Below are 72,089 nucleotides of genomic sequence, written 5' to 3' on the forward strand. Positions count from 1 at the left end.
AATAAACGAAATCACCGATAGGCTTTAACTAATAATCGGTAATAAAGATAAAGACTAAAGAAATAACGAACGAATTAAAAAAAAGGTAGGTGGTGAATGATTATCCCCGCTTTGTTGTACATGTTTAGGTGTTGAGGGGTTATTTACTGTTGATATAATTTTTATCGAAAATATTGGGGGAATTATTGATTCCGCCAAAACTATCTGTTTAGGAAATAGGTTTGTATCGATTCCGCCAGACACTGTTACCCCCCCCCCCCTTGTATATGAATTGTAAAATATGTAGTGCATAATATGAATAAATATAAAATAATAATAATTGTATAATTCAAAACTAAAATGTATATTCTAATTAATACAATAATACACATTAGTGAATATATTTTATAATATTAAAATGTACATAGTCTGAATCGTATAAAATGATAATAATAATTGTTGTATAAATGTATTAATTATTAGACTATACATTTTAGTTTTGAATCATTATACAATTATTATCATTTTATACATTTTATATATTTTAATATCATAGGACTGTATTTTAAAAAACACATTTACAATTAATTACAAGGGAGGGATAAACAGTAGTTGTCGAAATCAATATGTAGATATTATAAACAGTAGCCGGCAGAATCGATATACGCCCTATAATTTTACCATATTAGCTAATTAATAACGTATTTCTGTAAATGTCTGTAAAAAATGGTTCATAGTAAAGAATCTATACCCACTATAGGTAGATAATGTATCTTAAAATAAATCGAAAAACGCATCGCGTAGGTGTATTGTGTAATAAATTATCTACATAATAACTACCTATATTTTATACGTAAAAGTCCCCACAAATAATGCTTTTTATCATAAAACAAAATATAATTACCATCATTATTCATCATTAAAATATATTGGTAATTTTATTCAAATTTGAATTTCTGCAATTGTCAATAAAAAATAATTGTGTATAGGTATCTTTTAGAAAAAATGTAATTAATTTACTATTATTATTATTATTATGTATTTAACTTTTTGTGAAAAATATTATACTACAGTATTTTAAAACTTAAGTTATATAAATTAAAAATGTTGTACATGTTTTTACAGGTAATTGGTCAATAAGTTCGAGTACAAAAAGTCCGAAAAAACAAAATATTCTATTACATTTTCATTTATAATTAGGTATATATAATTTATTATATAGGTATATTATACTGCATATAAATAATGATAATTAATATTTATTTTAATTGATGTAGGTGCCTAAGAATAAGAAAATAGACAAAACTATAATAATATAATATATATGTACAAAAATAATAGGTACCTCTATTAATTATATTTTATTATATTTATATATATATATATACAGTGGAGGGTATATAATAATTGCTCCCAGCAGAATTTTTTGGGGCTGACAGTAATTTTAATACCTAATTAAAAATAATAAGCTCTCCGGATAAGTAAGTCATACTGAATTTGTATTCATGTTTAATGATTATCATCACATTTATAATATTAAATTACATATTTATTTTACGTGTCCGTGAAGTTAGCGGCACGCATGTAGTCATGTAGAACAGAAATTAAACCTATTCAACAACTATATTATGTTTGTCATTTGTTGGATAGCGCTGGCATGTTTTTATAAAAAGTTGGACGGCGCTATTAAAGAGGTATGACCAATTTTTCAAAATCTCTGCTAAGTTTACACCGACAGTTACCATTTGAACAGTTAAAAAACAATTCGAAATAATAAATTTTCATTACAATTTGTTATGGCCATTTAAATAATAATTGTATATTATTATGTTTAAAATGTAAAATGTTCTTATCATTAATGACTTATTTAAAAGTTTTAATTAGAAACTTATAAAAAAATTGCGCTTACATATTTTTTATGTTACGTAATTATTGCTATAAATATACTTATGAGTTATGAATCATAAGGTGTGACTTATGAGGAATCTCGCACATTTGTTGGAATTTTACTTTTATTTTTTAATCGATTCATATTTGATGTTATTAAACCAAAGTTGGTTAATGGTTGTCATATATGATATATCCTAAGATTTGCTTCATATTAATTGTACACGCGTACAATAATCATTCCAAAGTTAACCATATAATAACTGTGTAAAACTAAAAACATATATCCTAGGTATTTACCATAAACATTTAGTAAGACTTCAAATTTTTGACATTTACCGAGGATGGTCGGTTGAATCGAGATTTTGCAGCAATATATAGCTTATACTTCTACTTCTAAATGATTCTGCGACGTTCCCTTAAGGTGTATAGTGCGTTAGTAAAATTAATGCAGTTAATTTACAGTGTTAAAAATACGAAAAACTAATTTTTTTAGAAAAACCCGACAAGTGGTTTTGGTGTCTACTTTAGTCAAATTATAATTTTGATTTTTTTGTGCATGTACATTCATTAGTCATCAAATTAGATCATTTATGTGAAATTTTGAATTTGAAAACTTACTCCTTCACCAAGTATTGTACATAATGTGATTTTTTCAAAAAAACTGTATTTTGTGACCTTTCATATATTAGATTTTAAGATATTTCATAATATTTTAATATAAAAGATACTACGTATTTCCCTTAAGGTGTATAGTGCGTTTGTATAATGAATGGAATTAATTTACAGTGTTAAAAATACGAAAATCTAATTTTTTTAGAAAAAAACGACAAGTGGTTTTGGTGTCTACTTTAGTCAAATTATAATTTTGATTTTTTTACTTTTTTGTGCATGTACATTCATTAGTCATCGCATTAGAACGTATATGTTTAAGTTTGAATTTGAAAATTTACTCCTTCACTAAGTATTGTACATTATGTGATTTTTTCAAAAAACGGCATTTCGTGAGCTTTCACATCAAATTTTGAGATAGGTATTCCATATTATTAATAATCTAAAATGTATATACCTAAGCCTTATAGCGTATAGCTTTACCGGTGTACGTACTTTAATCGTGCGATAATATGTATTATATTATTATGCGTACATATACAGTATTTCTATAGCCACGCTTTTCCTATATATTAGAAAAATTATTGACTACCTATGCGTCGCGCTTTATCAATTATTTTATTATCGATATAATATATGTTTGATTATATACTTCCGGGTGGACAATCGACACTTTCGAGCACGACCATATATAAGAAATAAGAATTTTTTTTTATTTTCACGTGCGCAATAACGCATAATATGTTTTTGGATTTCGCTTATAATCACGAACATTCTTTGTTTATCTACACACGATTGTTCTTGTCACGATATTTTTCGCTTTCGAGTTTCGAGTTACGGTCTTCGGCCCGCAGTACACATATTACGACCCTCTCAACCTGCAACCGTACACGAGTGGGGACTTGTACAACAATATAATGTCAACGAGGACGCTCGTCGTCCGTCGTTTTTAGTTTTGACGCGAACGTCTCGGACCGCCGCGAGAGGACGACGATGGCGACTGCTGCCGAGACCGGACGGTACGCCGTGCCCAGCCTGTTCAAGTCGGCGTACCGAGCGTGCAACGAGGCGCAGCGGCACGCGTACCGGACGGATTGCCCTACGCTTCCGGCCGTCGACTTGCGGCCGTGTTGCTCGACGCTGTTCGAAATCTTGAAGGCGAACGCCGAAGGAGGCGGTTTCGACCCGCACGGCGACAGGCGGCACATGTACCGGAAGGCGGTGAGGCGCGGTCGCGTGTTTGCCGCCGCGGCCACCGTGTGCGCGACGGCCGCCGGCCACGGGCACGTCGACTGTCTGAGGTTGGCCCACGAGATCGGCTGCCCCTGGGACGCGTCCACGCCCTCGGTGGCGGCCCTGGGCGGACACCTGGACTGCTTGATGTACATGCACGAAAACGCGTGCCCGTGGGACGAACGGACGTGCACCAAGGCGGCCGGCGCCGGTCACTTGCACTGTCTCAGGTACGCGCGAGAGAACGGATGTCCGTGGCACGAGCTGACGTGCGCCGACGCCGCGGCGGGCGGACACCTCGACTGTCTGAAGTATGCCCACGAATACGGATGTCCGTGGGACGAACACACGTGTTTTCTGGCGGCCATGCTGGACCAACTGGCGTGTCTCGTGTACGCCCACCAAAACGGATGTCCCTGGGACAGAGACTACACCGACCGCCTGTTCATCAGTCGGCGATGTCTCGAATACGCGTTCAACGTCGGATGTCCGAACTTTTGGTGGACGACCGACGCCGATTATTACTTGTTTAATTAGATGCGCGGTACAGAATGATATTATTTTCGTATTTGCAGTGTCTAATGCGTTTAAATCGATCGTTAATTATTATATATACTTATATTATTGTATTCTTACAGGCATATTTTACAATATTGCAATTGTATAACTATAATTATTTCGACTTTTTGTGTAAAACAATACGCGAGTTCTTATGGAATTTGCTTGTGCTTTCAATGTATACATGCCAATTCCATTTCTTACTTTCAGAATAATTTGTCACAGTTATTTTGGCTTTATGATAATTATTATATTGCATTTCTTGTTTTAGTGTAACATTAATTTAGTATGTCAGTATTCTGTATAGGTTAAAATGATTAAAAATAATGTAAGCTAGTACTCATAATACTGCGGGTCATTAAAATTCATGAAGATGACAACATCATTAAAATTTTAATGTGTTATGTGAATATGTGATCATTGAATTTATTTTCGTAATTATATCTATTATTATGATTATCAATTATGATCAAACAATTTTTACCACGAGTGCGCTTAAAATGTTATTTTCAATGTCAGTTGAAATGTTGGAAAAATATATAAATAAGCCGTTTATCATTTATAAACATAAAACTTGGGTTTTAATCAGCAAAAATAAAAAAAAACTAAAATAATAATGTAATAAACAACTCGTCCCATAAATTGAGTAATAGCTATATAACTACCCGCTTTTACCACACAATATACTATTGAATAAAAGCATCAGACTGTAAATTTAAATATATTTATCTGAATTTAATTTTCTGCTAGTTTTATGTATATATTATAAATAATGTTATTACTCGTCTGTAGTCTTTTCAGTGCAGTTCTGGACGGTTTGTTGTCTAATAGGTACTGATCCGAAAAAGAATATTGGTAAAAATAATCTCCGTTAACAATTTATAACAAAGCTTCTAGCAAATGTTACAACATTTTATATATATATTTAAAAAGACGATACAAAGTACAAAAATGCATCGGAATCAAACTTTAAGTTGGTATTTTAAAGAGGTTAAAGCAGAAAATACCCAATATTTTTCAAAATTATGTAGAAAAAGTAAAAAATTTAGGTGAGTAGTTAGGTATTGTTTTTCTGTGTATAGGTCATACTGTGATGAATGTTTTAAACTTGTAATAAATAATAACATAATATGTACATGAAACATAATTCCGAGCGATGATAATTTATCACGCTCTATCATTATTCATTAAGTACATTTTCTAATATATTTTTAGATATTGATAGTGATTTATTTTATTATCAATATTTTTGTAAGAATTTTTTTTTAAATTATAAGAAAATAATAACCATCGTTGTTTATCGTTTAATTTAGTCTAAAACTTCATTATCAAATGTCTATTAGGCTGATGTATTCAACTTTTTAGTTTTAGTATGAACTATTTATAAAAAATATTTTCTATAATAAGGAAAAATTTTTTACAAAATCTTCATTTCCTACACACAATAGTATAATTTTCTAAAATGTCTGAATTATTAATTAACTTTTTACATTTAAAATTATTTTTGAAATTGTTTTCATTACAAAATTATAAAAACAATGCACAAAGTCAAAAATTTTAAAAGAACTGTAGTAGTGCAGTATGTTGACAACCATTAGATGCACAATTAAGTAGAATTGGTTTTATTCGGTTTACCTTCAATTTTATGAAATTATATAATAGCAAGGAACAACATAGTAAAATAATTGATATGAACACCTTAGTTCATCTGTTCATATCACTTTAGTTCTTATTCGAGAATAGTCATGCTATGTTCATAGAAAAATTTTAGATATAAGAGGTGATTCTTTCCTGTAGTGATCCTCGTATTGTGTTATAAAATATATTATTTTTTCAATCAAATTAACTAACTTGTCCGTCTATTTATCATACTTTAATATATAATAGTAATGTACACGATTAATAAATAATTAAAAGGAAGTGTGAAGTTTAAAAATAATGATTTCATTATCAAATCATATACAAATATCATTTTATTTATTTTTAGTTTCATTATCAATTGAATGTAGGTTTACAACGAGTAGTGCTGAATTTCCTCCATTATTCGAATCTGGGCTCTAGTATTTAGCTGAAACTTTTAAATGGGAGTCACGTGAACCCATCAACCGGGAAAAAGTTCTTCCAGAATACGATTTCATCGTCACCGGCGCCGGAAGTGAGGGAACGGTAGTGGCGAGTCGATTGTTCGAAGTGGGTGTATCGAAAATAGAGTAACATTAAAATGTAATTGATGTAGTTTAGGGGTTTTTGTTAAAAAAAATAAAACTTCACTAAACGTTTAAACTATTATTATTTTTCGACAATGGTGTTTCTTATGGCGTTCGTGACGATCAGATCAAAAAATAGCAGGTGCTGTTGATCGAAGCTGCACAACACGCCACCCATCTAATGGATGTACTATTGGCTGCTCCGCTTTGACAATTTTCTTCAATCAATAGGAACTACAGAACGGTGCCAATGAACAATTCGTGCATAGATAATTTATACGATCAAATAATATTTTGTATTCAAAATTAGTATAGAGTATAAGCTATATTTATATATTTTAAATTAATGCTTAATTTTCCCGATTTTTAGGTTTCGAGGGCAATCAATGCTACTTTCCAAGGGGCAAAGTCATGGGCGGCAGTAGCATATTAAATTACATGATATATACACGTGGAAACAGAAAGGATTATGACGATTGGGCAGATATGGGTAATACAGGTAAATTTACAAATTGCATTTCAATAACATTATAAATTGTAATATACGATTATCTCGATTAGATCGAGTTTAAAAACTCATAAATGAAAATGTTTTTTAAGGTTGGGACTATATGGCAGTATTTTGAAGTATTTTATCAAATCGGAAAACGTCAACTTGTCTCTGGCTGATTCGGGTTATCATGGAAAAAATGAATTGTTATCAGTGACCGACGTCCCTTATAAAACGCCAATAGCGAAGGCTTCTGTTGAAACTGGATCATACATAGGACTTCCCGTTATAAATGTCAATGGCGAAAAACAAATTGGAATCAATTATTTACAGGTATCAAAAGAAGTCAATGTTGTACTTTTACATTTTTAATAATTATGTAATATAGGTACGTTAAACATTTTAAATGAAATAGTGTACTTTTAAATTTTAAAATCTGGTTTTTTTAAAACCGTGGAAACAAAAAAATAGCTAAAAATACTTATATTAATAATTTAATTTTTATAGTTAAATAATAAAATTTCATAATTTTTAATTATTTGACATACTATTTATGAACACAAAAAAAAAAAAAATTAAGTTACAGGAGGTTTGTTTTATTATAAATACATAAAAAGTTATATACAGTCGACTATGGGTAACTTGAACCTTGGTAACTCGAAATTCTCGATATCTCGAATAAATAAAATTCTCCTTCAAATAACAATAACACTTAATGTTAAAATAATCTTGTCAACTCGAAAATTAATAAAACAAGATTTCTATATCTTGAATTTTCTTATCCAAAATTTAAACTAAATACATGTAGTAATATATGTTTAAGACGATATCATCTCCGATATATTGAATTGTGATAACGAAGAAGAATTAATAGAACCCTGCACAATTAGAAGTAATGAAGCAACACTTGCTTTAGAAAAAATATGTAAATATATTGAAACCAATGGAGGTATGGAAAATTTATGTTTTAAATGCTATTTATATTTTAGTGTGTTACTACTGGTACTGTTAATATATAGTTGCTAGATTGTTATTATTTTAATACTGAAAACTATAAGTTATATTATCTTCAATAACACTTTGCAAATATTTAAATTATTTTTCCTATGTCCAGAATAACTATGAGAAGGAATCGTTTAACCTACATTCCTACACACGTTACGCCGTAATTCATTTTATATTAATAAATGCACTCGGTTATATTATAATCTGATATGTTGTTAGATGATACTGCGCTAAAGAGTATTCTAATTAGATGATTGTAATTGGTCATATTTTTTATACTAATTATTAAGTTATAATTTTACAAGGTTGTTCAAACCCGGAAATTCTCAATATTTGTTTATATCCATCATATACTCGAATGAAGTAATACACGTGTATAAAATAATAACTTGTGTATTTGTATTAAATTATGTAATTATTAATTATATTAGAATAACTATTGGAGCCTGGCGTGGCGCATTTAACGCTCTAGTTGCATGATGTTAAGCTAGCGATTTCGATAGTAGTTCCTGGATAGGTGACCACCTATGAATTTTAGTAATACACACGCAAAGTCTTACCCAACCATATAATTGTCAAGATAAGAGTAGTATCTAGTTAAAGTCCCTAATAATATATTTGTATATAAGAAAATCTATAATGTATAGTAGGATTATAATAATATATAATTAAAAATTTATTTTATTTCACTTGTTTTCTCTTAAAAAATCGTGATTGGTCTAGAAGTACACTAATCCTAGACAAAATTTAATAACCTAAGGACTTGCAATGGTTTATATTTAAGGAGTATCAGTTAGGCAATTTCTAATCTGATGATACTTAGTACAGATAATAAATTTTTTATAAATTTTAATTACAGAATAATTTGCAAATATTCATGATTTTAACGAATTTTTTCAATATCTGAACTTCAAATGTTAATAAAAAAAAAATATTATGCCTATGTATTCTTATAATTTTTTAATCACTATAAGAATAACATATGAGGAACTTTGTATAAAATTTTCAAGTATTTTGATAGGGCCAAAAAAATTTTATCGACACTTCAAAAAAAAATTTACAGAAAAATTGAAAATTTCAGTTGTCTATAAATAGCTCAAAAAAACTCCAAATATTTTGAAAATTAAATCAAGTAAATAAAATGCCAATCTAAATAACTGGTAAAATTTTCAAGTATCTACGACTTATACTTTTTGAATTATAACAAATATCAAAAATCGTTTCATTCACAGTAGACTTAAGTAATTTATAGAGAAAAAAATTTAATTAATTTTTAAAAATATAACAGTGAGGTCAGTTATTTTTCAATTAACATACCAACATTTATAGTAACTAATTTCCAAAAAAATGCTTTTTTCAATATTTTTTTTATAGATGCACACTACAAATTTTTCTCAGATTGACAAACTGACAAATAATGTGGGTTTTAAAATTTATGAATTATATATTTATGAGTCTTAGAATATTAATAAACGATTAAAATATGAAAAACAAAGTTTATTTTGTGTACACAAACATTTTTATTAATATATTATTTTATGGTATAACAAAGGAAATTTTCATTTTTTAATAAATGAATGAAAATACTTAAAAAATGAAAATACTTAAAAAACTAATATTATGAAAAAGTATGGACTGGCAGGAACGGATGGCGGCCGGCCGCCCGTGCTCGGCCGACGGGATTCCTAGGCGAAAACTCGGGGTGAATACCACCGCACTTGTTCGTGTGTCCGATATGTCGTTTTCGCCTAAGTGCCCCGCAGGTCGAGTTCGAACTGCCGGCCGCCGATGCCGCACACCGATTAGCCCGGAAACGCTGCGGCCGGTTGCAAGAACGTCTCGCAACCGGTCGCAGCGTAGACCGCGCCGCACGGTGTAACGGACATCCGTTCTACCGCCATACTTAGCTGAATTTGTTTAAAATCTAATTTGACCGGTAATAGTCTCGATGAATAAGAGTTAAGTTTTCCTTAAACTGACAATCTCTCATTAAATTCTTCGATTTCGTGAGTGAATTCATCTTTATAATCTTCCTCGCCTGATGACGCCGCACTGCACCCACAACAGCAGATGGTCTTGAAGACCCTGCGGAGACCTCTCCGCAGGGCCGACAAGAATCGACTCTTTTTCTTTTCCAACGGAACCGTCTTGTCCTTGTCAATTATAGATGTTTGTTTGTCACTTTTTTTCTCGCCTGACGACAATGCCTGTACTTCCGTGAGGCTCACCACCGCGGGCGGTGCAGCCACCGCAACATTTTCTATGTTGGGACCGAATGTTTCAATAACACAATTCGAAGTTTCAACCGGCGCATTAGTATCCGCTTCCACGAAACTGATGACTTCCGTCGTCATCAGCTCCGTGGAATGCGCCAGTGACAACGTCTCTTCTTCTGCGGGGCACACCGCCGACTTCGCCACCTCAATATTGTCTTGGTCAATTATAGATGTTTGTTTGTCACTTTTTTTCTCGCCTGACGACAATGCCTGTACTTCCGTGAGGCTCACCACCGTGGGCGGTGCAGCCACCGCAACATTTTCCATGTTGGGACCGAATGTTTCAATAACACAAGTCGAAGTTTCAACCGGCGCATTAGTATCCGCTTCCACGAAACTGATGACTTCCATCGTCATCAGCTCCGTGGAATGCGCCAGTGACAACGTCTCTTCTTCTGCAGGGCACACCGCCGACTTCGCCACCTCAATATTGTCCGACTCGAGACCGGGCATTTCAACTTCACAAGTTGGAGTATCAACCGGCGCATTGGGGTCTGGTTCTACGAAACTGATGGCTTCCGTCATCAGCTCCGTAGAATGCGCCGGTTTCAACGTCGGCTCCTCACCTGGATAAACCACCGGAACCGCCACCTCGACATTTGTCTTCGCAGTACCGGGACTTTCAATATCAAAAGTTGATGTTTCGTCCGTTGACAATACTGGCGACACATCCTGATGATATAGATCATATTCAACATCATTTGAACTGGTTGGATCCATAATTATACGTATATTTTACGTATATTTTGACTTGAAATATAAATACAAATTTATATTTATATAGAAAATACAATTTAGGTATTACAAAACTTTTTGTACAGAAAATTGTTTAGATACCTAGCGAGTATGAACAGTAAGTGAATCAAAAATTGTCTCTATGATACACTTCTTAGAATATCGCCTTGACAACAATTAAAAATGATATAACAAAATACTATGAACAGCCAATAGATGTATTAAAACTCTTAAATAAAATACTACAGTTTTTATAATTTAATCATATTTTATTATTTGACAAATTTTATTGGAAAAAAATTTGTAATTTACCTACTATTTACTGTTATAAAATACTAAATAGTAAATTTACATTCACCCGTAAATTAACTATTATTTCATAAAATTTAGATTTTAGATTTTAGATCAATGATTAGTTCTTGATTTTAATTTTTTTGTTACCCACAAAAATAAATTGAAGAAAAAATATTCGTTTAAAATACTGTATTTTTTTAATACTTTATTTTACTGTATTTTTTAAATGATAATAAAAACTAACGAAAAATAGCTTTAATTCAATTTTAAATGTAAAAACTTTACTTAAAATAGAAAAAAAATTTCAGTGAAAAACGGAAAGGATAACATAAAATGTGTATAACTATGTTAAGTATGTGTTATATAATCTACTAAAACTAGTAGTATACTTAGGTACTAGTAGTATTAACTGAAGTATTATTTTTATTTGTAACCTATGAAGTATTGCAACAATGGTGTTGATTAATGAATTATTTCTTAAATATAGATCTGTTATAAATATACAATGTGTTTTATAGAATTAACATAATACTGAAAATTCTTAAAATGTTAAACATAGGTTTCTTGAATTTTTTGTCATCTTGAGTTACATTGAAATTTTCATGAAACTATATCATTACATTAAATACCGTTAAAATTAAACTTAATATCTTGAATATTTTTGTTCTCTTTGGTGTTCAACATAATAAAAGGTCGTAATAATAACTACTAAACTATAATGTTATTATTAACCATTATTATATAAAATTATAACAACATAATATACTCACCTTAATATTTCATTAATATATAAATATATATACCTATACAATATTTTTAAATTAAATATTGATAGATTATTAGTCGTAATTTCTGATCAAACTAAGAACAGTTAGAACAAACTCAATTGATTTTAATATCCTTGTAGAAAAAAAAATATCTTATTATTATTATGTAAATATATAAGTTGAAGTATTATTATTATTTATTAATAAGTAAAATAATAATTTCTAATGTTCAACAAATTGAAGTGTATGATCAAGGTGTGTACCTAAATATGTTATATTATATACACTCTATAAGTGGCACATTTACAAGCAGTGACGTAAATACGGGAATGCAGGGGTCTAAGTTTAGAGGGCCTTTCTGAATACTATTTATTTTGATGTCATAAACAAAAAAATATTTGTGTTGAAATTTAAAAAAAACAATGATAATAGAAGCAAAAATGATTTACATTATGCAGATTATTTACAATTTTTGGAATTTAAAACCTCTCAAAGTAAAATTTAAACTCTTATAAAATACACCATTAAAGATAATGTACGAATAAACTTAATTTTTCTTTAAAATTTATTTCGAAAAACAGAAAAGCCCTATAAGTTTATCGCGTTAATGCCGAATTTTTATAATTATACGTCACTGTTTACAAGTTATATTTAGATATTTACAATTATAAAGTATATAACTTAGATATAAATTTGTATTAAAATGGGTTTTAAGCAGGTCAGGTTAAAAAAATCATTAGTTATTTTCCGATATTTTTACTGAACTAATTTATAAAAGTAAATAGATATATGACAAATATAACTATTAACTTCTATTATTGCTTAATAAAGATTAAATTTTCATAAACAAAAAAACTAAGGTGTATAATTATATAACAAATATGTAATACAAAAATGTAATTTGTTAAATTATAATTTAATTTTTAATCATAGATATATTTAAAAAATATTTTATTAAAATTAAATATTAGATACATTATTGATATACTGATACAAACAGGAAAAAAGTACAATAATTTAATGTACCTAGTATGTTAATTGGAAAAACAATATAACGTATGAAAATTAATAGTAACCTAGGTATATTTTTTGTGTCGGAATATTATTTGAAACGTAGAATATTTGATATAAATATTATATAAACGTATCTATAATCGATTTTTTTTTTGCTCAATACCTTTTTGGATCGTTAGGTGTTTATTTGTACGGATTTTTATTAAAATATGCAAAAATATGTAAAAATATGCACTTTAAAATTTTGATATTTAATCAATCAAGTAATGATTTGTGGAAACTCATTGAGTGCATGTATATGATGTTGAAAATAGCAACATGAATTTTATGTAAAATCCGGTCTTTAGTTATAACCTACGTTCTTATTAGAAAATATTTATAAATACTAATTATTTTGGATAATTTAAATAAATAATTAATACGTAACAGAAGGTATAAAAAGACTTAAAATAAAAATGAAAAAAATATATGTTTATTAATACACTATTTCTTTATCAGCACGACCTTCACTTGTAAATTCTTTATATTGTGACCACTGTGAAATTTAAAATTGAATTGTGTCTCAGTGTAAATTCAGACGCAGGCAGACTATGTTTAAAGAAAAATGTCATACGTATAACTTAATTTGTGATTTACATAATTCATACAGATTACAGTGATCTTAAAAACTATGTAGTAAATTATATTATTTTTCGATAAGCATACTAAGTACCAACGCATCTATAAAAATACGATTAATCATAAAATAAATTAGTGTTGCTTACAATTCTTTTTTTTTTTAAAAAAAAAAAATGAAATTTCTAAAAACAATTTCACTATCGATTCATATCCGAATATCATTGTATTTATTTATAGTTTCATTCGAACGTAGATTTACAACAACAAGTAGTAGTAGATTTCCTCCATTGTTCGAATCTGGGCTCAAGTACTTAGGTGAAACTATTGAATGGGAGTCACATGAACCCATCAACCGAGAAAGAGTTCTTTCGGAGTACGATTTCATCGTCGTCGGTGCCGGAAGTGCGGGTTCGGTAGTGGCGAGTCGATTGTCCGAAGTGAGTTTGCCTACTGAAAATATAGTAACGTTTAAATTAATAAGGTTTCGATGTTTTTACTTAAAAAAAATAAAAACAATTATAAAGAGAATTAAAACTTATTAAACTATTATTATTCTTCCGACGATGGTGGATCTTATGGCGTTTGTGACGATCAGATAAAAAATTGGCAAGTGCTGTTGATCGAAGCTGGACAACACGCCACCCATCTAATGGACATACCATTGATTGCTCCGCTATGGCAATTTTCCTCAATCAATTGGAACTACAAGACGGTGAAAATGAACAATTCGTGCCTAGGTAATTGTACAATAAATTAATATTTTATATTCAATTAAGAGGACACCAAACCCGTATGCGTTGTCTGTGTTTTATAGACTCGTAGCATAGTTAAAAACTGTATTGTGTGGGGTAATGAATTTACTCTCTCGATATATATATATATATATATTGAAATCACCAAAATTTTAAATCACATTAAGAAGAACTTTATTTGTGTTATTAAGTTTTAGTTATTGTGATAGCACGAATCCAATTAAAGTTATCGGTTTGAGAACTTTAAGATAAGTTTTTTTCATTTAATTATTAAAAATAATTGGTAACTTCTATCAAAAATTTTTTAACGCTACAACAGATGAAATTCATCATATTACGATTTATAATATTAGTATTTCTGATGTATATTGAGGAAGTAAAGTCATCTCTCGTAAAACTGTTTTAAACTATGTTACGCGTGTATAAGACAGAGACAACATAATATGTAGGTATAGTGGTGCTTAAAATATAAATAAAGTTGTCTATACATTGGCAATAATAAAGTTTGATTTTTCTGATTCTTAGGTTTCGAGGGCAGTCGGTGCAAATTTCCAAGGGGCAAAGTCATGGGTGGCAGTAGCATATTAAATTACATGATATATACACGTGGAAACAGAAAGGATTATGATGATTGGGCAGATATGGGTAATACAGGTAAATTTACAAATTGAATTTCAATAATATTATAATATACGATTATTTCGCCGAGATCGAGTTAAAAACTCATTAATGAAAATGTTATTTTAAGGTTGGGACTATGGCAGTATTTTGAAATATTTTATCAAATCGGAAAACGCCAACATGTCTCAAGCTGAATCGGATTATCATGGCCAAAATGGATTGTTATCAGTGACCGAAGTCCCTTATAGGACGCCAATAGCGAAGGCTTTCGTTGAAGCTGGATCACAAATAGGACTTCCCGTTGCAGATGTTAACGGGGAAAAACAAATCGGAGTCAATTATTTACAGGTATTAAAAGAAGTCAATGTTATAATTCTACATTTACAGGTAAAATAATATAATATGTAAAACATTTTAAATGAAGTTGAGTGCTTTTAAGTTTTAAAACCACGTTTAACCCACGGGGCTTGACCTCGTGGATAGTTGTTTGCAAATTGTGGAGCTGTTTTTCTGTCTTATATAATTATTAGTTTATTACTTATTTCGACCATAAAGTGCTATAAAGTGTACATACTAATACATAATAATAATTTAAGGTGTTTATAAATTTTTATAAATATACTTCTCATATAACCATTAATAACATGTTTCGTCTCATTTGGATTCAATTTTATTTGAACAAAATTTATGTTGTTTTTCTATAAATTTATGATGAATATGACATGATATTATTATAAGGGTAAAAAAAAATAAGTATTTATTTATACTTGAATCTTAAAAGTACTATATTTGCTATTGGTTTCCCGAATAATTGATTTTGTTCCTCGATAAAATTAAAATTTATTTCAATACTTATAATCTATTAATAACAAATAATTACTACTAGTTTAAGACGTTTTTTAACAATATTCTAAAACAAAACAATGTACATGTGTGAATTGTTATTGCCTACGTATTTTCACAATATTGTTTTAATTTGTTGAAATAATTATAAAAATATTGTTCTAACCGAAAAAAATAATTAAAAATAAATTTAACTGATTTGAGACTTATAGAGTATGTTTTAATTAATATAGAAACTTTAAATACATAATATTATTATATCTGCCATAGTTTTTTCTCGTTTATAGTGTTTATACTTAGGTTCAGATTATAATACCTATGGTATCTTTATTTCACCAATATTAATTTTTAATTATTTGTTTATTTTTATTGATTTAAAAATTCAATCATTATTTTAACTTCTATAGTTAAATAATAAAATAGTATTATTTTTAATTACAAGCCGGATTAGATAATAAAAAATACCTTAAATGTTAAGTTTTGGAATATTTTACTATTGATTATATTATACAATAGGTATATATTGTATCAATACTTATACAAATTAAATAAAAATTGTGTTTTTTTGTAGACATGTACTAAAAAATTAAGAAATATTTATTAATTTATATTCTAACGGTACTATACTTAAGACCAGTTTTATGAGAAATTTAATTTTAGCATACTAGAAATTTAACTCAATTTTAATATTTTTTATTTTTAAGTGTTATTAAATTATTTTAGGTATTACATCAACTTCATATCACAAAAAATGTGATAAACATATTTTATGTATATTATATGTGTATTGTTATTGTCTTTAATGTCAATAGAATCTGATTTTAATGTTTACTAGTTTATAATAATTTTTACTTAGGTAATTGAAAAAATTATATAGAAACAAATTGAATCGGTTTGAAATTCACTGAGTGTTATAATATCAATTAGGTACTGAAACACGCTCAGTATAAACATTATTATTTAAATTATAGCTTATACTCTTATATAGTATTTATATATTAATAAATAATAAGTGAGATGTGAGTACTGTGATAGACATGATTAATGATTTTACTAGGTCGTTAGTTTTAGTTAATGATTATTAAAGATTTTTAAAATAGCCGATACTCGAAGAATTACTATTTCTGTTTTTAGCCATACTCCAATAATCTAAGTTAGCGGTTCCCAACCTTTTTAGTTGTGCGGACCATCAAATTTTTAAATAAAAAATGTTGAGGCCCACTTTATAATAGCACAACTATATACGTATTCATATACATATAATATATATTTAATATTGTATAGTTCACGATCCAGTATCATGCTGCAGCCTATGGGTTGAGAATCGCTGATCTAAGTAATATAATATGTAATAAAGTAATACGCATATTTTTGAAATTATGTATTACCTATATATTAACATAATTATATTAAATTACAATATACAATTGTATTAAATAGACAAAAAAGCTGAAAAACTATATAAATAATGGTTAAGGAAAACAAAAAACAAAAACAAGGAAGTACCTTCAATTTACGGCATATATTATCTATTAGGTACTGTTGTAATAAATACATGCCAATGATACCTACTAAAGTATAAAATATTATATAATATATACAATTAAAAAATTTTTTTTTAAATAATTCTATGTTAAAATCATTATATATCGTCTGTATAGATAAACCTCAATCATATTTCATCTAAGACAACAGATTTAAGAGATTATTAAAAAAAAAAAAGAAAAGGTGGCAAGTGGGAACCGCTTTGCTATACAATAAGTGTCATGTTGGTCAAAGAATACTGTAATTAGTGTGATGTTTAAATTTAAATTAAATTATTTATCATTGTATGCAAAAAATATAATAATACATCACGTAATTCGGTAACAGACAAAATAGAAGTCAGCACGCGATTTCATTGTTTTGTAATTTTAATTTTAAGGAAGTTGGGCATATTATAATTTTAATATTTTACATAGCTGTTACTAAAACTTTATTGTAACTATAAAGTATCATGTCATGATCACGTAAAAATATATTTCGTTTTTTTTTAAGACCACCATGAAAAACGGTCGTCGTTGGAGCACGAACACTGCGTTTCTGTTCCCAGCGAAAAAAAGACCAAACCTGCACGTGAAAAAGCTCAGCACAGTAACCCGGATACTGATAGACGAAGTGACGAAAAGGGCGATCGGAGTGGAGTTTGTTTCAAAACGTATGAAATATAGAGTGTTCGCGAGGAAAGAAGTGATCGTTTCCGGAGGTTCCATAAACTCGCCGCAGCTGCTCATGCTATCCGGTATCGGTCCGAAGCAACACTTGGCGGACAACCGGATCCCGTTGGTGAAAGACTTGCCGGTCGGCGAAAACCTGATGGACCACGTGTCACTGGGAGGTCTAGCGGTGACGGTGAACGACACCGTGTCGATAAGGCTGCAGAAAGTAATCGACGATCCAAATAACCTGAACGACCTTTTGCAGAACCACAACGGCGTCTACACCATACCGGGCGGCACCGAAGCTCTGATCTTTGCGGACGCGGACAGACCGAATTCGACAGACGGACGTACCAACCTCGAGCTGCTGCTCGTCACAGGACTGTACTCGTCCTACGAACTCCTGCCCAAGCTGTGTGGCATGACGTCCGAAGTGTATAACGCCGTTTACCGGGAAACCGACGTTATGAACGGGTTTATGGTGCTGCCGATGGTGATGCGTCCCAAGAGCAAAGGTCGGGTGTGGCTGAGGGACGCCAATCCGTTTCACCACCCGCTAATCGACCCCAACTATTTCGCCGACGAGACCGACTTGGATGTGATCGTGGCCGGAGTCCGGCTGTTGCAGCGGATGTTGCGCACCGGTCCGATGAAGTCACTCGACGCCAAAATCCTGGACACTCCGTTTCCGGGGTGCCGGCAACACGTGTTCGACACGGACGCCTACTGGAAGTGTGCCGCCCGACAGATATCGTTCACGATCTATCACCTGTCCGGTACGTGCAAGATGGGACCGGAATCGGACCCGACGGCCGTCGTCGACCCGAGATTACGCGTGCACGGAGTCCAAGGGTTGAGAGTGGTGGACGCGTCGATCATGCCGGAAGTGCCGGCGGCCCACACCAATGCACCGACGATCATGATCGCGGAAAAAGCGTCCGACATGATCAAAGAAGACTGGGGCGTATAGTCGTGGCAGTTAACGACACAAAAAATTATACATGAGCACATGTGTTGTTATATCCTGTATATATATATTTATTATTTTTGTATAGACGCGAATCACGCGATTGCTTAGTGTACAAATAACTTAGAAAATTCTGCCCAGTCTATGATTTTGTGTGTATATTAACCGATATGACTAATATCAAATAATTACCGATTTCCCACGACGTATTTTATCAATAATTGTTGAAATAATTAATGAGGTCACCCGCTATACTTAATCAAAATTAAATATATGTCATATCAACTTAATGACATAATGAAATAATATATCCTTTTATTGAAAATTACGTTTTACTACATTCTATAGACAATTTTTTTGACCGACATTTTCATTAAGTGGATTAAATTTATTTTATTCAATAAAAATTTGATACTTTTGACATTTCAAAATTTACTTTTCATAAACACATTCTTGATTTTTAATATTTTTTTTTTAGTATACTGAGAACGTTTGCCAACATTTGCCATATGTTTGATATCACTGATATTATGGTATTAAATAATTCACAATTATTCTTGAAACAATATTAAAAATCACAATGTTTATGAAAATAAAATTTTGAAATATCAAAATTTCCAGAAAAATAAATTCTGTTAAATGGCTAATTTAGATTTTTCATAAGAAAATAAAAAAAAATAAAAAATAAAAAAAATTGTTTTAAATATTATAGTAAAGTAAAATATAAAATACTTGTAGTTATTGTTTTTGTGAGTTTTTTGAAAAAAAAAAATAGAATTATGATATCTTCATTATTTCAGGAGATATCGCAATGGGTAAATCCTAACAGGACACCTATATATATATATATATATTTTTTTTTATTGTCAAAAAGTGGCACCTATAACGTAAAATTAACATTTTGTTTATTTATTTTTTTAGTGGAATAGTGTGTAATAGTGTAAATAAATATTATTTTTATATACCTACGGATAATTTCATTTACATTCGTAATTATTATATTATTATGTATCGTGATGATATTGGTTTTCAATTTTGGTTTAAGAATAGTTTACACTTTAATAGAATATAAATTTTCTGATTTTAGGTATGATGGTATTGAATTTCAATCAGACATAAGAGGGTAATTATTAGGAGCTTAATATCACATCATTTTAAATTATGCAACTTAATCATAGATAGATTTAGTGTTAAATAAACGATTTAATACTTAACATTTTTTATTGAAATTTAAAATTATATTACGATGAAGTTGTTTTATTTAAGTTTATTGATATTTTTAAGTCATCACCTATTAAGCCAGTTTACATGATCTGCCTTAAATATTATACCCATATAATAAAAAAAAAAAAAATCGATCTTATCTATATTCTACGGATTATTATATTTTTATAATTAAATTTGTTTGTTAAAAGAAACAGAATAACTTATTTAATTTTATACTCATATTATAATTATAATACTAAATAATTTAAAATATAATCTAAAAAATATTATTATTTAATTCGTTCAATATTGTGTTAAAGTAAATATTTTAAAATTGTAAACTAAATCTAACCATCAATTAGTTAAAATAATATAATATTACTTTGTGCCTTCCTTTTTAAGTTCTCGTTACTCCTGAGAAACACTCCGTAGAGTTAGAAGACATCATAGTGAATATTTAATAATAATAATAAAAAAAAAAAAATTGAAGGTTTTTTTCGATTTTAGGAAATTGTTAACACGAATTAATTAATAGTAAATAATAATGTATTTTAGATTCTGAACGGATCAATGAATATATTGATTTTATGAAGATGTGTTTTTGTTTTGTGTCCGTGTACACTGTACAGAATAGATAGTCGTAAAACACATAATCAAATTCAAATTTAACACTCTCATAATAGTGAGTCACTTATAACCTTGTTATGTAACAGAATGGTATCCACTTGTATAACTTTTTAAATTATAATATTATAAAATCGATGTTTATAAGTTATAACTGTTAGAGTGTATTTTATGTTTTTTTGTGATTTTAGACTACATTATCATGACGTGAAAAATTAGTTTATTTTGCTTCCCGGTGTCCGTTTGGTGATTACTACTTTGAATGTATTTATGTGTAGGCACAATTTATTAGCTTCTATTCTAAATTATTTAAGAGAATATTTCTTCAAAAATTATTTGAAAAAAGAAAATTTTTTTTCAATTCTATATAATGTTTATTATAAGTGGTAAACGTAATATTTTTTTCTACATATCTTACTAAAAGGTTAATGAATACAAATTTTTTATTAGATCATTGAAAGTATATCAAAAAATCTAACCTTCTCTTTAAGCAGATTCCATAAGTAACTATTTGTAGATTTTTACGGGTAATTTTAAGGAAAATCTGAAATATTTTAGAATTTTCTCACAATAATAATTATTATTAATGCGTATCTACATAAACCTCCAATACATAAAAATTATTAATATTTCATGTTGTGTTCTGCAACAGCAATAATGCGCGTTGGTACCTACTAATTTACGTGAAAATCGTATATTTTGTATAAACCTTCAGACAGCGTCTAACATATCACAATTCTATATATTGTAACAGTAAGAGGTATAACATGGCAGAATATATTTTTTTTATACTGTTGAATGTTGAATTGAAATTGTATTTACCATTGAATATTATAATAATTAAAAACCTATCTTATTTAAGCAATCGGAAACTACAACATAAAACTGGACGTACTAAAAATAATGTACCCAGACAAATCTGAAAGGTTATTGAACGATAATTTAACTAAATTATACATTTTTAGATACCAAATATCAATACTCCTCGTAGTACTCACTCGTATTAGTGAATTACCTATAATTTTATTTTTGCTCGTCGCTTTAAAAAATATATCTTCAATCTTCATACATATTTGTTAATGACAACCAATTTGATCACAATTTAATTCATAAGCTTGCAATTTATTAAACCGTTAGTGCTCGTAAATACTGAAAATTTAGTCCACATAAAAAGTATATATTTATATATTAATATATATTAAGCAATAAGATTGTAATAGTCTTCAATACTCATATAATATAATATAGTCGTTCTAAATATTAAAGTCTTTACAAATATACGAAGTCGAATAGATTTTTAAAAAAAAACCAAATGGGGATAATCTTACTGTAAAATTAATGATTTTCGTTTTCGTTTTAAATTTTTATCCTGAGAATATCGAGCAAGCAAAAAAAAAAAAAAAAAAAAACAAGAAACGAGTTATGAGTAGACTGACCTTCGAGACCCGTACCATTGGTAATGAGTGAGGTTACCATAGGTTAATATCGGTTTTTTTTACATCCTATAGGTAGACTTACAACACGACCACCTGTTTATATCCTACAGTTCAACGACTACAAGTGTAAATAACAGTACAATTTAAGGATCGTTGTGCACGGCTGCTGTGAATTTCGTTGATTTAATTTATATTTACCGCGAAGTCACGTTTAAAAGCCAATGCTCGTCGGTCGTACGCCCTGCGGTGCAATAGTCGTTGGAACGATCGAGCAACATTCGAAATCATTTATTCGCAAAAATATATTATGATGGTTTCCGCTTCGTTACAGTTCCAGGCACGGACAGTCGTTGTTTTATTATTGTTATTGAAGTGCTCATCGGTAGTCATCGCCCAAAATTCACCGTCGTCGTCAAACTATCCGCCGCTATTCGAATCGGCACTGAAATTTTTAGGAGAAACTCTGGAATGGGAATCAAAAGAAACTATTGACCAAGCAAATGTACTTCCAGAATACGATTTTATCATTGTCGGTGCTGGAAGTGCCGGATCAGTAGTGGCGAGCAGACTGTCTGAAGTGAGTATCTGAAATATTCGTATGTTTTAATGTATATTATATATACACACACACATATATTATATATATATATATCATAAATATAGCAAGGGTATTATTATTGACATGTTGGAAATTTATAAAATTTTGAATTTTTTATATATATACATTATACATTTTGTAAAAAGAACCATTCATTTACATATTTTGTTTATTTTAACATTGAGAAGCATAATATTATTTAACTAGGTAGGTACATACCTATTATTCAAATATTGTACAATTTTAGTGAAATTTTAATTTTTGTTTTTTTTTATAAAAAAAATAATATTATTTAAATTTCATAAACGGGGCCCTTGCTCCGGAAGTCTTGATTGGAAGGCGCCAAATTACCAAAAAAATAAGTGGGTATATTAACAATTTTTATTCATTATAGGAGTATATTATGATATAAATTACAATTTTCATTTGACTCTGGTTATGAATACTTTCATTTCCCTTGGAGCATATTCTAACTATAACTAAAACTTTTTCCCAAAATTTCATTTTTAATAAAAGTTTTAATGACTTGACTGGTGTCGACCGTAACGCTCGAAACAAAATGTTCGTCTTTAAAAAGAACTATTTGCGAAACTCTAATGCTGAAATAAACTAACCGGTTTAGTATTACTTAATATACATGAAAATATGCATGTCAATCCTGAGTAGGTAATCAACCGTTTTATTAAACACGGAAAAAAATACAAGAAAATATAGAATTTGCACTGTGAGTTTTATTATTTATTATTATTTATGTATGAGTGCTTTAAATATATGTATGTTTAATTTTTTTAAGACGTTTAAAAATTGTTAATTATTTTATAAACCTCCTACTAAGATTTGTTTAACCTTCCCTCCCACCCCAAGATTTGTACTAAGCCACCATCGGTTTCCATTTTTATCGAATTTTCAATGCTACAATCAACAAAATATTTATTAAAAAGTTAGAGTAGGAACATTATATGATATTTGAGTTTTATAAAAAATAATAATTACCTAATCAATTAATAATAATAAAAAAATAATAATATAGTTTTGAAAATCTAATAAATTTAATAGAATCATGATTACGTTATAGAAGTGCGTTAAAAACTTAAACATTTATGATTTATTATAATCTTTAAAGTCTATAGAATTTGGATCAGTAAAAACCAGAACAAATATCTAGTTCACTTATAGGCTATAGAATCTTATGCTGCAAAATCATATAATAAATAATACACTTTTACGTACTATGGGTAGGTTAAAAAATGGAAGGTACTATTGATCGAAGCTGGACAACACGCCACCCATATAATGGACGTACCACTGGCCGCTCCGTTTTTACAGTTTTCTTCGATCAATTGGAAATACAAGACGGTGCCAATGAACAATTCGTGCCTAGGTAATTTATACAATCAAATAATATTTTGTATTCAATTAAGAGGATGCCAAACCCGTATACGTTTTTCTGTTTTATGCATCCGTAGCATATTTAAAATTGTTGTGTGGGGATGATTTACTTCCTCGATATTTGTATCGAAATTACCAAAATTTTAAATCAAATTGAGAAGAACTTTATCTGTGTTATAAAGTCTTAGTTAATGTGATAACATAAATATAATTAAGTTATCGGTTTAAGAATTTTAGGTATTTTCATTTAATTAATTAAAAAAAAAAATAGTTACTTCTATTAAAAGAATCAGCCACGACACAGATAAAATTCATCTCTACACGATTCATAATTATATTATTTCTGATGTATATCGAGGAAGTAAAGTCATAACCCGCCAAACAGTATTTAACCATGTTACGTGTGTATAAGACTGAGACAGCATATTTGGGCGTGAATATAAAGTAAGTTTTATATACCTTGCCACATTGGCAACAATAAAGTTTGATTTTCCCGATTTTTTTAGGTTTCGAGGGCAATCGGTGCAAATTTCCAAGGGGAAAAGTCATGGGTGGTAGTAGTATACTAAATTACATGATATATACACGTGGTAACAGAAAGGATTATGACGATTGGGCAGATATGGGTAATACAGGTAAATTTACAAATTGTAAATTCATATTAAAATAAAAGGGATACTGGTCTAGTCGACATCCTCCCAAAAGGCAATTCTCCCGCCACGATCCATTTAAAGAAAATTTTGGACATGGCAGTTTTGGTCACCTACATAATTTTTTATTTTTTATTATACCTACGTATTACGATTTATTTATTAATAATATATTATAATATTTATTTTGCTCGCCTGAATTCTTATGTATAATATGTATTATTATTCTTACATTTTTATAAAAATAATTGATTATTGATTATAACATCGAAAATACGATAAATATAAGTGTCAAATAAACCTGAATGGCGGGGGAATTGTCTTCTGTGCTGGGGTCAACAAGACCAGTACCAAAAAAGGTAAGTAAGTCGATACCGCTTAATATTTATTAATTTATTATATTTACTATATTATACATATCTAGTGGGTTACTGTAATGGTTATATTATACTTTACATCAATAATATATCATTGTTTTTGAAAACAGTTCTAAACAGAGATGGTTTACCTAATATAAAATCACTAAGTATATTTCTTGAAATTTCTATTAAAGTTATTTACTATACTATGTTTAATACTATAAAAGGTTGAATTAATTATTATTGGAAGCATTATATTTAAAAATATCATTATATATATATATATATATAATATAATTATAAAACAAAATAATGACGTAACATTGTTAAAATATGAGATTCTGTCAAATTTAAACTTAAAATTGTATAAAAAAATTATGTTTTAATATATTTTTTTTAGATTTTTGATTTCGGTATGAATAACTTATAAGAAACATCGCATTATATTTTTAACATTTGTTTATAAAATTTATAATTTTTATAAAATTCAAACTTCAAACTTTTTTCAAGTTTTCATGATTTAGATAAATTTTATCAAAATTTGAACTGTATCTGTATAGAAAATTTGTATGAAAATTTCAAGCATTTTTGTCCCGATACTAATTTTTTATAAAAATGTATACGTCTATAAACAACTCAAAAATAGTATAAATATTTTTAAATTTCTACAATGTATAGAACATGATGATCATTTAAACATTTAGTGAAAATTTTAAGTATCAAGGTATTGTTATTTGTTTTTGATTTACATGAAAACTTTTTTTTATCAAAAACTGGATTTCCGTAAAAATTTCCCATTTTTCCTAATTTTTTTTGCTTAACTTGATTATTTTGAAAAAAACTGAAAATTTTAAATTTTGATATTCTTAAAATACAAAAATGATTCAATTTTTTTATCTTAAAAATCACCATCAAAATTAAAAATTGAAACATTTTATTGACTATTTATCGTATAAACGACAGACCCCAAAAAATGCACATTATACAATCAATACATTTATAGATTCACTCAGAATCTAAAATTCAAAAAATTAAATTTTTGATACGTTTTTTAAGGTTGGGACTATAACAGCGTTTTCAAGTACTTTATTAAATCAGAAAATGCCAACGTTTCTCATGCTGAACCTAGTTATCACGGAAGAAACGGATTGTTGTCGGTGTCAAATGTCCCATTCAAAAGCCCAATAGCAAAGGCTTTTGTGGAAGCTGGCTCACAAATAGGACTTCCAGTTATAGATGTCAACGGAGAAAAACAAATCGGGATAAATTATTTACAGGTAATTTGGAATCAATGTGGTATCCGTGTACATTACAGTTTTACAAACACATTTAAGTAATTTACAATATTATAAAAACTTAAACAAAAATTATGACTATATAATATTTTAAATCAATTATCAAAATAACGCTATTCTAGAATTGTACTAATAATATACTATAATATAATATGTAATAACACGAAGTTGACCTCGTGTTAAAATAATAACGCCAACTAACTATTTAAGAATAATAAAGCAGCTACAGTAAAACCGCAAATCGTTTTTAATAACAATATTTTATACGTTGAGTTACTTGCAAATACGTAAGCTCGTATTAATGAGTTGAATTCAATAATATATTTGTATAATATTTTAGTGAAAACATAAAGATTATAATAGTATTATATGATTTATAACCATTAAGACTCGGTCAAACGCTATGAAATCATATATTTTATAACTATCGAATATTATTTCAGACAACTATGAAAAACGGTTACCGTCACAGTACGAACACGGCGTTTCTTTTCCCGGCGAAAAAAAGATCAAACCTGCACGTGAAAAAGCTCAGCATGGTAACGCGGATACTGATCGACGGATCGACGAAAAAAGCGATCGGCGTGGAGTTTGTCAGGGGTGGGAAAAAAACCAGAGTGTATTGCCGGAAGGAAGTGATCGTTTCGGGCGGAGCGATCAATACTCCGCAGTTGCTCATGTTGTCCGGTATCGGTCCGAAGCAACACTTGGCGGACAACCGGATACCGTTGGTGAAAGACTTGCCGGTCGGCGAAAACCTGATGGACCACGTGTCACTAGGAGGTCTGGCGGTGACGGTGAACGACACCGTGTCGATAAGGCTGCACAAGGTGTTCGACGATCCAAATATCCTGTACGATTTTTTACAGAACCACAAAGGCATCTACACCGTGCCGGGCGGTCCCGAAGCTCTGAGCTTCACGGACGCGGACAGACCGGATTCGGCAGACGGACGTGCCAATCTAGAGCTACTGCTCGTCGGGGGACTGTACTCGTCCCACGAACTCATGCCCAAGCTGTGCGGCATGAGGCCGGAAGTGTATGACGCCGTTTACAGGGCAACCGAAGGTACGGACGGGTTCTTGGTGTTCCCGATGGTGATGCGTCCCAAGAGCAAAGGTCGGGTGTGGCTGAGGGACGCCAATCCGTTTCACCACCCGCTAATCGACCCCAACTATTTCGCCGACGAGACCGACTTGGACGTGATCGTGGCCGGAGTCCGGCTGTTGCAGCGGATGTTGCTCACCGTCCCGATGAAGTCACTCGACGCCAAAGTTCTGGACACTCCGTTTCCGGGTTGTGTGCAACTCGAGTTCGACACGGACGCCTACTGGAAGTGTGCCGCCCGACAGATATCGTTCACGATCTATCATCTATCCGGTACGTGCAAAATGGGACCGGAATCGGACCCGACGGCCGTCGTCGACCCGAGATTGCGCGTGCACGGAGTCCAAGGTTTGAGAGTAGTGGACGCGTCGATCATGCCGGAAATACCGGCGGCTCACACCAACGCCCCGACGATCATGATCGCGGAAAAAGCGTCTGACATGATCAAAGAAGACTGGGGTGAACTACAGACGTAGTAAATAACGGAGTAGTTATAGGTACTTATGATATTCAATCGAGTGAATGACTTTATTTATTTAGAGTCACGACGTTTAAGTAGTCTGATATTTTTCATCCTAAAACTATTTATTCTTCGTCATACTATAAGTATAATACGTACCTACGTATAAAATATGTATTTATCGCATGACATGTAATACGTTGATGTGTTATCTATATAATTAATAGTTTAATGGACTAAAAAAAAATAGAAAACTGCAACATATGGAAAAAATTTTCCTACATGCCAATAATATATATATATATATTTACCTATATATTTACGAACAATAAAATTGCGTAAAATTAACATAGAAATTGCACATAATGATTTTAGTTGATTTACTCACTTATATAGCCAACTATGACTGTGAGATTTAGATAAAATAAAAAATAAACTAGAAATATATATATTTATATTGTATATACGTACATTTTATACTAATTTAATATTATTTTTGACTCATTTTAAGCGCCATATCATATTATATAAAAATAATATTATTTCATCCATAAATAATAGAATATGTAAGTTACTTTCCTATTCATCATATTATTATACTATTATTCGAATATTAAATTTATAATTATATTTTTACTATTTTTATGCATTGATGTATTTGTTGATTTTATAGCAGAAAAATTAAATACCAAAAATAGTGATACTTTACACCTATATATCTCCTCCCTTACCCGAATAATCGCTAATTTTAATAATTGTCTTAGCACGTCTACTTTAATTCCGGTTGCATCAATTGCATTTTTTATTTCGCACCATATTCATGCATTTAAATAGCTTTCATTAATTTGTTATAATTATTTTATTTATTATTAGAGCTTCAACTTGTAAGACATTTTTTGGATAGGTTAGTTGGATTATTACTCGAGATGATAATTACGATTTACGACTCAGTGAAATGATGCATTATCGTTATCTTGTGTGAACACTGACATTTGATATTATATTATATATTTCTAGTTAGGTATTATTTGGTTGGTCTAAAATAGCTAACTAGTTTCTCGTGTCAAGGGCTCTTATTATTTGAATTTATATTAATCTACATTTATGTAATTTTTTCAATTCAACAATATATAAATAGTATATATTAGTCTAATTTTTAATCGATAACTAAACATCAATCAATCACATTACTACATTCTAATCTATCCAATTCATAATATTCCATCACTGTCTTCTTGCCTGAATGCTTCAGACCTCGTGTTAATCACTAAGCTTCTTAATGGTATTTTTGAAGGTTCCAATTTATTTGACTCTGTACTCTTTCATTATTTTTTATTCTGGCTCATCTCATTTTCTTAAGACACTAACAGACACTCCACAGAATATAACACAGACTAACCAAAATTGTATTAGTCTCAACTGCCTTCACTTAGGTGTATGTTATATTTACTTATATATTTTCATTGTTAGTTTATTTATTCAATAAATAGATAAAATATAGTCGTGAATCATAGATTTTATTTTAACTATAGAAATCAATAAAAATATTTCAAATTAAATTATTAAGACAAATTATAATAAATGTTTTATTTTCACTTTTTTTTTTTATTTATATTGATCTGAAACTTCATCTAAAAAAGCTTATCGATGTTTAAAATTGTGGTTTTGTGATTAGTGATAGATTGTTTAATGTTCAATGTTCAATGTTCATATAATCATATGACAGTATTTTAAAACATCTCTGTAATAAACTAATAACTAATGAGAACGTAAGCCTTGTGTACACTTACAACGTCAACTAAATATACCGCTATGTATAGTGTACAGTATAAATAAATTGCAATATACTGTAGGTATGTACAAAAAATAAAATAATTTAAAATAATTTGTTACTACAGTTATCCATTATTTCTAGATAATAAAATATTATTCACCAATATTTCAAATTATTAGCCATAACAATAGGCAGTGGATCTAAGTATATGAAAAAATAGGTATTGATTATAGTTTTAAGTTTTTAGTATTTAGCTTATTTTATTTAAAGGGATAGCACACTACCATTTTATAGAGAAAAACAAACCTACACGCGTTCTAACTTGTTGACTTGAATTTTATTTTGATGATAATTATTAAAACAGATTTTATTTTGTTGTTAAGAAAAATTTGAATCTTTCAAGCCACGTTAATTTTTTAATTTATTATTATTAAAATCAATAAACTTCACTTGAAATTTAGGAGAAAGTATCATATTTTTAAAAAATTCAAAATAGACTTTATAATAAATTCAAATATGTTTTCGAAATTATTATCAGAGTAAACCTCAAATTGGCACAAAATTATCAAAATAATCTAAAATTATAAAACTAAACTATACTAATGGTCTTACGAATACACTTAATATTATTATTCATATGTGTATATTATAATCATGCATTCTGTAGTTTCATTTTTTTTTACCGACTTAAGTATTTAATATATTATGGAATTTATGGTTGTAACTTGTGTAAATACCAATAAAATATTATTATTTCTACTTATTTAATTGAATTTAACTTAAGAGGAAGCCACACCTGTATGTGTTATCTCTGTCTAACACACACTCGTGACATAGTTAAAAACTGTTTTGCACCGGATGACTTTACTCCCTCAATATTAGAATAGAATTTATATTAGAATTACCAAAATTATAAACCGGATTAGGAAGAATGTTATCAATGTCATAAAGTTTTGATTTTTTTTGATAGTAGTAACCAATAATCTTTTTATATAAATGAATGATAAAATTAACGTGCAGCCAAAACTGCTGAACCGATTTATTTGAAATTTTCAGTAAATGTACTTATTACTATGTATATTGTATAGGCACACTAAGAGAGGATTTCTCGAAATTCGCATTTGAAGGGTAAAAAAAGCATAAAATCGACAGCTTTTTTGAGATTTACGATGGAAATTTTCGTTTATAGATGGTTGCTATTAGTTTCAATAATAATAATCCGTCTGTCTGTCTGTCCTTTGTTTGTTACCATGAAAACAATTATGCCTAATCATCTATAAACAAAAATTTCCATCGTAAATTTCAAAATATCTGTTTGAGCATATCCCGGGGTTGGACCTATTACTTTTTAACTTATCCTATCTTCTATCCATAGGTCTAATATACCATATACTTGGCTCTGTACCAAATTTTGTCGCAATTGGTTCATCCGTTTAGAAATGCATAAAGGACAAACTAACAGATAGACAGAAATCCAACCAACACACAGTTTGTGACATATAAGAGGTAGGATTTTTAACGGGCTACGAAGTGCACGGGTTCAGCTATTATATATATAATAGGTACAAACCATAATACAAGCGTAATGTTTATATAACATTTTTTTTTTTTAATTTTAATTTTTGATGAAAAAAGAATAGTAATGCTATTAATTTCATATTAATAATTTGTAGGATTTATTTATTAATAAAAAGTAAAGTACATAATATATTTAACAAATATAAATCATTAAAGGTGTTAAGTAATACCATTTTAGATAAGGAATTGTTCTTTTTTTGAATGTATAACTTTATAATTTTGAAGTAAAATTCATAGAAATAGTATACTATCATCTTGTGCTGATTTTGAAATAAACGAAAAATAAATATGCAGCATTCTGTAATAAATATTAAAAATTTAGAAAAATAAAACAGGTACTTATATTATTATTATATTTATATATTACATTTTATTTAGAATTTAGATAGATATCGAAAATTTTTACACAGTCACGCGTTCGGCCATTGCAAACTATATGTAGTATATATTTTTATGCTACGTCAAATACGAACCATATTATGCTACGCAGCAAAACATGCGACGTAAGAATCTTTTGGTTCGCTTCCACAACGAGCGAGGTTTGGGTTTCATCATCGTTATCGTAGCCTGGGTCTCAGTTCTAGCTGTGACAAGTCGACGAAACTTTATTTCGCCCTCACTTAACGTAATCATATTGTCATTTATTGAAATATTTGGCATTGAATACCACGGTCTTATCGACTGTCCGGAGAATTTTTTATCCAGGCATATAGTCGGCGCGTGGACCTTGGCTGTATCGCCATCGCCTGCAGTTGTAATAACTTTGATGTTAGGCATAGATTCGCATCGTCTTAGTGTCGAAGAAAATAAATCACGACTTTTTGCGATGACTCTTTCCAAATGATCATTATTCGGTTTAATTACTATTGGTTCAACTATCGAGACCATAGTCGACGACGATAGAGTCTGATTATCTGATGCTGTGTTATTCTGCATGTTTTAATATGATACTATTCTTTTAAGTTTTTGAAAATAGAATTTGCAGAGAAAATATCGTTAGGAAGACCAAAATAATTAAGATGGATAAACTATATTTAGAAAGATATCAAAACGAAACTCCCAGAAATAAGTTAGAGAGAAGTGGTAGAAGACTGGAATAGGTGGCAAGATTTGTAATTAACGGCATGGTCTTTAAGGATAAAGACAGGAGATGAAAAAGAAATGCATCATCGAACTTGTTTCAAGTAGAATTTTGATTATTGTAGTTCCTTATACTTGTATACACCTATATGATCAAAAAATTCAAATCGAATTAGCGACTCCTTGGTGCTGTAAAATAATCAGAAGTAATGTATTTAAAATTGCATTAAAACTTTAAACTAATAAACTATCTAATATTTATGTATTTAAATTTTTAGTTTTAGTAACTATTTTACTTAACTTACCAGTCACTGATTTAAGTAAATTTTTCTTTCAAACTTTGAATTATTTATTTCTCACAAAGTTTTTTTATATTTACTCACTATTTTAGACGAATTTTTATGATATTATTTACTTAAATTAAATATAATCATTCTAATCTACATGTATTATACCTATATTGTTATATTCATGTTATCATAAAGTAATGCTACAGCAATGTGATAGGTATATCTAGTATGATTATCTTTATAGTATATTATGACGTCATAACATACGTAGGTATGAAAATATTATACATCATGTGTTTAAACTTTAAATTGTTTAAAATACAGTCCATAAAAAATTTTCAAACAAATTAACTTAATATTACGACTTACAAGTATATTATGCACTTATATTATACTTAATAATTAATATTATCATTACATAATATTTAAACACACTAGTACATTACGTGTTGACAAAATATTTAATTTAATTTAAACACTGCAGATTATATGTGCCATATAACGGTTTTATATGACATAATATAATACAATTTAGATTAGGTAATTAAATGTCTACGCATGATAATATACGTATTTATTGTATAATATGTATACATATATCACTGCAATCCTGATGAACTATGTTAAACACAGTCGTACTATGTATATATATTATATATACAAATACAATACACATATAAGTAAACAGAAATATAGTGTCCTATATTATGTAGATAATAGGTAATAAGTTGCAAATATTATGCATTACTTACCTTTTTATATAGAAATACGATGAACTGACCCTATAACCAGTAGCAACGATATTTATTTTTTTTCATAAATTTAACAGTATAACAAATAACGTATTTATCATTAATCAACATTAACAAAGACAATAGCATTAAAATATTTAAATAAATTTTAATTTAAACTACTGTATAACATATTGTAGTGTATTGTGCGTTATAACAAAATCACACATACCTTTAACGATAATAATCATATATGTATTGGTAGGTAACTATTCTGTGTGATGCTTAAATATGTATTTTTGGTCATTTTGTCATATTATGGTAGATTTAACCGATCACTATATATCGTACGATATGTCATCGCAGGAAACGACAATATATATCAATCATCGACTAAATTGAACACCAATAAATGAATGTTAGTGTGTTAAGCTGCTCAACTGTTACCATAATACGACAAGGAAATAATTTAAAACTATAGGTAATATTAATGAACGGTAAATGTTTAAATACTAAACTATGCAAGACGAACAATAATAACAACTTATTACACCTATTTACACATATTATGTATTACCTACATGGCTACATCATATAATATATTATGCATACTACAATAATATATAAAGTGTGCACTTTTCATATAGGCTATATCCAAAAATGTGAAGTATTAAGGAAAATATTCAAAAACCTTTATAACTTTTTAAATATTGAATGAATAATTTTAGTTTTTTTTTTTTTTGAAAAATTTTGTTGAACAAATGTTATAATGTTATTGTCCACTACTTCTATAATATAGTTTTGCTCAGTTTAGGTGCTCTAACTATGATCAAAAAAAAATAAATAAAAGATCCAAAATGACGGATGATAACTTTTCAAAATGTAAGTGTAATAAACAATTATTTAAAATGAAAATATAAATTACCTGATACGAATACATATTATTATATTGTAATTATGTATGTTATTTACAAAATAAAAATAAAAACTTTTTGAAAAACTTTTAAATACTCTTTCAAAGTATTTGAGTTGTATTTTAAATACTTGAAAATAAAATAATTAATTTACAAATATTATATATTTTAAAAGTATTCTTTACAACACTGAGTCTATATTCATATACTAAGTGGTTGAGAGCGAGAAGAAAATAATATTTGTAGTATTTAATTTAAATAAAATATTACTTATAATAATTCAGCTCAACGATAAAAATTATATTATATTTAATATTAGGTATAAAATATTGCAGTGATCTTTCGAATTAGGTTAGGGAGAAACTTGATAATAAGGTTTGTGAATGCTATGGCTTTGTCTGTTGCAGATAATACTTATTTAGATAGTATTATTTAGCCAGTAGTAGATACAGTACCTATATTGTCAAAAAAAAAAAAAAAAATACACGAATTGTTGAAAATTTTAGTGATCAATATTAATCTATCAACATTTATAATTATTTTAATAATGCATTAAGTGTAATAAACACTAAATACAATACAACATCTATTTTATATTTTTGTAAAACCATTTTTAAGGATTATTATCCTAATATTCCTTGGTACAAACATTTTAATAATAATTGAAAAACTATTGATTAGAATTTTAAAATTCAATGCATCAAATTATTTAAAACAATTATCTAATAAATAATCTACAATAATAAAAAAAAATTCTAACTTAAAAAATAAAGTTTGTGTTGCACTATCGACACAGGATATTCCGTAAGTAGTACAAAAAAAAAAATATCACGAATTATAAATCATTGTCATGCTCCTAAATCGAATACGTCTTTCAATATGAAAAAAAAATTAGCTAGGTCGTTGCGTAATCCCGCCCGGCGAACTGTGCTCTACTTAATTGGCTCCAAAGGGACCTCGAAAAGCGATTTTTTTTTCTCTATGCATAATATATTACGTATATATATATATATAATTAACAATCATCACTAGTTGTCGTAATTATACGGCTTTCTGGTGACGCAAATGTAACGCCCACGTATACGTAGCGAACAATACGAGTAACGACGACACATCGTATTATTATACTCGTACATTATACCATTTACATATTGGTGCCTTAGTGCCTATATAAACATTGTAAATTGTGGTCGCTACGTTTCAATAAATTGAAATATAAAAGCTAAATTGTCAAGATGTTGTAGTTTAAATATTTGATAGTATAATATGTACTAAAATAAATTTCGAATAATGATTTCTTGTCTCATATTGCAGCAGGTTAAAATTTTTTAATTTGAATATTTATAAAAATCGTGATCATTCGTGGAACACTTAAAAGTTTAGATTAACATAATATTATTTAAAATTAATAAATTTTTAGATTTTACTAAATAAAATCTATAAGAACCAATTAAATTTTTACCAGCAACTATTAAAATTTTAACATAAAAAATTACTATTAAAAATAAAAAGATAGCGAGTATTTTTGAATATTTATAGTTTACAGAGTAGCATAAACATAATATCTCCGTGTGATATCTTCCGAATAACTTTAGTAGGCTGAAAGAACTCAAATTGAACAACCAAATAGTTTTTATGAGACTCTATTTCGACAACATAAAAGTTTCGTCGAATCCAATTCGTGTTTTTTAACATATTTTATTATAACAGGTGGTTTTTTTCTCGCATGTGGTTAATAATCTTTACAAAAAAAAACTTAAGGCTTGATTATTCGTATACATATTATAGTACCTATGTACTTACTAATTATTATTGAATTAAAAACAAAATAAAAAACCGTACCTCATTGGACTTAGCATAAACCTATAATAGTATACATCATACCATAGAAATGCGAGTAGGTACTCGTTAAAGACACTTTTAAAATAATGTATTTGAAGGTTTTGAATACTTTGAAAATCAAGTACCTACTTGAAAATAAATAAAAATGTTTTTTTAATGTTTTAAAATGTTTATAATATAGGTTACGAAAGCAACTCGAGACCGGAAGTCTTCTAGATAAATTTAATTTTACGATACGTACATATATTTTTTTTTTTTTTTTTATTATTACGATACACGATATCGCGAAACGACGGAGCAAAGGCAACACTAACGATTCCCCACTACGGAATTTATAATATTATAACACTTATAACACTTATTGTTTATACATTTGATTTTTCGTGCTTTCGAGTACCTTTTATTTTTTTCCTAATACCGTAGTACCGATTTCAAATTTACACTCGACCGGGCACTTAACAGAAAAGCCTATTATAATATAATACAATATACGACGTCCCGCCGCACCGCAAGTATAACATAATAATAATATTGTTGTACTTTGGCAAGCACGCCCGCGCAAGCGCCCTCCGCCGCGCCGTCTATACCTCGCAACGCAGCTGTGATTGATTTTCTCGCCGTCGGCCGATGTTGTCGCGGCGACGCGCACATCGCGTTCGAGCTTCGAGCGGTGCGCACCGTGACCGCACCACCACAATATTATATTAATGTCTTCTTCCGACGACGGGACCGGAGATCGCGACCGGCGACGTCGGCGCGGCGGCGGCCTGACCGGATGCGCTCTTCTCGCTTCCGAAGCGGCGGCCCACGTCGCCCGGATGTGCCGGTCCAATCCGCGGCTGCTGTCCATGCTGGTCCAGGAGAAGTGCGGCGACGACGCCAACAGCAGACGGTTCGCGCACGACTTCAAGACGCTGGCCGACGTCCTGGTGCAGCGCATAGTGGCCAAACGCATCGGCCGTCAGGTAAGCACGCGATATTATATTACGAACTTACAATTAATTATAATATAATATATATTATATATATATGGGTCACGTTTAGCTGCAGCTGCAGTTGTGCCGCAACAGTGCACCGCGACAGGTGCATATAATATTATGATAAAATATAATAATAATAATAATATGTGATGGTATTATACTGCAGTTATTCAATACGATCGGATGTCGCGTGGGAGTATGTTCGACGTGCAATCGTCGACCGACAGTCGCGTGACTAGCGATCGCAGTATACGATTATAACTACACGTGTGGGGCACGTGCTGTTTTGATTCAGGACTCTGAACTATAGTTTAAAAATATTATTCAAAGTACGCCAAGTTTACCGTTACGTAATTCAAATTTTTTTCCCGTCATTTATGTCCTATGTAAACAAGCATAGTTAATATTCCGACATCAAATGCAAACACGAAAATGAATAATGACAGTACTCATATAACGCGGTTGTAATTTGTAAACGAACTATTTGATTGACAAATAAATACAATTTGGCAGAAATCATTATAATGCAGTCGATTCTATTGATAGGTATATAATATTTTTGTAATAACCACCTACTATTTCCAAATAAAAGTTGTATATTCATGATATAACATTATAATACATTAAATATTCATATTTAATAACAATATAAATTAAACTATACTCATATTATTATGTATAGAAATATGGATAGTCGCATTGAGAACCAACATGAATAATACATAAAGTAAATAAAATAATTTAGGTACATCAATATATTTCCGGTACCTATTAAATATTTATCATACAATTATTAATATTTTTTTTATCATATTGTATAAATATTCGGCACGTGGTGGGATCACAGTCCTTGCTCCCCTCGTAATATACATCACATAGATATTTTAATAATAATCATACCTTTATAATATACTTTTATGTTTACTTTTTTATTAGACTCTGTTGTATTAGTACCTCTATTGTATAATGTGTATATTATAACTAATAATTAATAACTACAAAAGTGCATTACGACTATTATTAAATAGTTATTGGCTAGGGATTTAAGGTTAACTAGTAACCAGTAAAGCTTACCTTGAGATGCGCCGATATAAGTGCAATGCGAATATTATAAAAGAGGTAAAAGTATTAACATGTATATAGACACATAATATATATTTTATAATTGTAGGTCATTAGATCAATAATATTGTTTACTTTAATGTCATACTCCTGAAATATTCATAATTTAAATCCATGCATTAATATAATATGTCTTGGTAAATATTTAATAAATCATAATATCTAAACCTATCAATGTATGTACAATAAAACATTTGAAAAGGTTAGGCAAATTACAACTTCTTTGCTTAAAATAGAATTTGTATTTATATAACAAAGTTAAAAATGCCGATATTCTCAAAAATAGTATTGTCATAAAATATTTTTTACTCCCTATAAGTATTATAATATATTAGATGTTTCTACCAATAGTTACTATTTCTTGTGAAAATAATATGACATGGTACTCGAGTTTTATTTTTTTTTCGAAACCCTATACATATTAGATACATTAGACAAAATGTTGACTACAAGTACACGTAGTATTGTATATAACTATCAAATATAAAAAGTTGTTAGGGTAAATGTGTACTGCTAAACCGTAGTTATCTAGTAGATCACTATAATAACTGTATTAAATTTCTAATATTATATCATTGACCATTGTATACAAAAAACAATGTTGTCAGTGTACATCACTAAGTTCATTGTATAATATGTTTTTTATATTGCAATTAAGGTAATTTGTTTTACTATTAGTATTATGGTAGGAATGTAGATTGATTTAATATTTCCCGAAAACATTGCATTTATAAGTATAATTAATGATTATAATCATTTTCATTACAAACTATAATAGTGCATTATTGTTATTAACTTTTGAGTCAACACCATTTTACCGTAAAACAGTATGAATAGGTATAAGTCCATGGTATAAATAGATATTATCTATAAATTAATCTACAAAAAATAAAAAATCTTTAAATTTCAAAAAAATTTTGAACCTATAACTCCCACACTAGTAATTTCATCAAATTTCCGCTTAGGAAACAGTACCTATTGATTACTCATATTATTAGTGAGTATATTAGTAATTTATTGGTATCAATAGATATTGGGATTAATAAATAAAACTATAAAAATGTAACAGGTTCTACGTGTAATAATTCCTGTGGCAATTGAGGTCATGGTCGTTTGTATTTTGTTTTGGTTCCAAGTCCCATATAGTCCTTCTGAGTTATGATGTTAGTGTTTAGTGTCGAGTGGACATTGTTTAATTTGGTTTTGATCCAAATTTAAACAAAAAAAGTATTTACATATCGTATTCCTCACAAATCTTGAAGCCTTATGAACTTATCTGTATAGGAATCATATACCTAAATTTTAATTACTATTTATAGTTTCCAGAACTCGAGGGAAACGTGTATGGCGAAGAAAACGATACAATACAGAACAATAATGGTCAAGATGTCACCATACTCGTCGGAGAGACGGTAGAAGAGACATTTCAGTGTTTATCCAAAGCTTTAGGTGACGATTTGGACTCGGCAAAGAGCTTGGCCGAAGCTGCTCACAAAGAATTCGGTTTGAATGATCTCAACGTTGACTGTTATCCGCCCGAAGAAGAAAACTTAGATTTGGAGAAAATCGGAATATGGATCGATCCTATTGGTAATCATCGCATATTATATAATAATAAAAAAATAATGTTATTGTAACTAATCACTATGAACAGTGATCAACTTTAACCACTGATAATGATGGATATATCAATAATTTTTTTAATAATATTCAATTTTGAACATATTATACAGCTTAATGATAATAGTCATCTGCACGATATCAATTAATATTTATATTTTAATAATTGGTTCATTTTTTTATTAATTTAACTATTTAAACACTCTTTAACATAAAATTATCATAATACAATAAAAAAACCTATTTACTATATTATCTACTACTTACTACTGTATAGATTCCACAAACGAATATATAAGCGGAAATGTCGATAGTATAAACGAATACGGATTTCATTCGAGCGGACTCCATTGTGTTACGATTAATATCGGTTTATTTGACAAGCACAGCGGAAAACCTATTGCCGGGGTAATCAATCAACCGTTTTTCAATTATGACACAAACAAAGGGTAAGATTTTTAATAACCCATTTGTAGTGATAAATATAATAGTTTTCGAAGTAGATGTCAATAAGCAATATTCGATTATTTAATTTTATTTATTATCTCACAAATTTGTTCTAGACTAATAAAATTAACTGTTATATTTATTAGTACCTATTATATAGCAAGTGAATGGTTTGTTTTTAACTGGGAAGCGTTAATTGTTTTAACTTAACATCACGTATTTTTGCGCTAATTGTTTAAAACTAGAACGCACGTTTCGTATTTAATAACGAACAGTTTGTTTTAACGTTATGACATCACTACAATATTATTTATTTAAACTTTGTGAAATACTATTTTGACAGCCTACTTACTTTAGATAGGTATACTAGGTATTAAATTTACAAGACGAATAAAATAAAATCTTTTTTTTTTCATTATTTTAAATAGATTTAATATTAAAACATTGATATAATATATTATTACAAATATCTCAATATTGTATTATATTATGTGAATAAGTGTAGGTAGTGAGGCATATTATGTATGTGGTAAAAATGTATATTTATAAAATTACAAAATTGTCTATATAAACGAATTGTGAAACGTCAACGAGACGTATTTTAAGAACTCGTTTCATCACGTCAATTCATTTTGTTCGTAGGTGGAGTGGAAGATGTTACTGGGCGTATTGTGACGGACAGAAAAGTTTAAACTCATTGCCAGAATTCATTAGCTGCAATCAGGTAAAGAAAAAACACCAATTAGTTACATAATATGCTTATATCGATCGTTTACTTAAAATGGAATAAATGACTGTTAAATATAGTTATATAGTTTATATACATATATATTATATATATAAGCAATAATTTATATTAATATTCATAAAATAATAGTGAGTAGTGAACACTATTGTAGTATACTACAATTATTATTAAAAAAAAAAAAAAAACAAAATTTAAAATTAAAATATGATTATTAATAATTATGAATTATGCGTCTACATAATACATGCAATAGAATGGCGTCAGGCAGATTTAAATCTTTTTTCTTCTGCGCTTTAATAATACAACAATATAATAATAAAGCGGAAAGGAAAAATAGTGTATTCAAGAAAAATTCTTATATTAGGTATGAAAAATATTTAAATAATTATTTTTTTATTTTTAAATACTTAAAACGTGCAATATTTCGGAGAGTACCTATTCAATAGTTTAGTAATTACTGTTAGTTTTTGAGAAAATAACAGTAAGTAAGTCGTTTTTAATAGGCTTTCGTAAAATAGCATATGTATAGTTTACGGGTTTAAATAATTGTATATTGTTTTTAAACAGTAGAATAATAAGTACCTATACCATTATATTAAATATTTTAAATACTAATGAATTTAAAATATTAGATAATACATCTCAGACTTTTAAAAATTATAATTATTTTAATTATTATTATTATTTAAATAATATTATATTCTTATATAGGTAACTATATGTTATATTCAACATCGTTTGGTTAAAATAATGCGTTATGCTGGAATTTAAAAATTGTATACAACTACAAAAACACAAACTACATATTAGCATAAAACGGCAATTCATAATAATAATATGGCGCTAATAAACATTGTATCATATTATTTCACGACACACTGTTTAAAATTTTTTTTAAATCGGTGGTTTAATGCAGTGGTTTTCAACCTGGGGGTCGAGAATGATAAGTATGGGGATTGCCCAAAAATAATACACGAAATGACTTTTCTATATTATTTAGAAATAATAAATAAATAATTTATTTTGTTCTATAATATAGAATCTATATCTATACAATAACATGCCGACGATATTGGATATAGATTATTAAATCGTTCGTGTTGATAGATATCGATTGATAGTATATTCATATAGTATATTTGAACGATTTTAGTCGCAAATATTTATAATAATCAATTCTTACCTAGGCGTTATTTGAGTAGTACATTTATTTCGCGCGATATATAAAATCAACATTTTTGAGTATAATATAACTATTAGTTATTACACTGTTTTAAAATCAAAATCAAAATCGTATACCACGTTAATACTTTTATCTTATAATTATAGTAATTAAATCAAATTTTCATTAAAATAAAACAAAATTTTTTTTGAAGGGGCCGTATAACAATAAAATAAAAAATGGGAGGTCGCGATCCGAAAAAGTTTAAAAACCACTGCAGGTTCACTGTATAATTATAATTATATTATGATAATGTATATATAAACTAAACGCTGTTTAGTCATATTATTATACTATAATTATATTACGTTATCTTTAACCTCATTTTTGGGGGGAGGGGGGATTGTCACGTATTTATGAATGAAATATAATACAGAACGACGACGATAATATAGGTATTCGTGTATTTTACGTCCGACAGGAGTTGGTGGTGACTAGCTGCAGCGAGACGGACGAAGCCAGGGCGGCGCTGCAACGGTCCGGTTACGCGGTGGCCACGGCGTCCGGGGCAGGATATAAGATGCTGTGCGTGGCGCTGGGCGTCGTCAAGTGCTACGCGCTGACCAAGGACTCGACGTTCGCGTGGGACACGTGCGCCGCGCACGCGATGTTGGCGTCCCAGGGCGGCGCGGCGTGCCACTGTCGTCGCACGTCCGCCGAGCCGCTCACGTACCGTCCCAAGACGGCCGGCGGTGGACGGGCTCACTGCAACGCGGACGGAGTGATCGCTTCGCGCGACCTGCGGACCGTGGACCGAGTGCACGCGGTCTTGTCGTCGGTGCACTGCGACTGCAGTTGATGATGAGTTTCAGCTGATTGTGCAGTTGCTGTCATCTGCTGCAATCGATACGCGACTCGCGTACACTATATTGTACGAGTGTAAAAATTATATACAGACATTTTTTTGTTTTTTTTTACCCTCAAAATACCTGCAGAATTTTGATTATCACGATATAATCCAGGTACAGGGTGGGGCACTGAAACGGCCGATTTTCATAGATAAATTATAAAATAAAAAAACCAAATAAAAATTAATTATTATTTATTATAATGAAGTATATAACATGCCATTTATTTTTTAAAAATTATGTCCTCAAGATGATGGCCATCTCTTCTCAAACACTCTTCTAGCCTACTTCGTATATTTTCCACTACACGGTGTATTACTTCCAAAGGCGTACTGGAAATTTCTTCTTTAATTTTGTTTTTTAGTTCATCAATATTTCGAGGTTTCTGTGCATAGACTTTACTTTTTAATTATCCCCACAAAAAGAAGTCACATACTGATAAATCCGGTGATCGAGGTGGCCAATGAATATCACCATTTTTGGAAATAATGCGATTTCCAAAAATTTGTTGAATAGCATTTATTGATACTCGGGCTTATTTTTCGCATAAGCACGTTGTTTACCACTCCACTTTTCCATGTTTACTAAATGGCATGTTGTCTTTGAACTAATAATATTTAGTGGGAATTCTTATCTTAATTACTACTGAGAAAATCTATTTTCAAAATCGGCCGTTTCAGTGCCCCACCCTGTACTTACCACTTTTCAGATTTACGACGGAATAGCGAGTAGTCGTGATAAAACAAATAGTGCTGTTGATATTTTATTTTCAATTTCAAACGGAATACCTATACTAAAATTCACACGTTAGAATAATCCTTCGCTAAACGTTAAGTGAAAATTTCGTTTTTATGTAATTATTTACATTTTTTTTTTTAACTTATGAATATAGAATTACATTCCTTAATTGAAGAGACGCTTTTTGGAGCACTATATGATAAAAATGTGTTCAGCTTTAACGCGTAATTTTTATCGCGTGATAAGTCTCCTTCATAATATCGAATGAACATCATATATACCCATTATACAGTATTTTATAGTATAAGTACTATTATATTATATAATAGTATATTTTAAGTACTACATAGAAATGTAGTCATAATTAGTCGTATTATTATATTAATACTTACTATAATTACATATTTTATAGGTATTATAATATATGCATAGTTTTAAAATTTAAAAATATCTTTTTAAATAATTAATTATATACAATACAGGGTAATCAAACTATTTTGAAAAAAATATAGTCAATTGCCATCTCTCAAAATTTTTAAGGTTTTTACAACGAAATTGTATACTTACTATTTTATTTTCTGTTTAATTTTTCATAGAAATATATTATATTATATCTGTAATAAATTACTGATTGATATATATTTCTTAATATTGTTATAATAATCAGTGTTACAAATATGAAATATTTATAGATTAGTATATTATTATTATGATATATTTATTGATGCATACTTATTGATGATACACTAGCAAAATATTTTAACTGTTAAAATATTAATCGTATTTTTTTATCCTGTATTATAAGAGACCAATATTTATATTCAACTAATGGTTGTGTAATTATTAATCGTTGTTGTTTGTTATAGTTTACTTTGAACAGTAAAAAAATAATATATTATATTAATATTCATTAAACATTGTGCACATTGCACTATAATAATTAAAATAATATTATACAATTTTTTTTTAGTTAACAAATTAAAATAATAAATTATAGATATAATTTTCGTTTTGTTATACACTCATATATTATGTATAATATGATGAAATGAATATGTTTAAGTTCCATTATTATTATTTTATACAAATTATAAATAATTAATAGTTTTAATATTATTATACATATAAATACTAAATAGTTAGTGATGTGTTTACTTATTACTTAATTTCCTCTATTACCTTTCCTATATAAAAATACAACGTTATGAGAGCTCAAAGTATCAATTTAGTTATAACTTTCAGTTTTAACTTATGTTTATGAATAATTAGTAATTCGTGTAAATTTTAATAAAATAATAATTATTATAAAGATATGTTATATAAGTAAAATAGACACATTTAATTTTTTTCTTTTTCAATTATTTGTTATTTATAATTTTTATTTCAATTTCCATAGCAGAATATTTTTTGAGCAATATAATGTATAATATTATTTGGAACGACTAGTTTTTAATTATAGACTTTAAAATATAAGCTATTATTTGGATGTAAGGATCCACCATAATATTTCGGTTGGACAGAAGACATGTGAAAATAAACATTTTAGGTGTACCAATAATTACTGAACAATGAAAATAACAGTGATGAATGTATTGGTTTTACAATAAAATGAATTTTTTATACTGTCTGTGATCATCTTTTAGGACAGTAAATATGCTTTGATTTTAAACTTTAGGTGAGGGAAGGATGTCAAAAGAAAAAAAAATTGAGTAACGCTCTTCTGTATAGTAGGTCACTATAATGGATGTATTAAATTTGAATCCAATGATAGAAATCATTATCTTCGAAAAAGGATTCTGAACGGAGATGATTTGTCAGCCTAGGATATGTTTTTCTAGCGGGTAAAATATAACTGTCACCAGCGTGCTCCACTTCCGCGGATAGTTGTTTGCAAATTTTGGTGCTGTTTCTTTGTCTTATAATTATTTCGATAATAAAATGCTACCTAAAAAATGGTGTATACCTTATACTTACGCAAAATAATAATAATTTAAGGTGTTTATAAATTCTCATAAATATACTTTTAGATAATAAAAACAATTTTTTTCTCACATTAATATTATTATTTTTATAATTGGGAAATATATTATATAATAATATTATAACGTCGGTAAATGAATAACAACAATAATGATTATTAAACAACAAAATCGGGTATGGCATTTGTGGGTCTTCACATCATACAGCCAACCACAGTGCTATTGACTTATTTACTATGTGGGTCTTCACATCATACAGCCAACCAGAGCGTTATCGACTTTTATACTACTTTTCTATTGGCTATTATTATTATTGAATGCGTTTTAAGTTTTAATCGATCTTAACTACTCGAGTCTCAAAATTAAGCTCGTCAGTCGTATTCAGAACGCAGTGATCTACACTTCAGACATCGCAGGACCGTTCAAAGCACCGAGCCGTTGTCACATCTCATATACGTCGTGATTCATCGTCTATTCTATATACAAATTCTGAGGTGAGTCGTAGGCAATTGCTTAACTTACTATACTCTTAACAATAACTACATACTAAATAATACTAAGTACTCATACAAATTACTTAAACATATTATAATATATAATACCATAAACGATCTGTCAGCCTAGGATATAATATACATATAAAATATATTAATACAATATATTTAAAAAAATATTATATTTTAAATTGGATGGTTAAAAGGTGGTTTATGTTTCAAGTTTCTACGATTAGTAATTTTTAACGATAGCAAAAATCTAAAATTATTTAACAGTAAATAGTTATTTTACGAGTGAATTTTGGATTTTGCAAAAATTTAATCTAAGGATAACATTCAAGTTCTTTTATAATTAATGTGAACTTAAAAAAAATCTTTTATTCAATTTTCAACTCTTAGCTACTTATAAAAAATTTTTTATAAATTTTAATTACAAAATAATTAGCAAATATAATTCATGATTTTGATGAATTTTTATCAATATTTGAACTTCAAATGTTAATAAAAAAAAATTGTGCTATGTATTCTTATAATTTTAAATAACTATAAGATAAACTTATGAGGAACTTTGTATTAAATTTCTAAGTATTTCGACTCAGCCAAAAAAATGTTATCAATATTTATATAAAAAAAAACTTAACAAAAACGAATATTTCAAATGTCAATAAATAGCATTTAAATATACGAAATATTTTGAAAATTAAATTATGTAGAGAAAATACCATTCTAAATAACTGATGACATTTTCAAGTATCTACAACTAATACTTTTTGAATAATAACAAATATTTAAAACCGTTTGATGATAATTAATCGTTATCGTACGCAACTTCGTAAAATTTATAATTTAAACGCACATACAATTTTTCCTGTAATGATTTTTCAAGTTTTCTCTATACCTATTTGTAGGAAAACTTAAAGAAAACTTAGTGTTGAATTTTTTAACCTAAGATACAAATAGAAAATTTTTTATGAATTTTCAACTACAAAATTACTTGTAATTTTTCGCGATTTTGACATTTTTCGTAAAACTTTGAAGTATAAACGCTTATAAAAAAATTCAGACTAACGATTTTTTATTTTTTTAATACAATAAAAACAACATAAAAATTTTTGTATTTGTATCTTAGATTGTAAATTAACTCTAAGTTTTCTATAAATTTGCCTAATAGAGAAAACTCGAAGCCTCATCATTAGAGAAAAAATGTTATGTGCATTTGAATTTTGAATTTTTACGAAATCGTGTAACGTTTACGGTTTATCCTCGAATAACGATATAGTTATATAGTTATTTAAAATTATAAGAATACATAGCACAATTTTTTTTTTTTATTAATATTTGAAGTTCAAATATTGATAAAAATTCATCAAAATCATGAATTATATTTGCTAATTATTTTGTAATTAAAATTTATAAAAAATTTTTAACGATTTTCAATATTATAATATTTGTTCTAGCTTATTATTCAAAAAATATAAACTGTAGATACTTGAAAATTTTATCATTTATTTAGATTGGCATTTTCTTTACATAACTTAACTTTCAAAATAGTTTGATTATTTTAATGCTATTTATAGGCCTTTGAAATATTCGTTTTTGTTTATTTTTTGTTTTAGAAATATCGATAAATTTTTTTTATCTGAGTTGAAATATTTGCACATTTAATACAAAGTTCCTCATAAGTTGTCTTATAGTGATTCAAAAATTACAACAATATATAGGCACAATTTTTTATTAGTATTTGAAGTTCTAATATTGACAAAAAATCGTCAAACTCATAAATTATTTCAAATTATTTTGTAGGTATAATTCATAAAATTTTTTCTTTAAGTAGCTAAAAGTTTAAAAGTTAATACAAGATTTTCCATAAGTTTGGCTTACAATAATTATAAAAGAACTTAAATTTTTGGTGTATTCGGGTCATTAAAACATATACCACCTTTTTCACCAACCACTGGAAATTATATCCTAGGTTGGAAAATCATCTCCATTCAAAATAGTTTTTCGTATACAATGATACCTATCAATGGATTCAAATTTAACGCATCCATTATAGTGACTTACTATACAGCAGAGCGTTACTTACTTGACCCCTCTTCTTTTTATTGTTTTATTATTGTAACGTGGTCGGGGGAACGACCAGTTAAATATAAGATATCTAGGGAGAGTCGTAGGACCCTATAGATATAATTACCGTAGCCAGAGGTAGATGTTAGGAACTTAAATGCATTTAAATAACTAAGAACTCAGTTTCAGTTATTATTAATTTTTATTATATACCAAAGTCAGGTACTCACAACTAGTATATTATACAAAATGACTGTATCGGTCAGCACTTTGAGTTTTTATTATATACATAAGTGTCATGTAACATAATATTTATATGTACATTGTTACATTATCATTATTAAGTATTAATTATATAGCAAATATTATATTTTTGTAAAAAATTTAATCAACCTATCTTAATGAGTAATGACTAATAAAAATATTAAAAAATATTTTATAGCAATATAAAAAAAAAAAACATAAAATATTCTTAATGAAATAATAGACGGACAGCCTCGAGTCTTCGCTTAGAATTGTTTGAAAAACAATAACAAAATTTAAATTTTACGTAAATATTATTACAAATATCTTGTTGCCGTGGTAGTCTTGTTACAATGTGTTTAAACAACATACTTATAGATAGTCGGCGTAAAGCGATTATAAATTATGAATTATAAAACTGGGCTTTCATTATAATATATTATTATCATACTATTATAGAGCATAGCGCATAATGGGTTTCATTGTTACAAAAGTCGTGATCTCTGTGGACCACAGTGTGCTTAGTATTGAGTTGGCGTTCAATATACTTCAAAGAAAAGTTTTCGCTGACAATAAATTGGACGTATTCATTTTAACTTTAGACGTGAACGAAGTAAATGAAACGGTTGAACATATTAAGAAATGCTGTTTCTCCAACTTGAATGGTACCTATATATAATTACAAATACTTACAAAGTGACCCATTATTATACGTAAGACATTCATTATTTTAGAAAATACTAACGTTTTTGAAAGTATTTCCTTTTTATAATTTTATGTCATTACAAAACAAAATTTTTGGGAAACAATTATATTTTTTATCGTTATCATATTTTAAGTTTTTCTCTCTTTTGAATAATAACATACATTTTTAATTTATTATTCAGGAGCAGAATATTATTCGGAATAATTTAATCTTTAAAAATCAATTTTAGACTAGCAGTTTCTATAAATTATAAATATTTAAAGTTTTGATAAGAGGAGTGTAGATAAACATTTTGCGGGGTACCTATCCTTCCTTTCCGTTCATCATACTATTTTTAAATTCTTATCAAACGTAATAAAACTTATCTAAAATTCGCTTAGTATACACCAAATATTATTAAAAATAAAAAATACACAGTGTCATTAAAAATATAAAAAATTGTAATAATAAATAACAATAAAATTTTTTTAAAAAATAAAAAATAATAAAATTAGATTCCTTGGTAGTGCTGCAGATTGTTAAAATGGTATAAATAATAAAATTTACATTTTATATAAAGACAGGTAGATATGTGATCGCCTATCAAATATTGTTTTTTCAAAATCTATAAAACAAAAAAATCATTCCGCATTAGTAATTAATTAATAAATATATTATTTAAATAATCTGAATGATAAAATATGTTGGGATATATTATAATATAATAATTCGAATTACGACTATATGAATAAATAATTATTATTGCTTCTAGATTCGTCGTTGTTATTTGTATTTTTTGTGAATATTATTAATAATACGTTAAACCATCACCATCGTCATCATAAAAAAATATGTTTTCAGAAATAATCGTGACCGGAGATTATCTAGAGGCATTCTCGAAGGCCGACTATCTCCTATTAAAGACTAATTTGAACGCGGCGGACCACAAGGTTTTCGAAAACGTCCAAAACTTAGAGCATGTTTTCATAAAGGTCAAACCTAAAAACGCCTACATACTCTATAATTACGTTTAAAATACACTACGAATATTAATATAAAATAATATCACCTGTATAGGCCAAATCATTCGATCTTCTGGCAAACCCGAACGCCAGGATCGTTGTAATGGGACAGTGGTCAAATACGTGGTTACAGATATTTGCGGAAGTGGTGACACGCCTGGACAAGTGCAACTTTACCGGTTTGTCTAGACATCACGTGAGTAAAGCATTGGGGCTCATCGCACGAAAACTTGACGTAAGTTTTTGTGAATACTTCATAATAATATAACTCAGTATTATCGATAATTATAATATATTATTGATACCTCGTATACCAGCAAAACACTGTTGTGGTTTTGTTTTCGATGAGATGTGTTTTTATAATCATATTATGTTTGAATGTATCCGACGATTTCATTATAAAATTTAGCAACGATGATTAAACTAAACAAAAAACATAGTACAAAAACGAATGATAAATATAATATTTCGAAATAAAATTAACAATAACACGATTACATAAGTTTAAATATTATAAGTACAATATAATACAATGAAATGTATTAGGTATATAAGAAATAACCTATAAAGGCTTATCTTTCATATTTTAAATGTTAACCTATATTATTAAGTGAGCATAGACCGTTGACCATTTTACACAATATCTTTTCGTGTAACAGTGTGAAATGCAAGAACTATCGGACGTATTCGTTTGGGGAAAACATTACTTGGATATAACAGATGCTAAGAAAAAAACGAAATTTGGACCAGGAAAATATGATTTGCAATGTACGGTGAAAAAGCAGAATGTTATGGATCTCTTGCCTTCGAATTGGATCGACAATTTTTTTACGCCACAGTTTGTATGCACCACTCACTTAGTATATACTACAACAATATTATTATTGATTTTATTATTATTATATTATTGAGACTACAGTTTATTTCCTCCAAATATATCATAAAAATGTATTTTGATTTTATGAATAACTAAACGACTCGTGAGTGAAATTATCAAAGTTAATATTGCGTATCTTACGTTAATTAAAAATATTTATTATCAAATGCTTTTTAGGTCCTACTATGACAATAATTTTTAACAGAATCAAAAGAAATACCTACACCAGTATAAATTATATTATAAGCTATCAACTTTCTAACCTTACATTTTTTTCACCTCAAACTTCACTAAATTTTTGTCTAATTGTCTGTCCTTATATTATGTGTGTGATGTGTAGGAAGTACAAACCGTCAAAACCTACAGACAATGCGTTATATCGGCGGTTTGCCATCACATAATCGACTGGTGTAGGGGCACAGGTGACAGAACAGTGTGCATGACGCTTCTCGTACATAGTCCCGGAAACATTAACGATTGCGTTTTCTCATCATACCCAGTGGTCATCAGCAAATCTGGAAAAATATCTGTTCGAGTGAGTATATTTACCTAAAAAATTTTTTCTGTAGTTTTAAAAATAGATGTATTTTTTCCTAACCTAACCTAGCGGTAACTGGTAACTGCCTAAGTACTTACTTATGTCAGTCGCTTAAAATTGATAAATCCATTAACACTTGTAAGCTGAGAATCACATACTTTGCGGTACCGCATATACATTACAGTTCATAGTAATATAATTTGAAATGTATATAAATTATTTAAATTTATGGACGATCTTCGTTTTACGGTATTAAATTATTGTAGTTTTACGTTTCCAATTTTATGACTGAAATATACAGTTAAATATACAGTACTTACACATTACTATTATCCATATATAATGTAATTACGAATATCCATAAATGATATTTAATTAATAAAAACCAATAAAACATGTTATTATTTGTTTAGGACATTGAACCGGATTCGCTACAATTTGTAAAGTTGTACAGATATTTTGAAAATCAACAAAAAGAAAGGTGTCTTATTCGCAATTACATTAATGATTATAATATCGCGTAATATTCATTGTACTCATTAAAATATTGTCATGAATTTTAACAAAAAAAAAAGTTAAAAGTATATAGATAAGATGTTGAATGTAAAAATACGTTAAATATTTCATATTACTCTGAAAAATTTGCTATGAACTAAATTAAATTTATGAAAAAAAGTATTATGTAGGTGGAATTTAAGTCTTAATATTTGGTAATAATAATTATGTTATGGTAGTTGTTGATCATATTTCGTAAAGTTATAGATACTATGATAGATATATATTACGTACTGTAGAATATTAGAACGGAATGAATATAGGATCGTGGTATACTGATATTGATAGATGAAATAAATCGAAATATTTTGAAAATTTATCCCAACTAGATTCAATTAATGAGTTTTAAATTTTCACGGTAAATGATTGCATCTATTAAAAAAATAATAATGAGAGGCATTGTTATAAACAATTTAAAAAGATTTATTCACTTGCCTCCCTTGTAACATATTATACTTACATGAAGATAATATTCATAAAAAATGTAGCCTGAAATTTTTTACCTGCAATTAAAATTAAAATTTTAACTAATGATACTCATAAAAATCCACTTGCAATATCATTTTTTTTTTTCTAATATTCGATTAGAATTTTTCAAATAATGTTACATGTAATTTTGATTTTAATTATGTATGGTTATTTATTTTAAAAATAAAAATCTTTACTTAAAAATGCTCTAGTATATTCTATTAAATACACCTATACCTGTCACATTTAAAAACAAAAAGTAAAAATAAAATACTTTACCTCCAAGTTTTATCAGTTTAAATAAACGGTTGTGCTGACTTCTTGAAAGTTAGGCCTGAAATCCTGGTACTATGACCAACACGATGAAGTCCACTACTTAGGCGACGCACAAGCTAACATAAATAAGTAATGCTCAGACACATATTATATTGTATTCACAATAAACAAATATTCCGTATAAAGTCAGTTATATATATGTATAGAGGAGCCTACCAATATTATTTCCATCATATTTAATGAATTTCAACTAACTCAATATTGGATCATGTTGGCTTTGTACATCGTTATTACTTAAATAGTTTATCATTATTTTATAGTAGCCAATTGATATCAATAGCTCAAACTAACATTTTATTTATAGATACGTAAAATTATAACGATTATAATGGATGATATTTATCAATTTGTCTACATTGTATAATGAATTTACATAAATAAACTTATTATATCGCTGAAAATGAAAAGAGAAAACAATTAAAAAGTAATTTGTTTCACCAAATAAATTTATTATAATAATTTACATAATAACTAAAAGTCTTTTTAATAATTATTCACATTACTCTTAAAATCGATAATATGTTAACTATTTTCGGATACAAATACATTTTAAAATTATGCATATTATATCCATACAATATTTAAATATTAACAATAATAATTAATAATTCCACTTATTTTGGAGTATGCTTATATGCACACGAGAACGAATATGTACAACAATAATATTAATATACTTATCGTATAGGTATTAAAAATTAAAAAATTTTAAATAATTTTGAGTATAAAAATTATCATAAAATTGTACAAATTTGAGTAAAAGTAAAATATACATCATAATGAGATACAAAAAAAAAAATCATAACAATCAGGCGATAAATGTATATGCAATACAAATGTTTATTACATACATATATAATCGCCATTTAGGACAACAGATATTTAAATTTTGAGTAACCTATACGAATAATATGAACAGCCCATACACTATTAAAATCAACAATGCCGTCAATATGGATAATAGCGTGTAGTGAATCAAGTACAATCTGAAAACATAAATTGGAAAAAAATAAATAATAATAATCAAATATTTACGATTAAAAAAATAAAATGAAAACCGTATAGAACTGTATATTATACTGACTTTTTATTTCGTTTTACTGCTTCCGGCACCGAATCCATTGTATCTTTTATGATGTACAATCTGATTCCTAAAACGTGTTTTTTGAAATACTCATTCCAGTCTAATTTAGCAGCGTCGAACTTGAATAGGGACTGGTCCAATTTGGATAGTTTAGCTGCCAGCGATTTTGTGTTATTATCGTGGAATGTCCATGATTGTAAACTGAAGTACGATATGACTTCGGAGAATTTGTGCATTTTTCTGTATCCATCCATTAATCTGAAAAGTAAAAATCGAAGGTGTATAATAAACACGTGTCAATTTAACTGATGGCCGAGTAAATTATTTAGTCATAATATTAATGTATTATATTTTATCATTTTTCGTTGTCGCGTACTTACTGTGGCTTTCTTCCAGTAAGTTTGGCTAAGGAATCGATAATAAATGCAGGTATAATGTGAAGAAGGAAACATAATATTGTATATTCGTATTTGTTTTTGGACAATCTTAACATAATTGGCCAGATCTATGTATAAAAGAGGATATAAAAAAAAAAAAACGATTATTTTCATTTTTGGTTTATAAAGTGCGTAAACAGTCGATTTTTGAATTTGACATAATATTGTCATGTTATTATTTAAATCAAAACGTCTTTGAACTACTTACCGCTTTAATAGAGGGCACATGTTGTCCAAATTTCTTGTTGTATGATGAAAATTCTCCCCATGTCAAAGGATTAGAGCTCGAAGAAACAATATTGTAAATTTTTGGCTCGTAATTTTCCTTATTCGAACCGTTGGCATTTTTATGATTTTTCCTAGAATATTAAATTGTATATTTTAATTTACTTGCGTATTTGTTATATTAATAGAATTATAAATCAAGACATTCAAAACCGTAATAAAATATAAGTTATTTTCAGTTATTAAATAAGTACGATCCGTTAAATCAATATAAACATTAAATCAGCTAGATGGTTATAAAAAAAATTGCATACTGTATACCTAAACATAGACCGCTTTTTTCTTAAATAATGAGGTATATCAGCTAAACAAGCTACGTCAAAAATCAATGCAATTTCACGAACTTTACTCGATTAATCGACTTGACTATTTCTTTATAGTGCGGCAGACCTATTGAAATCATTATCGTTTTATATACTTTCATCGATTGTCGTACGAATAACATTATATAATACGATTGAGTAGACATAAATGTCCGTACAGTGTGATGTTAGTTTGTAATATCTGATTTAATATTATAAAGTTAGAGCCCCCTACATGGTAAATATTTCCCAAATATATTTTTCCACTGACTAAGAACGTCATAGTTCAGTGAAATATCAGTCGTCTGCAGCTTCAAATATTTGATTCTTAATAAATGTCAGTAATATTTACACCTACATGAACGTGGAACGACTACCAAAAAAATATCATAGCCCTCCCAGATATATGTCGTTTATAAAATTTTTATTCACCATTCATTGTGGATGTCCCAGGCGGAGGCTATAACAGCGTTGCTAACGTAGTCTCCAGGTATGATGTCAGCTGTTTGATTGGGGTCGGCACACATGCACCTCATGAGACCAATGCCGGTGGCCGCTACGACACCCGTTGGACCGTAAAAGTTGTTGATCCACCCGGAGACAGGTTCATCGTCGGTGGCTACGACTAATAACATTTACAAAAATGTATAATTAATTTGTAAAAACGACTATAGCGACGGGCCATTCTATTAGTAGAGCAACTACTAATATCTTGGCGGAGGACGGAAATGAGCAGGGTCTGTAGATAATAAATATTTGTATTTTCTACTTAGATTTTATGATGACTTTACGTAAAATATAGCGTATTACCGCCAATAATATTATATTATTATTACTATACTTTGTATTGCTTAATAAGAACAGTTTTCTATTATTATTTTTATTAACTAATAGTATCAACTTTGATACCTTAACATTTGTTATTTATAAATATAATATAACACACAAGATATAATTAAAATTCAATAAAAGTAGGTACTTAATACGGCCAAGGGGTTTCAGACTGGTTGCGCCGCTGCACCATAATACATAGAAGGTAGGTATACTTAAACAAATACTTACTCATCGACGGCCTTATCACTCCAATGGGCAATCCTTTGCCGTATGTTAAAATTTCGCCTTCGGCAATCGCTTTTGTCATCGCATACGTGTTAGGCCACTCTTTCAACATTCTACAGAAATAAAACAAGCAATTAACACGTTTTAATTTATTTGGTCATTTTTTTAGACCACCAATGAATTTTATTCATAAAGTATGACTACTCTTAAACAACATAGAAACCGATAAATTATAATCTAATTATTCTGTTTATTTTTAATATCTAATTATCGATAGAAATGTATTCGGTTTTTTATAATTTTTGTTTAAAATCATTCATATAAATTGTTCAATATTAAGTTATTAAATTATTGTTCTGTCAATTAATCGAGCACAAATTATACAGATAAGTAGGTAAAAAACTTACGAAGGAGTAACTCGTTCAATGTAATCATCGTCAAGACTGTTTACGAACTGAAACAAATTATCACCAGATATTGGTGGCTTGTAGAACACCTCATCCACAACTTTTCTTCCGGCGCAATTCGAGTAAGCTGTAGAAATGTGAACGAAAGCCTAAACGAAAACAATGATAAATAAAATGAAAATAAAAACGAAACCAAATAGTTTCATAGTAACTAGTATCACAAATCATTATTATTGTAATTATTTTAGATTCTAAGTGGAGTGTTGAAAGTATAGATTTTATCATGAATGTGGTTTTTTATTTTTATATGAGTAGACGATAAGTTGTCGATAAATGACTTATTTTCAAAAATAAAAGTGGTTTTTAATATAAAATTAGGTTAAGTATTTGTACTTTAAAAAGGTCAAATGTTCAGATGTTCAGTACTTATTTTTATAATTAGGAAAAATAAAAATGAAAATTTAAAGGAATGTAATTTTAAAACCTAAGATACTTGTAATTTTCATTCCTGAATTATTTATAGGAGTAATATATTTTTTTTAAATGTTAATTAAAAATTATCTGGTGAGCAAAAAAAGTACTTGAAAATTTAATGCCAGATCCCACAAAATATAGTTTTGTATCTATTTAAAATTATAAAAAATACATAGACACAATTTTTTTTTATTTTAAAATTCTAATTTGGACGAAATGACTTATTTAAACGATGATTAACGATATGTTAATTATTTGGTTATAATTTAAATATATTTTTTTATAGGAACTTAAAATTTTATATATTTTATATTATTAGGAATTTTACTATACGTATAATAATATTTTTGATTAATTATAAAATACCATAATGAATCTGTTTTTACTGCAGTGCGGTTTTAAAGAAAGTTGTTTTTAAACTTTGTGTTATACCTATAGTTATAAGTTAATATAATATGACATAAATATGTATTATTATAATAATATAATAAATCCAATATTTTCGAATAAAATTATATCAACCCACTATCTATAGTGCTAAAAGTAAAATAATTGACTTTAATATTTATATCAAAAAAAAAATTATCACTTAGTGATTTAAGCTGATATAGACTGATTCTGCTCAGAATCGTTTTTTGTATATAACAATATATCATTGAATTCAAATTTAACAAGTCTAAATAGTGACCTACTCTAAATATAATGTACAGCAGAGTAGTATTCAACCGACAACCACCTACCTTTTTACAAATGATTTCAGTTTAAAAAAAATATTATTGAATAAGTGCATACAAATGCATTGCCTACCTTTAAGTTTGACATTTCCTGGCTCATTTTTAACATATCTTGCAAGGCAATTATATTGATGTTAACTGCTTTTCTTAATTGTTCGTCGAATCTTACTGTGGCGGCTGAATGTAAAACAATGTTAACCTATTAGTTAAAAAAAAAAAAATAAATATTAAATAAAAAGTTAATGAGTATTGTAATTATTATTTAGTGTTATATGTTTACTTCATTTTTCAAAATGTTCATGGTTTGCTCATCAATTCCTAAATTTGGTAAACAACAATCACCGATAACTGCTGAGATCTTTTCCAAATAGTTGGGTTGTTGTTTTTTCATTAATTCAAATACCTGAAATAATAAATCAAACTCCACACGTTTTACTTACTGAATATAATTTTTATACATTTTTTTTATTTAAGTTTTTACTTTTATTACTCTTTGACTACTTAGCCACGATTGGCTAGTTACTAGGGCTAGGATTTTAAAGCATAATAAGTAACTAAAAAAGCGTACGTTTAAAAAAAAAAATAAAACATAACCTAAAATTAACACAAACTAGTTTAAAAGTAACTTAGTTCATACAAGAGGTTTAAAATTACAACAACTAAATCTTAAATTTTGAAACGATCAACATCGATGTTATAGGCATACTGACCGTATAGGTACTGCAGCGACTATATTATGTAGATCGATAATCTATTTACGCTTAATATATTTAATAATTAAATAATTAACAACTGATAACGAAAACAATAATAATCCAATACCTGTAACATATTCTGAGTTTTTACGTTTCTTACCTATTAATTTTTTTTTATTATTAGTACAATAGCATAATAAACATATAAATAATTCACAGCTGGAATAATTGAAAAGATATAATACAAATTCTAAAAAAGCATTTACATAAAAAAAGCAAAATAAATTGGTTTATTTGGAATCAGAATGACGTGAAACGGGTTTTTTTTAAAAAGTTAGATTTCCATCTCATATATAAAAAAGAAGCATATGCTTTAAAATCCAAGCTCTAATAATAAGTAATATTCGTTATTTAAAAAACTATAAAAATTTTGGAAAATTTAAAAAAAATTATTTTAACGTAATCTGTACTAAATCATTTCCTTTATAGTATTAATGTATTATATATTATATAATATATTAAAGCAATTATTATGAGTGTTTAGTATACTTTAGTATTTAGTTATTGTTAAGAATATAACTAAACCATAGCCCACGACCCACCTCAGAATGTGTATATAGAATGGACGATGAATCAATTATTACTGTATGCGTATATGAGATGTGACAATACGGCTCGGTGCTTTGAACACTCCTGCGGGGATCGAAGTATAGATCATCACTGCGTTCAAAGTACGACTGGCGTGCTTAATATTGAGACTCGAGTAGTAAAGATAGATTAAAACTTAAAACGCATTCAATAATAATAATAACCAATAGAAAAGTAGTATAAAAGTCGATAACGCTCTGGTAGGCTATTTGATGCGAAGACCTACATAGTATATAAGTCAATAGCGCTGTGGTTGGCTGTATGATATGCGAAGACCCACATAGTGCCATGCCCAATTTTATTATTTAATAATCATTATTATTGTTATTCATTTAACGACGTTATAATATTATTATATAATATATTTCCCGGGTGAAAAAAAAATAAAAAAGCGATGTGTGAATTATGTGAAACGTATATTTATGTATAAAAATTAGATTTCTATCTCATATTATATAAAAAAGAAGTATATGCTTTAAAATCCGAACCTTACTATAATGACCATGCTTTTTATTGATACCATAGGGATTTAACATTGATTTATTGCTATTTATTTTTAGTTAATCATTATTATTAGGTACACTTATTTTAAAAACGACTAGACAATAGAAAATTAAAATTATAAACAAATTAATAAATCTATGTTGAATATTCCTGCTATTAGATTCCCATAAGATGAAAAATGTATATTGATTATGACACGAAAAAGTTAAAAAAACAAATTTAAAGATACATTTTTATTAATTATATTACCTAATAGCATAAATAAGTTGTGAATAAATGTTTCTAAAACTAAATAATAAACATATATGATTGTTATATATTAATATGTATTAATTGTAGGTATGTGTACATTATATTATACACATCATTATAGAATATTATATTATAGGTATTATTTATAAATATTTTATATTTAAATTGCATTTATAGTATTAACTGACTCTTTTAGAGGTCAATAACTCTATTTTTCTTCATATTTTTGACAAGTATCACGTGTTTGCTGTTAGTTTTATATGTTTTTATTTTACACTTGTTATTTTATAAATATTATTGTTTTTTCACATGTCGTTTTTGATACACACATTTGATTAAAAGAAACAACATAAATATGACTCTCTCGAAATCCATCTGCATGTATTATTTATTTGGTATTCTTGAATGAGCATAGTATAATATGATGTTAAAAAAATTATTCAACTATAGATGTTTTTATAATATTATTTACTTTGAAAATTATTGTTTAAAATTAAGAAGCTCGTAAGTTTAATTTGAATTTATGTGGGTTCATATCTGATAGTTTAAATTTTAAATAATTTAATTATTACACTCATTTTACTATATTGATTTATAAAATAGATAAGCAAACCTGGTATATAATATAGATTTGATTTATTTGAACGTAAAGCATTTAATTTAACAAAATCTAGCTGTAATATTATACATTAAAATACAGTGTTAATTTATTATCCATGCTTAATAATAATTTAATTTTTAAAACTATTTTCTTAAAATTATATAATTCTTCTAAGTATAAAAAAAAATGAAAATATTGACTCACCGGATCATTGAAGAGATCTTTAAATCTTTCTTCTGAAGTCTTTCCTTTTTTCTCTCTGATCAAGACATAAATTTTTTTAACTCCTGAACAAGTTCTGAAATTAAAATTAAACACAATTTTATTAATTTTTTATCATATATTTATTGAAACTGTCTTGATATAATATTACATCAAGAATTATTGGATTAATGTTTAAGTTTTCTTAGTTATTAAGTCATCAACATTTAAAAACTAGTTTTTTTTTATTTAAATACTTTAATAATATACCGGTTATATTGCCGTTAGAATTCTCGAAGAAACAAATATTTTATTAAACGATCGTGAATTTATAAACATTATAGATCGTATACATTGTAAAAAATATAATACTCAATATACGTATCGAAATTCGAATGTGTTACGATAATCAATTTCTTATCTAAATAAAATAATATATTGCATTATCAGTTGATATAACAATAAATAATAAATATACTTTCATAAAAGCCTCTTTTGTAGAATCTTGTAGATATTTTAAATCATAATACTATACTCGTTAAGTATTAAGTATTAGAATACCTAATATGATTTATTAGTAATAAATTCTAAATTTAGAATCAAAATTTGTATAAAAATAAGGCAAAAAACCAACTCGAGCTTACGCAAACTACACTTATTAAATATTCTGCATGACGTATACAGCATTTTATACTCCCGTGTTTTGTTATTAATCGTAAATCATAAAAACCATATACAGTATAAACACAGCTACTCAAGTATTCTGATGCCGTGATAAACTTATATATCTACGTGCATAAGAATGTATTTAAATTTGAATTAAACAATCTTGAGTATGAATTTTAATTTATAAAATCAGAATTGTTGAATATTACTGCAGATTATATTGTTTTCGACCACCGTTTTTGTTATGTATAATATTTTGAAATCATTCTTAACAATAATTCTACTACGTGCTGTACTACCGTATAGGTCTGCCATTGATCGGTCCATCGATTATAGTTTAGTTCTACAGAATAGTTTAAAATTTCAACATGCGCGGTGTATATCACAATATTACACGTAAGTTTAGGTTAGGTTAGGTTAGGTTTAAGCAAAATTAATAAACTTAAAATCGTGGCTAATTTTAAATAATACTTAATAATATTTTATTAATAATTGTGGAAATACTTTTGTAGTAAATTTTTTGTTATTGACATTATGCTTCGGATAACTAATATCGTACATAGTCATTTAATAGACAACAGACAGAGTATTGAGCTCTATTACGTTGAATTTTTACGTAATTAAAACAAACAAATATCATTTTTATCAAAAATTAAACAAAAAAAAAATAAATAAATAAATAAATACGACTATTTATATTTTTTAATAATAACAATGTATACGAATTTCGTTAGAGAGTCTTGGTTTTTAGTTTAAAACTTGTTGATTGAAATCATTAAATCAAGAAACTATTAAAATTTGGAATCAAATGGTCGTATTTAATTTATTAACCGTTTAAGTACAATAGGTACATAGGTAATATATTATTATACATTATACGTTTACAGTCGTGTTGACGACATTATTATTGTATATCTGAATATATTTAATAAATATTGTGCAGTGAACTCTTAAAATATGCAGGTAATTAACAATTGACAATTTAAATACGATTAAACAATGGTGAGTAGTGTGACGTATAGAACGGTTCGAATGAATAGCTGTTACCTGATTAGTTTTTCCAGTATTAAATTGCCTACAAATCCAGTGGCGCCAGTCAAAAACACTGTCGTACCATCGTAAAAAGATTGAATTTCTGACATGTCATGAATTGTGTTCGGGCTGTTCGTATCAAAGTTATCCATGGCTGCAATATCAGCAGGCATCCTGAAATACCAAAATAAACACAGAGTAAAACACTGTAACGAGTTACTAATTAACGCACAGATTTGTGTTGTTATTTTTGTTGTTGTTCAAACACATTGTAATTTACCTACAAAGTAACTTAAGCCATGTATCCTTGGGCATATAGCTTAAGCTTAATACGGGTGACAATGTACGACTTTCCACTGACCAAATACGCTTTTAATACTTCGTATTTAATTATCAAAGCGCTTGGTGGAATATTAAAAAAATACTATTGCGTCCTTAGAATATAACATAAAGGTATAACCTACTATTATACATATAAGGTAAAATGAAAATTAGTAGTTACATTAATGTTTAGCTTTTTGTACTAGTGTGTTAATTGTTAAATAATACCTACCATATAATATTATAACTACGTAAAATCGTATAAAAAAACAATTCGGAAGAAAAAATTATAATGTTGTGCATCTGCAAGCGTTAATATTATATTATTAAGACGAATACGTCATGATTACCTACGTCATAATTGTCGTTGTAAATATTTAAAACATAACTATTATTGAGTAGATTTATATAGATAACTGTTGACTTTTTCAGATAATAAGCTTCAATTTAAAGCATTAAAGTAACGATACAAACAAAAACGGAATTTAAGATTACCGCGTATAAGTAGTTATAAATCATATACAAGTATCAGCATATTTTCAACGATTTTAATCAAAAGTTTATAATAATACATAGCAAATATATAATATACAATCAAACATTGAAACAATGACGACAACTGTAATAATAAATCAAATAAGGGATTATAGGTACTCATTAGACAGTTTTGCAATCCTATATGAACGATAATTTTTTAACTTATAAAAAATAATAATAAAAAGGACTGGAAATAGCGAAATAAAATCAAAGAGAAACAAAACAAATTGACATCATTCAATAATACTAGAGTATCTGCACAGAAATTTATAATTTTGACAAAAACACTAGATTACTATCAACCTTTGTCTGTTTAATAATTTAAGTGGATGGCACGAAGAACAAGAGTATAATCATGTTAAATTAATATAAGTACCTAGTATTCAAGTTATATGGTATGTATTTAATATAAATAAAAATTTTTTTAATAGATCTACTAATAAAGTAAATTCGCATAACGATATAATTATGAATTAGAATAAATAATAATCTTATAAAATAACACGTGAATAAATAATACAATAAACTCGTGAGAAAATTCAATAGGTATTATACTATAATTAATATTTTAGTTATTGTTACTATTATTGACTGCAACCGCAGCTAAACAAATCAAAAAACAGAATTAAGAAAAATATAACGCGTTACACGTGACCCTTGAGATTATTTTGAAAAGTAATGGATTTTTTTTATGTATTTCCTACAGTAGTATGTGTAATTATTTCGTATTAGACGGACGAGCGCCTTATTTTAATTTTTTTAACGTAATATTTATACAGGTAAACTGTATGATGACGTATCATAGCTATCATAATATTATAAATACCGATCATGTATAGAATATTAGTTGTATTCTAGTTATACATGACTGTAAATATCTTAAATAAATTTTTAGTTTATTTTTTTTTATTCTTATAACAGGTAATACGTTTTTTATACATCTTTAAAATATTCATACAATGCTGTAGCTGGAAATGCGAATTTCTTAAGGTCAACTACAATAATTGTGTGTCGTCTACCACGATACGACTCGCTGACCATAGCATATAGGTATCTAACGTTATTATATTGGTAAATGCTTAACTAAGATGCTATATATATTTATATATCGAAACCTGGTCAGACCTAACAGATCTTGCCCACGTGTAGTGCATTGACCTAATCGCGATGTAATATAAAGCGAAGTAAAATTGTATTTATGAATAGTGTCTTTAGAGGCTATACCCGTTAGAATATAATATATTATATTATGTATATTTATCATAATCCATACATACATAGCTATCTAAATTATAAGATATTTTAAAATATTTTTAGAATTTTACATCTAAACACAAAATACATGATAGTTATAGTAAGAGTATATCGTATACAGATGTATTAAATACACAATTGAAATTCCTTACGATGACTTTAAAAAGTCTATAAAAAATACACATATCGTATATAAATGGTATATATATTCTGGAATAATTTGTAGAAAATCAAACTATATTAAAATAATAAATTGACAACACAGATGAGAAAATCTAACTCTAAATTAAAAAATAGTAATAAATTTACTAAGAATAATACACCCAAGACTTATGCACAGATTTCTAATAGCAAACGAAAAACCTCCTATATGCGAAACATGTGATATTACGCTTGCAGTAAAAAAATTATAACGGAATTTTAATTAGGTATATGAAAATAATTGACTAACTAAACCTCGAAATGATAGAAAATATCAATACTACACTTGAACACCTGAGTAAACAAGACAATTTCGTACTTCTTAAAATTAACCAATAGAATCAACAAAATATATAATCTAGTAATAATTATAATGTAACATTTTATAAATACCTTAACTAGTTTTAACTAGTAATTCAGTAACTAGAACGTGGTATTTTCTGCAAAGTAGGTAGTTATTAAAGATCAATAAAAACTTTTAAAAAATAAGATGTTATATTGTTCAGATCGGCAATCATATTATTACAACTATACGAATTTACGATACACTTTATATTATTAACAACGTAATATATTGATGTATATTTTAACAAAAGCCGGTATTCGTAAATTTGAACTTGAAATAATAATTAAAGGTTAATATATTAATTTGGGTTGGTTAATGCATTAACGGTTATATAATATATGAAGTCAAATATTTAAATCTTTCCCTTTAATTGTGTTTACATTAACCAGACGTGTAAATGTGTAATATAAATTATAAATTGGTCTTCCATCGACATAATGAATGTATAATACCGTATGTCAAGACCTTTGTCCATTAAACAATGATAGAATTTGTTTAAACTAAGCGGGTATTGAACGTAGTGTATTATAATTTAAAATTCTAATAACATAATAATACTTTTTATATGTATAATATTGATTGAGCGTCTGATGTATAGGATAAGCATGATAATATGATAGTTTTAAAATTTTCTTTGTAGTGTAAAAATACATAATTATAATTTAAAGAGTTGTTTTAGTAGACTTAACAAGAATCGAATTGCGTAGGACTATTATTTTAGCTAGAATAAATAAATTATGAAAAATCAAATAATGTAAATGCAATTTTAAAAGAAAAGCAACGATAACTTAGTTTAAAGTAAATGGTTACACATTTTTCTGACAACGAATTGAGTAAAAATAAATTCTTTGTTGGTCAAATTTGAAAAGGTTTGTATATTGAAAAATAAACACTAAAGTTGAAGACTTATTTAACAGACTAAATTAAGATAAAACATATTGGGAAATGAATATTTATGAATAAAAATTTCAGATTAAAAATAGTAAACTATATGAATTAATTAAATTGAATTATCTTATTCGTTTATGGAACTGAATTGAACACAGATTGTAATTTTATTATTGGAATTATTTACAACATGTTAAGATAGTAATATAAATGAGTTTTCTAAAAATATTGTACTAAATATTTTCTTTTTTACCAACGATACATTTTGTAATTTAATTATATATTAATTTTAGTTTAAATAAATAAATTTTGTGATACGCGTACAATACATATTTGCCTTATTCAATATATCTACCTAATAATTCCTGTGGACTTATAGTTAATTAGATATTTCCTAACAAGCTGAATTAAAAATCCTAACAATGAATTAGTAATGATACGCATTACTAATGTACTATATAGATTAAAATTTTAAAACCGTTCAAATTTATAATATTCGCTATATTTATAAAGACATTTAAAATATGATTTACCTGTACAATACTCGTTCAAATGTTTGGGACTTAATAGTTTGGTATCGGGAACTTCACGCTAATCGCAACGTTATGCTGTTTGCTATTATAATTATTGTTTAATAATATAGGACTATGTTATAATATACTGTTTACTTGGAAAAAAAATTACAATAAAAATCTATCCAAGCAACAAACACAAGTACAATATTCCTAAATAGTAGTAAAATAAAAAACAAAACAGAAAATCGTTCGAAATCGTGAGGTCTGCACCCGTGCACTGTCCGGTTGCTTTAGTGGAACTGACTACAGTGGATCCGCATCAACGCCATGCGCTAATATACTTAAATACCATTTGACGGTCTAGGTCACACGCGAAACAGGGGAAATTCCCCGTGACACAGGTGAAACGCACATCGTATACTCACAGCTGAGAAATTGCATGTTATACGTTACAAGTGTTAGATCATCTTTTTCTTATTCCATGTAATTTATGTTAATATACGTATTTGTATCGAAAAATCGCAATGTTTTTCTGAATACAAAACTTACGACGACCATATGAAATGGTTGACTAAACATAGAACTCAGTCTGATCTTAATCGTATGTTTTATAAATTGAAATTTCATCTAAATTCCGATTTTTCGAAATATTTAGGAATACCTACATAAACACTACATTTTAAGGGTATCGCTGCCGTTTACCACACAAATTATCAAAACATGCATCCGATACAAAACCGTACAATATATTTGTTATATTAATGATTACCGAAAGTCTACATTATTATCGCACACACCAAAATGTAAAATATTTTATTGAATTTTCAAAATACAATAGATTTGTAATTATAAACAGTCTAAATATCACTATCGGTTATTTACAAAATATTATGATCAAATTATCCACAAACCACAATATTAAATGACGATACAATAATATTATAAAAGTTATGACTTTCAATTATATACGTAAAACATCTATACGTATACATTTTATAAAAGTATAAATATAATACTATTTATTTCTAACCTAACCTAATCTAACCTAGTATTATACTTAGGCAATTTTTATAAATGTATAACAATTTATTAAATTAATATTTATTACTATTCGTATCCAAAAAATGAATGATTGTATTGAAAAACGATCTTAAGTGAAGAACTATACAAGTATATTTCTATATCAGTAATACGTTTCTATTATAATATATCTATTGACTATCAGCCTATATTTCTAAGGATATTTTATACAATATTATATGTTTTGTTAGAAATACGAAATTTTGCATTCATTTATCAAAAATAATAACTTTATCTTAATCTAAGTCTTGACCAATGTACTATATATTCCTTATCGTTTTTCATATTATATTTAACAGCGACTGTGGAAAAAATATATTAATAATATATTATTATAATATTTAGATATTATTATAGTTATTTATTGTTACTCGTGTTAAAATTAGTAATATTTTTTTTTCAATTACAAAAAAATAACTATAAATTCGTTATTTTTCGTTAACACATCAAATTTCATAAAAAAAATTGATCTTCAAATATTTATAAACAAAGTTCGTGTATTAGGTATGTTATTTCTATATTTTTAAATTGATAATTATTATTATTATTTATTATATGTGGTAACTTATGAGCAACTTTGTATTAAATATTTAAGATTTTTGATCAAGCATAACATTAATAGGAAAAAAATAAAAAGTTGACAAGTTAAAATATCTACAAATAACTTAAAAAGAGGCTAAATATTTTGAAAATTATACCATGTTTAAAATAGTTAATAAAAATATTTGATTTAATAACAGTAAAATAACAAAATTATTTTAGTCAAATATTAGTATTATGTAAATACTTATGCTCGCTTTTCTATATAATTTTCGCTTAAGTTTTTTTGAGTATTAAAGAAATGACCAACTAAATAAAATTAGTTATACGTCACAATTAACCACAAAATAATAACTTTGATTACTAAATATCAAGGCGAGTCCTCGGATATTACAACCCACTTCCTCGCTGCCTATCGCTATACTATTTTGTCCCAAGGCTGGCGTCATCAATGAATCTAAAAATATAAGAGCAGTTAGGTTTAGTAATAATTATGTTTGTACATTTTAATTTAATAATAAAGTTTACAGTAACATTTGTAAATGTTAATAACACAGGATAACTTAACTAGATGTTTATTTTTACCGTAAAAAATTGCAATAAATGTAATATTTGAACTAAGTTTGAAATTTGAATACATTTGTTTTCAATACTATTAATTAAAATAAAATAGTAATTTGACGATCCTTGAAATATTAGTCATTTAAAATGTTTCTTTATATCGTTAATCATATAAAACGTAATCTTACTGAATATTCTGTAATTCAAAATGACCAATGCCAATGCCACTATACTTTCAATAATTATATAATATATAGATTAATTCATTTTATAATATATATATATATATTGAATTATTAAATAATTTAAGCATGTCAGAATTTTAAGGCCCATATCCAAGATATTTTAAATGTTAAAACTTATAAATCTATAAATGCTTTACAAATCGAATATAATGCTTATTGATTATATACGTTATTTATCAATTATGTTTATTGTGTATACAGGTAAAATGGTGAAGTATAATCTAACTTTAATGTTTCTGTAAGAAAATTATCAAAATTCATTCCAAAATCAATGCATAAAAAATATATTTAATTATTTAATTTATTATTTATTATTATATTAATTTTTATGTCTTAAAAATTAAGACTTCACTCGAATAACATTAACAAGTGTGAATGCATTGTGAGACAGCCATCGACTGACGCCCACAAATATTAGTGCTGTCATTTTTTGTGTCGAATTACTGCGAATGTTCTAAAAACAGCTTGGAAACCTATTATTGTAATAATGTTAAAGTCAGAGAATCAAACTTAACCTTTTCGTATCATCCCATATCCATATAGGTGTGTAGGATAATAAAATAAATAAACGAATGAAATTGAACATGACTTTTATAAGGTTATTTATAAATTTATTATTAATATGAAAGGTTAAGAAGAGGTTTATCTCACTAATCACACCCAAATATACGATATTGTGTGAGGTTTTCGCATAAAACCATAACGGTTTTTATGTTATTAGTTTTAATTTATATATTGTAAGTAGTAATTACTTGAAATAATTTGCTATTATCGTAAATTACATAATTTATACTTGTTAAATCGAAAATTCCTAAAAAAAATTTAAGTCACAAGTTAAAATAATTATTTAAATAAAAATGTAATAATTAAATTAAAAAAATATTCATAATACCTTAGGTTTTGAATAATAATTTATCCTCTATAATTATAACAAGTTTTTCAGGACCACAATTTATCGAAGTGAGTTTTTTTTTATGTGTAAATATTTTTTTTTTATTAATCACTTGGGCTTAAAAGTTTAAGTTCATAACATTTAATATCATCGAAGTATACTATTGAAAAAAAATGAATTAATAATTATAATGGTGTATAAATAATATTATAAACATATAAAAAAATTATCAAACTCCATTAATCGATATATTATAGTTGAATATATTTTTATTTTTTTTAACGTAAATGCATAATATGATTTAACTCATTTATTATTTATAGAATAAAAATTCTAATAACCAAAGTTTAAATTAATTTATTATTAAAGAAAAATAGAAATGAGCAAGCTTGAAAGCGATTTTATCACTGGTTAGAATTAGTATACCATTAACCATTGCTTTACATTATAAATTACAATAATGATAAATAAATGAGATAAAAAAGTAAAGAGTATCTACACTACATGCAGATACATCGGTACATGTATATGTCTTGTTTTTACTGAATATAGTTGACATAAGAATGTCAATGTTAATTTGGTATTAGAATAAAAAAAAAAATTAAAAATAGTAAAAATAAAAAAAATAAAAAATAGTTAAAAATAGTTAGATTAAACTAATAATATAAAATAATATATATTTTTTTTTTTGTTATTATTTTTTTTATACATTTTTACATAGCAACCGGTTGCTATAACAACCAGTTTCTATAAACAATCGCCGTCTCAAATGGTAACATTCTTGGTGTCGGACAAATTAACAGAATGACCCCCAGCCATAAGACATATACATGTCAAAATTGTCTTAAATATTTCATTATTTTTTTTATATATGTATAAATATATTACTATATATATATAAATAATAATAACAATATTTCTGTGAGTACGAACCACAGCTAATTCTATTGTTTTCTGAATGTTGGTATACATAAGTATAATTGTATATTTGAGAATATGCACCTTAAAGTTTGTTTTTAAATTTTGCATTTTAAAAAGGGTCTTACATTCAAGGGTCGCATATTTTTAATTTTTTTCAGTGTTTAGTAAGATTAACTTATAATACTGAGTGTCCCTCTTTTATTTCATTTTTAAACTCTTTATGATTTTTTTCTTTCGATTTTGAATAAGTTCACCGCGAAAATTCTTGATTCTTGACATTTTTACCGTGAATATTTTTCCTTGAACATTTTTTGTTGACTCACATACCATACTATACCGTATATATTAAAGACAATTGGAAATAATTTAACATTATCAATACCTACGTAATAATTAATACTAAATGTATGCATATAATTATGATGCGCTCTTTATTGTGTTTTCTTAAGCAACTGGCACCTGTTTTCCATTATTCGTAATGTCAACCTGTAGGCATATAGGAAGGTATGCATGTTACTTATCGAGTATTGATATTTTAATGGGAGAAGTTGTTAATCGAAAAGCATAAGCGTAAGCTCCGTAACTCTTAAGAGTAGCCTTCGATGACCAAGGTCGTTCAATAATATATAGGTAATAATATAATGATATTATTAACTACGTCATTATGAGTAAATTGTTTCGAAATAACTTTTTTCAGTATTATAATAATATACATTAAAATGTTAAATCCACATAGACTAATAGATTTAAGATACTAAGCACGAAAACTATATATGAGATGGTGGACGCAGTAACATGCACGTATTTCTAGAACAAAAGTATTTAAAAATTATATAGTTTCTATTACTACGGAAAATATTCATAGTAATTAAGAACAACTTTCCAATACACAATAGGTACAAAAATACGTATATATTATAATTGTATAATAATAATATATTACTTTATGTTATCTTTGTCGAGGATGGTGTTAAAGTCTGATCAATCATTTTTGATCATTTGATTATTGTTTGTAGTGCATTTATCCTA

General features: G+C 27.7%; 6 protein-coding genes across 9 annotated transcripts; 5 read left to right on the forward strand and 1 right to left on the reverse strand.

Moving 5' to 3' along the window:
• Nucleotides 1–2,562: 2,562 nt before the first annotated feature.
• On the forward strand, nucleotides 2,563–5,607 carry LOC126550359 (uncharacterized). Its single transcript, XM_050201742.1, has one exon. It carries the CDS (start codon nucleotides 3,472–3,474, stop codon nucleotides 4,246–4,248), a length of 777 nt encoding a protein of 258 aa, XP_050057699.1. The 5' UTR covers nucleotides 2,563–3,471; the 3' UTR covers nucleotides 4,249–5,607.
• Nucleotides 5,608–6,183: 576 nt separating this feature from the next.
• On the forward strand, nucleotides 6,184–29,741 carry LOC114124178 (glucose dehydrogenase [FAD, quinone]-like). Of its 3 annotated transcripts, none has more exons than XM_050200523.1 (5): nucleotides 6,184–6,492; nucleotides 6,604–6,772; nucleotides 6,847–6,975; nucleotides 26,375–26,595; nucleotides 27,057–29,741. In XM_050200523.1, the coding sequence occupies exons 2-5, from the start codon at nucleotides 6,727–6,729 to the stop codon at nucleotides 28,194–28,196; spliced, it is 1,536 nt and encodes a 511-aa protein (XP_050056480.1). In that variant the 5' UTR covers nucleotides 6,184–6,492; nucleotides 6,604–6,726; the 3' UTR covers nucleotides 28,197–29,741. The 3 variants fall into 3 exon arrangements, with proteins under 3 accessions (XP_050056480.1, XP_050056479.1, XP_050056478.1); XM_050200522.1 differs by having other exon boundaries at nucleotides 6,184–6,459; XM_050200521.1 differs by lacking the exons at nucleotides 6,184–6,492; nucleotides 6,604–6,772; nucleotides 6,847–6,975 and adding exons at nucleotides 22,129–22,899; nucleotides 24,160–24,301; nucleotides 24,816–24,944 and having other exon boundaries at nucleotides 27,057–29,703.
• On the forward strand, nucleotides 13,428–20,018 carry LOC114119414 (glucose dehydrogenase [FAD, quinone]-like). Its single transcript, XM_027980963.2, has 5 exons — nucleotides 13,428–14,112; nucleotides 14,271–14,412; nucleotides 14,953–15,081; nucleotides 15,176–15,396; nucleotides 17,929–20,018. The coding sequence occupies exons 1-5, from the start codon at nucleotides 13,849–13,851 to the stop codon at nucleotides 19,057–19,059; spliced, it is 1,887 nt and encodes a 628-aa protein (XP_027836764.2). The 5' UTR covers nucleotides 13,428–13,848; the 3' UTR covers nucleotides 19,060–20,018.
• Nucleotides 29,742–37,001: 7,260 nt separating the features above from the next.
• On the forward strand, nucleotides 37,002–44,910 carry LOC114119547 (inositol polyphosphate 1-phosphatase). The gene is given in 6 exon segments (XM_050201281.1): nucleotides 37,002–37,089; nucleotides 37,092–37,354; nucleotides 39,811–40,081; nucleotides 40,389–40,560; nucleotides 41,201–41,282; nucleotides 42,950–44,910. Coding segments are annotated over 6 exon segments (1,239 nt in total). The 5' UTR covers nucleotides 37,002–37,016; the 3' UTR covers nucleotides 43,328–44,910.
• Nucleotides 44,911–49,138: 4,228 nt separating this feature from the next.
• LOC126550190 (malate dehydrogenase-like) lies at nucleotides 49,139–53,130 on the forward strand. Of its 2 annotated transcripts, none has more exons than XM_050201242.1 (6): nucleotides 49,139–49,562; nucleotides 50,444–50,574; nucleotides 50,660–50,839; nucleotides 51,264–51,464; nucleotides 51,822–52,016; nucleotides 52,433–53,130. In XM_050201242.1, exons 1-6 carry the CDS (start codon nucleotides 49,370–49,372, stop codon nucleotides 52,541–52,543), a joined length of 1,011 nt encoding a protein of 336 aa, XP_050057199.1. In that variant the 5' UTR covers nucleotides 49,139–49,369; the 3' UTR covers nucleotides 52,544–53,130. The 2 variants fall into 2 exon arrangements, with proteins under 2 accessions (XP_050057199.1, XP_050057200.1); XM_050201243.1 differs by having other exon boundaries at nucleotides 49,142–49,562; nucleotides 51,264–51,446; nucleotides 52,433–53,128.
• A 673-nt stretch (nucleotides 53,131–53,803) lies between these two features.
• LOC114125943 (fatty acyl-CoA reductase wat-like) lies at nucleotides 53,804–67,142 on the reverse strand. Its single transcript, XM_050201239.1, has 12 exons — nucleotides 66,840–67,142; nucleotides 62,775–62,933; nucleotides 61,065–61,158; nucleotides 58,441–58,563; nucleotides 58,234–58,359; nucleotides 56,953–57,101; nucleotides 56,549–56,658; nucleotides 55,919–56,111; nucleotides 55,108–55,258; nucleotides 54,843–54,967; nucleotides 54,463–54,720; nucleotides 53,804–54,364 (listed from the first exon to the last, which is right to left on the reverse strand). The coding sequence occupies exons 2-12, from the start codon at nucleotides 62,930–62,932 to the stop codon at nucleotides 54,277–54,279; spliced, it is 1,575 nt and encodes a 524-aa protein (XP_050057196.1). The 5' UTR covers nucleotide 62,933; nucleotides 66,840–67,142; the 3' UTR covers nucleotides 53,804–54,276.
• Nucleotides 67,143–72,089: the final 4,947 nt, after the last annotated feature.

Source organism: Aphis gossypii, chromosome 2 (genome assembly GCF_020184175.1).
Source record: "Aphis gossypii isolate Hap1 chromosome 2, ASM2018417v2, whole genome shotgun sequence".
NCBI classification, from domain to species: Eukaryota; Metazoa; Arthropoda; class Insecta; order Hemiptera; family Aphididae; genus Aphis; species Aphis gossypii.

Coding starts and splice junctions, on each gene's coding strand:
- LOC126550359 (XM_050201742.1), top strand. CDS start 3,472: ATGGCGACTGCTGCCGAGACCGGACGGTACGCCGTGCCCAGCCTGTTC.
- LOC114119414 (XM_027980963.2), top strand. CDS start 13,849: ATGAAATTTCTAAAAACAATTTCACTATCGATTCATATCCGAATATCA. Junction 14,413..14,952: donor AATGAACAATTCGTGCCTAG/GTAATTGTACAA, acceptor TCTGATTCTTAG/GTTTCGAGGGCAGTCGGTGC. Junction 15,082..15,175: donor GGCAGATATGGGTAATACAG/GTAAATTTACAA, acceptor TGTTATTTTAAG/GTTGGGACTATGGCAGTATT.
- LOC114124178 (XM_050200521.1), top strand. CDS start 22,630: ATGATGGTTTCCGCTTCGTTACAGTTCCAGGCACGGACAGTCGTTGTT. Junction 22,900..24,159: donor TGGCGAGCAGACTGTCTGAA/GTGAGTATCTGA, acceptor TACTATGGGTAG/GTTAAAAAATGGAAGGTACT. Junction 24,302..24,815: donor AATGAACAATTCGTGCCTAG/GTAATTTATACA, acceptor CGATTTTTTTAG/GTTTCGAGGGCAATCGGTGC.
- LOC126550190 (XM_050201242.1), top strand. CDS start 49,370: ATGGGTTTCATTGTTACAAAAGTCGTGATCTCTGTGGACCACAGTGTG. Junction 50,575..50,659: donor TAGAGCATGTTTTCATAAAG/GTCAAACCTAAA, acceptor TCACCTGTATAG/GCCAAATCATTCGATCTTCT. Junction 51,465..51,821: donor TTGTATGCACCACTCACTTA/GTATATACTACA, acceptor TGTGATGTGTAG/GAAGTACAAACCGTCAAAAC.
- LOC114125943 (XM_050201239.1), bottom strand. CDS start 62,932: ATGCCTGCTGATATTGCAGCCATGGATAACTTTGATACGAACAGCCCG. Junction 58,564..61,064: donor AAGATCTCTTCAATGATCCG/GTGAGTCAATAT, acceptor TTATTATTTCAG/GTATTTGAATTAATGAAAAA. Junction 55,259..55,918: donor TGGGACATCCACAATGAATG/GTGAATAAAAAT, acceptor TTAATATTCTAG/GAAAAATCATAAAAATGCCA.